The 72,089-nt window shown below is 40.9% G+C and overlaps 2 protein-coding genes across 2 annotated transcripts in view; one reads left to right on the top strand and one right to left on the bottom strand.

The window, feature by feature from the left end:
- Positions 1–663, bottom strand: part of LOC309704698 (beta-1,4 N-acetylgalactosaminyltransferase 2-like) — a 40,840-nt gene extending 40,177 nt beyond the window's left edge. Inside the window, exon 1 of the mRNA XM_082530080.1 lies at positions 533–663. The gene's annotated coding sequence lies outside the window, so the exon portion shown is untranslated. The remainder of the gene's footprint in view (positions 1–532) is intronic.
- Positions 664–33,947: 33,284 nt separating this feature from the next.
- LOC309704701 (beta-1,4 N-acetylgalactosaminyltransferase 2-like) lies at positions 33,948–63,335 on the top strand. Its single transcript, XM_082530084.1, has 12 exons — positions 33,948–34,056; positions 35,127–35,254; positions 35,623–35,766; positions 36,159–36,268; positions 38,747–38,784; positions 39,212–39,278; positions 49,257–49,370; positions 49,660–49,746; positions 50,988–51,169; positions 51,490–51,633; positions 62,725–62,953; positions 63,041–63,335. The coding sequence occupies exons 1-12, from the start codon at positions 34,054–34,056 to the stop codon at positions 63,232–63,234; spliced, it is 1,440 nt and encodes a 479-aa protein (XP_082386210.1). The 5' UTR covers positions 33,948–34,053; the 3' UTR covers positions 63,235–63,335.
- The last annotated feature ends 8,754 nt before the right edge of the window (positions 63,336–72,089 follow it).

Genomic DNA, 72,089 nt, shown 5'->3' with positions numbered 1-72,089 from the left:
ATAATTTACATCAACAAAACAAAAACTATTTGCAGTTTTACTTTTTTTAAGGCACACCATGATATTAAGGTTTAAAAAACTACTTTTATTATTGTGGCTGCATATTTATTGGAGAAAGACAATTCATATGAAATAAAGATCCAGGAATTTAGTTTTAAGGTGAAACCTCAGGGGAGAGCCACTCTCTCTTGCTTGCCTCAGTGATACAACTTTTTATGTGTAGAGTTAGTCAATCACCATCTTCTGAAGCTTGTTTTCACCATGTTTACGTCCCTAAATGACTGAACAGATAGGTTAAATAGCTGTCAAACAGGTGTACCTAATAAAGTATATAAATATAAATGTATGGGCTCCTTTCCCTTTTGTGCTAAAGAACAATTTTCATAATGAAACGAACTAATGAATACCACAGCGCCAGAATCAGAGAGTATCGGAAAAATTAAAATTAACATAACTTATTTATTTAATTACAAAGATATTGGGTTTTTATTCTTATGGTATGACAAAAGTATAGAAAAAGCAAATTTCCTACCTCTTCTTCCAGCTGTTTATGGAGCCACAATAATTTAAAAAAAATTATTAGCGAGTGAAGAAAAACTGTTCTTGGAAAGCTTGAACAACTTCTAACAAAATCTATGAAAGGTGCAGTGTTTTTCTTTTGAGTTAACTGGTATCACAGTGGACAATAAAGCATTAGATAAAGACAGGAGGCGGAACCACTGAGCAAGGTTGGAAACAGCAGAAAAAAAGCTCAACCAACTGGTACATGCACAGATCTCCACCCTTCATTAACAGAAATAAAAACCAAACAACAAAACCAAACAAAACAAAGAGAGGTAAAAATATGTGCAAGTAAAACGCCTGCATTTAATCATAAGTTTCTCAAAGAGGGAGTGCAAGTAGGAAACTTGTCCATAGACAATTTACTGTCCATAGATTTTACACTACTTTTATTTATTTATTGTGTGGATGCCTGAATTTTTTTTGCAATATTTTTTACCCATTTCTGCCATATCATCAGTGGCATCACTGATTTTCCTTGCCGGGTTGACCTGTGTTTTAGCTCAGTGAGTTGAGCATCCGTTCTCAGACTGGGAGGCCCGGGTTCAAATCCCGCTTATGGCAACATTTCTTTCAGTTAACAGTTAAACTTTTTTAACTCTCTTCAACACAAATTTCAGCTTTTTCACCCCTTTTCATTAGAATTTTAAGTTTTTTCACCACTTTTCAGCACAAATACTAGCTTTTTCAGCTGTTTTCAGCAAAAACCTCTTTTCAGCAGAAATTCTACTGATTCATCTCTTTTCTGCAAAGTTTTCAGCCTTTTCACCTCCTATCAGCACAATTCTCAGCTGTTTCTGCTCATTTCAGCAAAATTGTCAGTCTCTCCACCTCTTCTTTGTGAGAATGACTTTGGCTCAGTGAGATGAATCCCACTTATGGCAACATTTCTTTCAGTTAACAGTTAAACTTTTTTAACTCTTTTCAACACTGATTCATCTCTTTTCTGCAAAGTTTTCAGCCTTTTCACCTCTTATCAGCACAATTCTGAGCTGTTTCTGCTCATTTCAGCAAAATTGTCAGTCTCTCCACCTCTTCTTTGTGAGAATGACTTTGGCTCAGTGAGATGAAAAGCGGCTTTGAGACTGGGAGGCCTGGGTCCAAATCCCACTTATGGCCCACATTTCTTTCAGTTAACAGTTAAATTTTTTTAAACTCTTTTCAACACAAATTTCAGCTTTTTCACCTCTTTTCAGCAGAATTTTCAACAAAAGCGATTGAGAACCACCAAAAGGCACTTCGGTTATGAGTCTCCAGATGAGCCCATACAAGATGCACTTAAAAAAATGGAAACCACATTTTTTAATGTGGTAGTGGATACAGCCATCTCTTCACTTGATGAGAGTGAAGAGATGGCTAGCCCGACGTCCTGGGGCTAGCGATTTTTCCAGGCTACCAAAATCTATCTCTGCCCTGCCCGTCGGGCTATCGTAGGAAGGAAAAATATATGTCTATGCTTTTGCATTCTTTCGGAAATGTAGCTGGGTAATTGTGTCATTGGCATCGGTGAGCCACTGTCAATATGTGACATATTGAAATCGCGTTTGAATTTGCGCTTGTTTTTTTGCTTTCACTTTGCAATTATGTGTTATGCAACTGTGTATAGAGAGCGACAGCACTGATTGGTGAGTGATGATAATTTGCGCACCAATTCCTCTGACATCGTCTTATCAATCGTTAGCTTACTATGCAAACATGACAAGTGAAATCTCCTGCAGCAAACTTAAACATGTGAGAGGTTGATCACGCAGAGAATCGCTGAGCGTTATGTGTGTGTGTGTGTGTAAAAGCAGCAGGATTTATATTTTAGTTCTGCTGAGCCAAATAAGACAGGTCAGGGTGAAGAAGTGACAGCCAAAGAAAAGCTTACCACAAAACGGAAAAGTTATGACAAATCAGACTATAAGGCAAAAAGAAAGTGCAGCTTTATGGTTTCATGGACAAAAGAATTTCTGTGGCTGCAATGACGAGCTAAATAACCAGGGCTGCACATAAGTGGTCCGCAGGTGCGCATTCGCTGTCAAAACAAAAGACACGCACAAGATAAGAAGTTGCAACGCGTGTTTGCGTACATAGGATTTTCTGGAGGAGGACAGACATTTGTTTAGAACCCTTAAAGATGTCGAAGAAGCTCCTTTAAGCAATTACTTTGGTTTTCCTCCACCTCCAAAGAAATGTCAGAAGGAGTCCGAACCACAAAAGAAGCGCGTATTCTCGGAAAAGTATAAAAAAAAAGTATATAAAATTAACCCTTATGTTTGCCTAACTACAACAATTTTGTCTATGAAAGCATTCTGTGTAGGGGTTTGGATAGTGTTCTGCTGTCTGCATCTCAGTATTATTAGTTATCACTTGCTGTTGTTTATGGTATCTAATATTTATATTTCAGAGCTATGGCCCAGCAGCATGACCATTTCAACAAAGATGTTATACTACTTCCAACTCCATCATGGGGAGTAGTGTGCAAACAAGGTTCAAAATTACGGTTACACAAACATGGGCACATCCTCAGTGCTTTTGAATTCCAGAAGACCTGGGACAACCAAACTGTCGTGAAACACCTCAAGGAAAGCTTTGGTGAACGCATTCCAGAGGATGTCAGGTAAAATACTATTGTTTATTGTTACTGTGTGTATTCATGTAATGACTTGTACTTAAAGATAATATACCAAAGTAAAGAAGTTTAAAATATTATTCATCATTATAAAAACATATGACTATACCAGTAGAATTTAAGTCATAAAAGCATACACACAAACAGAACAATATATAATAAAATATTTAACCAATACTTAAAATATTTAACTAATTAGCAATTGCTGTTGTCCCTATTTATTTTTTGTAGCCTCGAGTTTCTAATGGCTTGTGGCAATAAGCTGGTGTCTCCAAAGCTCCAAGTTGGTCAGGAGCTGAATGGGATGCTGATCCTAAAGGTTTTTAAAACCAAAGCCCTCTATGTAAGGCCATCAAGGACACTTTTAGTAAGTTACTAAAAGAATGAAAAGTAATCATGATTTGGGAAAAAACATGTCAACAATTGGGCTTCTAGCAAAATAGAATATATTTATTTAAAACAAGTGTTTGGGAGCAATCAATATGGATATTTCTTATTTTAATCTTTTTAAGATAAGCTATAATTACTTGCTTTTGATATATGTTTTTGGTCTTTTTCTGTTGAAGAGTGAATCAGATGAAGACAAAGATCCTTCCCACATCAGCTCCAAATCAGCATTAAGCAGTTGTGCAACTGATAAGGACAGTGACAATGATTGTTTTGAAGTTGATAGTTCAAAAATCCAACAAGACATGAGCAGCCAAGTCACTACAAGGTTAAGAAGTCATGTTAAAGGTGATAACCCTGGCACTAGCAGTGATGAAGAAGATGATACTGGGACCAACTGTATTCGAAGGAGTGTTGGTAAAAGGCAACGGGCAAAGCAAGGAAGTGATGGGAACAGCATTTGTGATGAAGGCTACATGGCAAGAAGTGATGACAAACCTAGCACAAGCAGTCACAGCAGAGATTTCAATGCAAGAAGTGAAGACATCCCTGCCATGAGCGTTAAAGATGACGATTATTCTTCATATTTAACTCTCGTGGCATCGCTTTCTGGCGAGTCTTCAGATGATGAGGATTTAAATCAAGCTATAATTGCGAGCTTGGAGAATCAGATGTGAGTAACAAACATACAGAATTTGAGTTTGAGACATAATTTGGGCTTTCCAGAATTGTCAAATCAATATAAACCTTTAAAGCTTTAACTCTCTATGATCAGTGTGACACATATTCTCAAATTCTGTAACATGACTACATGGCTGATATATTTTATTTTCTGTTTTATTTTCTTTTTTTAGTGCAGAAAAAGTCCCTGTTCAAGAGATACTGCTGGAACTATCGAAATGAGCACAAAACAGCAGTGCAAATTTAATATAAATCGCTCTGCTGTGTGGGAGGGAGCCTTGCGTGGTTTTCAAAGGCTATCTTATGATCCCAACTTGATGATCTGTGTGAAATTCTCAGATGATATGGGGAAAAATGAGGAAGGGGTTGATTTAGGTGGGCCGAGGAGGGAATTCTTGAGACTATTGATGGACACCATTGCCAGGTCAGCCATGTTTGAGGGGAAAGAAAACTGCAAGAACTTGGCTCTTGACAGTACTGGTAATTACCTATTTTTCTAAGATTAATAGTGGGAACTGTTTAACTGATATTTATTTTTACAGGCAACATTACTGACAATTTTGCTTTTCCTTTTATTCTGTTGCTTTGCAGCTCTCAGAGGGGACTGGTACTACATCTCTGGGAGAGCCATTGCAGTACATGGTGGTCCACCACCTAACTTTCTGTCACCAACAGTATTTTCCCTTCTGGTTGGAAATTCAGCAAATCCAACCCTGGAAGACATAGCTGACCTGGAACTCTTTGAAAAAGTCCGAAAGGTCTCTATATGTTTATTTTATAAATCTTATAGTAAATTGAAAATAGTTTGTGTTCCGGTTTTCTTTTGCAGGGAATGTTTATCCGGATCAGTCTGGCCATTGCTGAATGCCAAGTTTTTATATTTTGCTGCTATATTAAACTAAGATTCAGTAGATAAGGGTAGACGAAAGAGTATATTTTCTCATTTTTTAAGCACATTGTAAACATATTAAAAAAATGTGTAGTCATTTGACTTCCAATGTACGCGCGGGCATATTGTGATTGTGTAGACCACTGGTGGCTGGGTTCCTTCTAATAGGTTATAAGACTACTGAGTAACTTCCATAACAAGCCCTTCCTCTGCTCTTTGTGATGCTAGATATCTCAAAGTACAACCCTTGAGGACCTTGAAAAGTCAAAAGAACCTCTGCTTGATTACTTGGCCAGTGCAGGATGCCTGAGGCCTATGCGTTCACTAAGAGACAGGGATCTGCTGGTACATGATATTGTCATGTTTCAGGTCATACACAGGGTTCAAGGTCCATTTCAAAGGTATTTTGGTATTCTGTGTTTTTCAGATTAATTAAAATGGTGATAAAAATCTTACCCATTAATCAAAATGGCCAGTTAATAACCTAGTGAAGGAAATCTCTGTCCGTAGATAGAGCTTTTCCTCCTAAGGCATGGGCACCAATAAGCAGAGTTCATCCTTTAACATATAACAAAATTAAAATATTCTCATGCATGATCAACGGGCAATCACGGTACCGGCCGGAGTACCGGGAGCAGTTCAGAAGAACAAGAAGACACGGAGACCGTTCTAGGTGTCATTCCAAACGGACTCAAAGGTTTATTAAGTATACAACAGCTTATATAGAGGAAAAAGGTTCGTGTGTCAGCAGGTTCTCAGTTCAAACCGGTACAGACCAAATAAGGAAACGTCTTCCTGCCTTGTGAGCAGAGAAGTATCCTTTGTATAGTTCAGCTTCAATTTATGATCATCCCAGCAAAATACACTCCTAGACATAGAATACAGAGAATACAATAAACTATTCCATAAACACGTAATCTCTTATTTGTTTTACTCATGTCACTTGTCCGTTTCAGCTGAATCTTCCACATGCAGTCCCAGAAAAAACAAACATAAGCAATACACATTGACTGTGGTCAGACGGAGGTCAGACACGGGTCAACAGGTTCCAGAGGTGCCATAAAAACACCATAAAGTCAACCCTAGCTGTGGAAAGAATGTCAGTCACATGTAAACCCAGATATCCTGTAGTAGGAAAACATTAACTAATCCTCTTATAAATCACATGCTGTAAAAAGAAATGTAAATGTTAGCGCTGCGCAGGTGTGTACACTTTCTCACAGTAATGTCTGTGAGCAACTCTAGTTAGTGAATGACACACACATAGTAAATTCACAGACAGAGAAAATGGCATTTAAAAAATTAAATCGTCATGCAACCTCGAATGTTGCTGGCATCTTTCTGCTCCTGTAACAAAAAGCACATAAATTCATCCACCCTTTTGTCCTGTCTAGGTGGAGGTTAACCTTAAGTCGTGGTCAAGTCTTGTCAGCTTTTATCAGTCGGTCAGTCAGTTTGTTTTTATTTTATTTCCATTCATGTTCATGTTTCTTTCTTTGCTGATAGTGGAACATGTCGTCGCATTTTAGTTTCCACTTCCAGCAAAATGACGTCATCTCAAAAAAGAAAAAAGAACTTTAGATAGGATTACATCGCTGAATCCAGTTTTAGGCTGGGACACTTATAATAAGTGGCCTTCTCCAAAACCCAATTTAATGTGGAGAAAACTCACTTGTCACAATTTTCTCGACGACGTGTAGCACTTTTAATTCCCGACGTGCGGATCTGCTTAAAGAAAAGAAAATAGACAACAAAATCAGTGCCTGTTTAAAAGATAAAAATGGAAAATAACAGATTATCAAACAAAACTCTCAGTGCACTGTAAAAGTATCAAAATAAAAAGGCCTTGTTAAGTCATGACACAAACTCCTCATCAACTTCACAACAGGAGAAGAATCATCAGCTAGATTCACTCCAAACCAACCATCAGCTGCACAAAACAACATAACCCTAATGTCTTATTAGCTATGAGTTTAATCACCAGGTCTGTGCTCTTCACTCATTTAAGGCCACAGATCTATTTTATTCAATTTTCCTTTTCCCTTCATCATAAAACATGTGACATGCTGTCATGCACTTCATAAAAAAGTTTGTTATGACGTATTCAAAATTGTGTATCTAGATACAGAATTCACTCGCACATCAAAGCAGGAAACTCAGTGTTTTAGAGTTTCCACTTAACACACAAACTCCAACACATCTCATTCACTCGTGCTAGAATTCAATCACCTTTCATTAATCTAAAACCAATCAACTAATTTGCATATCAGCTATTAACCCACTAAGTTGACAGGACAACAGGAAAGCATGTTCAAAATGTTATCACAAAAGACAATTTCCCTCATACAGTAAATTACTTATGCTGCATTAATCAAGCAGGAAGCTTCTCCCAATTTACCATTTTAACACTAAATTTATTGCCTGATCACTGATTTATCAAACCAGGATTTTTCTCCCACAAAAGTTAAATTGCTGTCCTGCAACCTACAGAGTCAATTTTTTTTTTTTTGAATAAATTCGGTTTTGATAACAAGTGTCTGCTAAATTGACACTATTTTAACACTGATGAAAGATAACAAGCTAATTTTCATTGCATGTGTGTGGGGCTGTATATCCAGCAGAGCATGCAATGTGCTATGAGTTTCACTGGTCTTTACATCACACGAGGTGACTTGGACAAGATAATAAACAGACTCACACACTTAAAATGTTGTCTAATCTTCATGAGTTCTCTTGTGTTTGGAGTGTTAGTAGGGTTAATGCATGTTTTGTTTTTGTGTGATTTTGTATATGTTCCTATTCTCGCAGTGTTTAAAACTCCGTCTCAATTTTCCACTTAAGCAGTCAGTTTTCTTTTCCCCAGGTTTGCTAACCCAAATTTTAATTACCCACATTTAATAACAAAATTTGTGTTCTCACCACTCTCATTCTATTGTCCTCTGATGCGGTTGCTGAAGTGCTGCTGCTGCTGCTGCTTTCTTGGGCGATTTCTAGCAGGTCCTGCCGGTTTCTTGGCTTTTTGGCCGCGACGGGCGTCTTGGCTTTGGTCTCGGTAGCCTTGTTCATCTTGAAAGATCCGGAGGCCCCTGGTCTGTACCAGAGTGCCGTTCGCCACCAGGCTTTTGAAGGCGGTCTTGACACGGGCTTTGTTCTTGTCCACATCCAGAGCCTGCTTGAGAGCGGCCGCGGACATGCCGTTGCCTTGAAAGCGGCCACGGCTTTCACAATCAGCTCGCCCACGCTGGGGCCGACCCTCGGCTTGGACCTCTGCACAGGGCGTGTTTATGATGGAGCTTTTCCGACCACAGCCACATGCTAGCCGCATGTGGCCTGCCGAGTCACTCAGTCCTTTCTGAACATGTTGACATGCTGCCGCCGCCGAACCTGGCCTCAGATCCAGCAAGCTCAGCGCGCTGATCTCCAAAAGGTCCCGAAAGCCAGAAAGACGTCAAATAAATGTCTGTTCTAAGAGCTCGGACAAAAACTGCTCTTCACACCGCCATCTTGTTCGCCCCTCCGTGGAAGTCATCCAATCAGATAGGAAGATAGGTTTTGCTTTTCTTCTTCTCTGGTGCTTTTTTAAGGTCGCTTCTGCTCCGATACTGCCGCTGCTGATCAGGTTTTTTTTTTTTTTTTTTTCCTTCAGGTGAGAGTGAAAGTTTTGAGACAGATCGTGAACAAAATAAGTCAGCCAGAAACTTGGCTTGAACGTTTCCAATTATTAAACTATTGTTTAACAACTATTATTTAAATTTTCGTCCGACCGCTGCATGTGGAAAATTGATTCGGGTCTGCTTTTCACCTGAAAGTGACAAACTAAAACATGTTCATTATTATCATCACTGCTTAATCAACACACATCTCTCTCTTTTTGTTTGTATTTTTTTTTTTTTTAATAGCTGGTGATCTGCAGTATCACAGCTCTCACAATCAAAAACAATTATTTTTACACAGCGCACAAAAACACCGTGACGTCAGACACATTCACACTCATTTTTTTTTTTCTACGTAGAGTTTACACACTTGAAGGATGGCACATCTGAGGTTAATTTAATTATTTGCTAGCTTTCTCTGAGTGAGCAACTTCTCACTTTTTAACGTATGTTTCAAGACAACAGGCAACTTCCTGTGTCACTTTTTGGTGAGCAACTTCTCACTTAACGAGCAACTTCTCGCAAAACAACAGGCAACTTCCTGTGTCTTTCTGCTTTTAATTTACTTTATTCGGGGACTAAGGAAGTCGTCAGTGTATCTCTCTGGATCACTAAGTGAAACTTCGTCAGCATATCCCGTTTCTTTATGGATCGATCACTGAGAGAGGTATAATACGGTCTCATATAAATATTAAAGACGTGTATTTACCTTCGTCAGCGGATCCCACTTCTGACACCAAAATTGAAGGAAATCTCTGTCCGTAGATAGAGCTTTTCCTCCTAAGGCATGGGCACCAATAAGCAGAGTTCATCCTTTAACATATAACAAAATTAAAATATTCTCATGCATGATCAACGGGCAATCACGGTACCGGCCGGAGTACCGGGAGCAGTTCAGAAGAACAAGAAGACACGGAGACCGTTCTAGGTGTCATTCCAAACGGACTCAAAGGTTTATTAAGTATACAACAGCTTATATAGAGGAAAAAGGTTCGTGTGTCAGCAGGTTCTCAGTTCAAACCGGTACAGACCAAATAAGGAAACGTCTTCCTGCCTTGTGAGCAGAGAAGTATCCTTTGTATAGTTCAGCTTCAATTTATGATCATCCCAGCAAAATACACTCCTAGACATAGAATACAGAGTTCTTTCATTAGTGAATTCTGAAACAAACCACCTGGCTTTTAACAAGCTCTTTTCTAAAAGATAAGGAAGGGAGGATGGGAGTAAGGAAGTGGTCTCGTCTCTGTGGTATTTTCGACCTTGGGGTACCAGCCTGTGATTCTTACACATCAATTCTTGGGTCAGAGAGAAAGAGAAAAACAACTAGTAAATGGGCCTTATTGAGTAACAGTTTTCCTGTATAATATCACTATAAAACAATATCCTGTAAATGCTACCATGGTATCAAAATATCACAACACCTAGTATAACTGATTGTGCCAAATTGATAATATACAATTAACTTAGAAGCATGAAATTGCAGAATTATTGAATAAAATTTCTTTGTGCTGTTTATCCAGATTTTGTGAAGGTCTGAAAACTCTTGGGGTTCTCGAGAAAATGAGGAGGCATCCAGACAGTTTTCGCCCTCTGTTCTGCTATGAGCCACATATGCTGACTGCTGACCAGGTGGATGATCTTTTCAACATTCATCTATCTCCAGAAGGAAGCAACAGAAGAGCTGCTGAGGAGATGGTTGTTACCTTCTGGAGAGACTATCTCCAAGATGCAGAAGGTAATTGTCACTTTAGTGCACAATAAATAGATATAACGATTTATAGGTTAGCATTTCTGAAATCTTTATTTTAAATAGCATACTCAATAACAATAACACCACATTACCCTCTTGGTTGTAGTAACATTTTTACATAGTTCTTTGAGACTATTGAAAGATGAAAAGCATGCTCTATAGTCATTGCAATAACAGTCATTAAGATTCTTGCTTTAGATTTGTACTCACTGACAATTTATGTTGGCCAAATGAAATAACCTTTTAACACTTTTTTCCTTCTCTGTTTTATGCAGAAGAAGAAGGACCTTCCAAATTACAGAAGATATTGGCCTTTGCAACTGGAGCAACTGCGGTGCCACCTATTGGCTTTTCCCCCGCACCCTCGATTGAGTTCATTCATAGAGGAGACGATGACTTCTCTTCTACACCAATTTTCCCTCTTGCCAACACGTGTGTTAACTGCATTAGGCTGCCACTGCATGTTTCATACCAGCTGTTCAAGGAGAAGTTTGATTTTGCATTAGGTAACACTTACGGCTTTGGCAGGGTATGAACACATTATGCTGGAGGAGTTTGCGTGTTTCTCTTTTGTATTGGTCTCTCTATTGATTCAAAGTGAGTATTGAGTATTAACTTGTTAAGGTTTTAATATTTCCAAATTTACCTGCCTCAGTCAAATTGATGTTTTAAGACATCAATTTGACAAGAAGTGATTGTTCTTCAGGATTCATACAGGTAGATACCAATTGTTTAACAGCTCGTCAGAAGTTAATTTAGATTGTTGAGTTTGAATATAAAAAATTTGTGTCACTTTACTCATTTCATGTGTATGTCCATCGGTTTTTGATTTGGTTGTCTTTGTGTCTGTTTATTCTTCTGCCTGTGTCAGTTTCTGTTTGACAACAGAGCTGTCATTTTATCATTTTAAAGAAACTGGTTTCAATATGTTAGTTTCGATCACATATGTTTTCTGAAATGTTTTTTTATATATCTTTTTTTTATTTTTTGCAAAATATTTTATTTAATGTAGAAGGTGTAAAAGTGAAGAAAACACATCTATTCCATGATTTCCATCATTTTCTAATGGATTCACTTGTTGAATTATGTTCATTGCAGTCTCATTTATGTTGATGTCAATATCTGGAATAATGACATTATTGTTTGTTTGAAGTTCTGGTAATGGCCCTTCTTCATCAACGCCATAATAATTATCAACATGAAAAATGTCATTTATAAACGACAGGATTCCCACATTGTTTGTGACACCTGTATGCCACAGCTGAAGAGGGGTCTGTCCTCCTTGTGTAGAGAGACCATGGTTGTTCCACTGATTGACAAATTCTGTTAATGCTCTTTCAATCCTTGGCAAATAAACATAATGCAGACAAAAAAGATGTAGCTCATTCAGTGAATCCAACATACCCTGTTCTTCCATAAAGTTAAAGATATTTATAAAGTGTCTTGATACAACTCTGTTGAGTTCTGCCCACAGTCTTTCAATTCTTTGGTTATGTACTGAAACACCTGTAATAACACTGCCTACTCCTCTTCTCTGTAACATAAAACGAGCAACCTGTATATTTTCCATACCATGATCACACCTGACCCTTAAGGGCAAACCAAAGTTTTGTATTCCTTCCAAAAATAATGACAAGACACTTGAGGCTCTGTTATTGGATAAGCAACGTAAGTATATGATAGTTCGGCTGAAGCCATCAACACAGCCATGCAGGACCAAGCGCCATCTAATCAACTTGTGGTTGCCGTCAAAATGCCTGTTGAGAGATCAGAAAGCATTACTACAGTTCCACATGTTTGTTCATATTATTTAGTAGTGAATTCCTGACCCTGTACTTAAACAAAAACTAGAGGTTTCATTTTGTACATTTACTTCAACAACAGCACACCTCTCTCTCTCTCTCACACACACACACACACACACACACACACACACACACACACACACACACACGTGCTTACACGTGCACACACATACACACAGTGGCATAAAATGTCTTTTTCCACACTACGTTTACCTGGCACAATTGATGTTAGAGATTAAAATTGTGATGTAAAATAAAGGATTAAACAACTCAACAGTATATACATTAGACAACATCTAAATTGATGTACTATGAATCCCCCAAATATTTAACATACTTATATCAATTTCAGTTTTTTTGGTTATTGTTATTTTTTTTATTATTATTATCTTATGCTGATCATATAGATTAACTTCAGTAATGTTTTGAATGAAGGACCATTAATTTTGATGTATTGTGTTAATACTTTTAAACACAAGGCCTGACCATTTGTTTCAAACCAGTGAACTTACCATAAGTGGTTGGGGGCCTGAACACTATAGATCCTTCGCCTTATCGCATGACGACGTCTAAATGCACGTCCAATAGGATCCACTTCCTGTAGACTTTGTCTGACCCTCCAACGTTGAACTCTTAAGCCACGAGATCTCAGACTTCCAAGAATGTATACTTCCCCTGCATTTGGAGTGTTCTGTAGGATATCCGTCACAAGGCCATTCAGTTCTTGATTTGAAATATCCACATAGCTTAATGGCTCAACTCCCAAAGTTTGTCTGTGTCTGTACAGGGTTCTTCGACTTATTCCAAAGCATGATGCAATTCTCTGCCATGTCATACCAATGGAAACAAAGTGAGAAATCTGTTCAGCAGATATAGTGTATCGTGGCCGACCTGGATGACCACTCAAGGTGGTTGGGGGTAACAATCTGTGGGTCACATAAGCAGATCTCTGTCTAGCATCATATTCATGTAGCAAGCTGCAAAAGCATCTATACAAGGATTGTAGTAGGTTGGTGGCAACCCTATTATTGGGATCATATCGAGATACAGCAGCAAGAAATTCTGATAGAGTTCGTGTATGATCATCTAGCTCTCTATAAAGCCGCTCTTGTCTGATATTGTCCGAATTTTCATTTTGGAGCGCCCCAATACATTGCAGAGCACAAGTAAAAAATCTTTCAACATCTTCTTCATTGGTTCTCACCTCAAAAAACAAAGTATGTAAAAATTGACAAGGATCTGATGTAATTTCATTGTAGATGAGGTACTGTCAGACACAGTCTTTCCAGATTATACGGGCAGCTAGCATAGCATAGCATGCCCCGACTTGTTGCAATAGGCTGCTACCCTACAACAATGTTTGGATAGTCACTGATGAAGGCAAAAGATTTTTCAATTATACCTCTAACAGACTGTTGTAGACGTCACCGCGGTGTTAGCTGTGCATTAATGTGTTATTTGTTTTTCCTCACCTTCCTGTGCAGCTGAAATACCTTCCTGTTCAATTGAAATCCTCTTGGTTTTCATTAGTGTGTGTGAGAGCGTTTCAGTAGTGTGTGTGAGAGCGTTTCAGTAGTGTGTGTGAGAGCATTTCAGTAGTGTGTGTGAGAGGTAAAATTTCAGTTGTGTGTGTGAGAGCATTTCAGTAGTGTGTGTGAGAGCGTTTCAGTAGTGTGTGTGAGAGGTAAAATTTCAGTTGTGTGTGTGAGAGCGTTTCAGTAGTGTGTGTGAGAGCATTTCAGTAGTGTGTGTGAGAGCGTTTCAGTAGTGTGTGTGAGAGGTAAAATTTCACTAGTGTGTGTGAGAGCGTTTCAGTAGTGTGTGTGAGAGCGTTTCAGTAGTGTGTGTGAGAGGTAAAATTTCACTAGTGTGTGTGAGAGCGTTTCAGTAGTGTGTGTGAGAGGTAAAATTTCAGTAGTGTGTGTGAGAGCGTTTCAGTAGTGTGTGTGAGAGCGTTTCAGTAGTGTGTGTGAGAGCGTTTCAGTAGTGTGTGTGAGAGGTAAAATTTCACTAGTGTGTGTGAGAGCGTTTCAGTAGTGTGTGTGAGAGGTAAAATTTCACTAGTGTGTGTGAGAGCGTTTCAGTAGTGTGTGTGAGAGCGTTTCAGTAGTGTGTGTGAGAGCGTTTCAGTAGTGTGTGAGAGCATTTCAGTAGTGTGTGTGAGAGGTAAAATTTCAGTAGTGTGTTTGAGAGCGTTTCAGTAGTGTGTGTGAGAGGTAAAATTTCAGTTGTGTGTGTGAGAGCGTTTCAGTAGTGTGTGTGAGAGGTAAAATTTCAGTAGTGTGTTTGAGAGCATTTCAGTAGTGTGTGTGAGAGGTAAAATTTCAGTTGTGTGTGTGAGAGCGTTTCAGTAGTGTGTGTGAGAGCGTTTCAGTAATAATGTCCCTTACGGCACCTCATACTCACGCACACACACACACACGCACGCCTGTGGCCATCTCCCTTTACAACTCCTCCATCTAACACACTGTAAACACTGCAATAGGTAGACCCTTTTTACACACGCTCTTTTCCACTCTGTAATATTCTTGTCAATTTTCTTGATATGTATTTATAATCACCTCTGTTAATCCTCTGTTAAAAAGGTGCTTGTCTGAATGGCTCAATCCGGTCGTTAAATCTGACATCACTAGCTGTGTCTGGGCCTAAACTCTGCTGCAGGTCCATATATCAAACGATTACTATGGCATTACTGAGAGTTGAAAAACTGTCTAAAGTCTTTCATCTTTAATAAAATGATCAGCGTTCTGCTCTACCAGGTGTAACAGTTGAGTTTAACATCCAGGCATCCATGAAAACGGAATTTATGACATTTAACGGAGTTAGAAGTTAGCAGGGAGTTAGCTCGCTAGCTTCTATCTAAATACAATATAGCATGTCCTGACTGCGGGGTTTGGAAACAAATTAAAACGTACAGCTCTGCTATCACTTCCAACATAAAGACAGAAAACAGCAGTGACGTTTGTAGGGTTAGTGAAGTTTGGCTAGCTGGTATATGATGTGCTACGTGACCGCTAGCGACACAGCTATGTTAGCATAATATAAACAAGCTAACTTTTTTCCACTCGATAAACGTTAACGTGAGTGTTCTCGGTGGTCAGGAACAAATGTAATCGCATGGCAGGATGCTGTAAAAGGACCAAACTTCAGCCAGGAGAACAACTGAGATAATCCATCCACAATACGAGGTTAGTCATTCATGCTGGGCTGTAGTTACATCCCAAGGTTTTAAAAACTGAGCTTAAATAAATGATTAACAGTAATAAAAGCCGAGGGAGGTCACAGTGATCACTGACTGTTTTAGGAGCTTTTTGAGATTAAATAGAAGAAAATACAAAACATTAAACATGTTAACAACACAAAAGCCATATTAAACGCAGACTACTTTAGGCCCGGAAGTAGGATTCGTCACGTCATCACTTAAACTATAGCACACGCGCCTGTATCTCTCATTGGTGTTAAAGCAGGGAAAACTTTTTGTTATCAAATGCTGAATTTATCCACTGCTGACTCTCCAGCTTGCAGGACAATAGGTGAAACGTTTGTGAAAACAGAGAAGAAAATAAATAAATAAATAAATAAATGAAGACAGAGAGAGTCTGGTATGACCAAGCAGTAATCAGACAATAAATTTAGTTGGTAATATAATAAATTGTGAGATGTTTTCTGCTTGATTGATGCAGCACAAGTAATTTACTGTATGAAGGAAATTCTCTTTTGTGGTAATATTTTGAATGTGACCTGTCAACTTAGCGCATTATAAACTGATATGCAAATTAGTTGATACTAGATTTGGAAAAATGACTGGATTATAAAATAAGTGAATAAGATGTAACAGAGGGTTGTGTGTGGAGGAAGGTTTTATGGTGGCACACATCTGTTTACGTGGGAGAAAACTCCTTACGTGATATGACATTTAGCAATTTGCAAATTGTGATGTTTACAGAACTTTTATTTTGAAAGGTCGAATGTAAGGCGGAAGGACGAGATATAAAAAGGGAGACAACAGAAAACGGTAGATGAACAAGTTAATGCTGCAGACTGTGTTGCCGCTGCAAGCCTGAGAATTAAAGAATGGAACTGAGAAATACTGAAGGTGTCATCATTAATGTTTGAGGCATAAAGATGTAGCCGGATGGGCTACTCGCCCTTCTTTTTCTCTCTTTCTCGCTCGCTCTACCACCTTCGCTCTCTTTCCGCTGCACTGGCTCCTTGTGTCGTGTGATTGGGTTAATTAGGAACCCACCTGCATATTGATTACAGGGTGGTGTTTACCTGTATAAAGGGAAGCCGGTTTTTTTTGTTGGATCATTCCTCCCGAGCTTCTGGTGCGATACAGCAGTAAATGCTGGCCTATTGGTTAATTTACCGATACGATCGGATTGTGTGACTGCTACAAGTAGGCCTCCTTTCGACCTCTGATTTCTCTCAAAAGTCAGTAACTAGTAGTCATAATTCTGCGGCCTGCTTCCTTCCCATACGGAAAAGAAATAGTAAAAACTTATATGTGATTACTCATGAAAGTGGCCACTTTCATGAGTAAATCATATAAGGCTTACATGATTTACTCATGAAAGTGGCCACTTTCGCATTACTTTCATACATTGTTTTAGTAAGTATCCAAAACATACAAGTTTCATTATATAATTTTTCAAGGGATCTTATATCTGTTTTCACACTTATATGCTTTTCATACAAGTTTCACACAAGACAGATTCAAACTTTATAAGATTTATATATATCTTTTCCATATGGGTTACTCCAGCTGTGGTGGAGAGACGCGTGAGTTGCGTTCACCGTACAGTACAGCGCCTCCAGTCTTGGGGTAAGCCGCTTATATTATAGCTGCTAGTATTTGTAAATTAGAGACGATTAAGGTTATTGAAGGAAACGGTTTCCAGGGCCTAATCCGTGGATCGGCTTCCTCCGAGGCGTGGACGTCTATCAGCAGAGAATGTACCTTCACCTATCAGCAGAGAATGTCCCTTAGTCTGTAACACAGTCAAATATATTCTCAAGTAATATTCAAGCATGCCATTCAGCGTGTTAGTACGAGCTCGGGAGCAGCTTGGGAGAACAAGAAAACAGAGACTGCTTTAGATTGTCTTCCCAAAGTGACTCAACTTTATTCACAAGTACAACAGTTTATATAGAGGGTAAAATTCATGAGACAGCAGATTTATCAGTTTAAACCAGTACAGACCAAGATAAGGCAGCGTCTTCCTGCCCTTGGGTGAAGAAGCATCCTTTGTGTAGTGTATCAGTTCAGCTACAATTGTGATTATCTCAGCGACATATTTTCAAGGCACAAAACAAAGAGTTCTTACATTAGTGAAATCTGAAACAAACCATTTGGCCTTCAACAGGCGTCTCCTAAAAGATTAAGAAACTAATGTAGCTGAGGGAGTGATCTCTGTGGTATTTCAACCTTGTACCAGCCTGTGATTCTCACACATCAATTCTTGGGTCAAAGAGAAAAATAACTAAAACAAAGGGGCCTTATTGAATGACAGAGTTTTCCTGCATAATGTCACTATAAAACAATATCCAGTAAATGCTCCCATGGTACTAAAATACCTAACAGTTATCTTTGCCTTTTTTTGTTTGTAGGGTTTGATTGCTGCCGCACGTCCTCAGGGACCAACTGCCTGATTTTAAGCAAAGAGTCGAGACGCCTGCCTAGCTGCTGTCTTGTCTTGCCCTGTTTTATCTTGTGTTCCGATCTGTTGGCCGTCCAGTTTTGTTCCTGCTGCTGGCCTCTCCTCGCCCCTGGGGGCTTCGGGTCTCACGTTAAGCCCCTTTTTGGACTATCGTTTTACTCCAGCTTTCGCGGCTGGTCGGGGCGATCTTCAGCTGCATATTGGGCTGGTGTTACAAAAACTGGTACCATCTCTCCCTTTCCCTCTTCCAGTTGTGGAGAGCTGCGCGAGACTGAGTAGGGCTACGGACAATCGGAACCAGCACCATCTGTGGGCTGGCTCGCAGAGCACGAGTGTTTCCAATCTGTGCTCTGTGGTGTGTATGTGGGTCTCAGTTTTCCTTTTAATTTCTTTTTTTTAGTATATAGAGAGCCTTTATGTCCCATGTTTTGTTTTTTGTTTTTTTTATCCTGTTTAATGTGTATATCTTGTGCTTTTATTTCAGTGAACTGAGGATCTACCAGCGGCCGTGGGACCTTAGGTGGCGGGTGGTTTTCCACACTTTTGTTGTACAGCACCAGGTTAATAGACTATAGTGGGTTTTTTTGTGTGGTTTTCTTTTGGTCCACCGCTGCTGGTAAGTCACAGTTGTATGTTTATTTTTTTGTAATTTGGGACACTATTTTAGACATTTAGTGCGCTGTCTTTGTTGTTTTGTTTTTATTTTTTTTTTAATAAATAAAATGGTGTTAATACATTGAGCCGGCCTCAGTGTGCATCCCTGAACCTGTGCAAACGTTGTTGTTTTTTAAGTTCATATTTCCTGGGGGCTAGAATTCCCCCAGGTGGCGTTGTCATTTTATTATTTCTTTTATAACCCCGCCGACCACTTGGTCACATAATTGGCGTTGGTCGACAGGATGCACATTGAGGTAGATGTTTGGTCTTGTAAATAGTTTTTTTTTTTTTTTTGCAAAGATCACAGTTCACCTGTTTGAAGGCTCTATTTGTTTTAGAGTGTGATTATAGACAAGACAGCAGTATCCAGGTAGGAGGAAGAGTAAAAGGATTTTAGCACCTTGCTGATTTAATTTTCCTTTTTTTGGTCAAAATTTATTATGGAGGAAGAATTGCAGCAACTTGGAGACTTGGTAGCGCAGTTAAAGGCAGATAATGAGCAATTGCGCCGGGATGGGGGCGCTGTGCTCGAGTCTGGTGGTGGTGCCGCGTCGTCCTCCTTCGTACCAGCTGGTTGCATACCAAATGTTGGTAGCCAGGCCGCCGTTACAGAGCGTTTGGTGGTGGTGCCTAGGGACCGTAAATGTCCCATGTTCAATGGCAGAACGGGCATCAATATAGCTGAATGGGTCGAAGAGGTTCAAGCGTGCATGCGTGCCCGGCACCTGTCTGTTGCTGATCAAGCTTTCTTTATTTTTGACCATTTAGAGGGAGAAGCAGGGGAGGAGATCAAATTTCGCCCTAATTTAGAGCGAGGGGATCCTGCTCGGGTGTTGACCATTTTAAAGGAACTGTATGGTAATGCGAAGTCCTATGTCACTCTGCAGCAGGCTTTCTTTTCGAGGAGACAGCCGGAGGGAGAGACTTTGCAGGAGTTTTCCTTAGCGCTAATGGCTCTGATGGAGCAAGTAAAACAAAGTGCACCTGATGGTATGTGTAACGCAGAGGTGTTGCTCCGAGACCAGTTTTGGAGGCCTTACATCAGTGTCACCAGTCTGCAGCCCAAGCCCCAGAGGACCCTGTCGGTACCGTTAAGGTACAGGGCCCGCAGGCTGTGCGGATACCTGGTGGCGTCATGCAGCTGGTGGCTACCACCTGTTTTCAGCAGTTGTCAGGTCAGGTTGTGCTTTTTGAGCCTTCTGAGTCCGGGTTGCCAGTTGGGTTGCTGGCCTCTCCATGTTTGGTCCAGGTGGATAAGGGCGTTGCCTACATCCCAGTCACCAATGTGGGGACAGCTGAAGCTGTTCTCCACCCACGGACCCGTTTGGGAGTGATAAGGTCTGGGTCAATGAGACAAAGGAACTGGAAACCTACAGACTGTCACGGCTGCCGAGGCGAGCCGCGTGGTGTTGGAGGAAAGGAGGACTCAAAATGCAGGCGATGCCTGATGATTCGAGTGATGTTTATTTAGAGGGTGGTGAAGTGGCAAACAGGCAGCGAGGGATGACAGGGAACTAAAGAAACCTAACTGGAAAAACTAAATAACAAACCTGAGAACATACGAAACGGGGAGAAACTTACATAGAGACACACCTACATGCACACTCACTTACGTGCACTCACATAGACATACGGGTACGTGCACACACAGGCATTCACAGGCTGGTGCATACACACAAACACAGAGTTTGCAGCATACCATGGGGGGTTTTAGGATGGGGTCACTTCTACAAAACTGAGTGAAACAGACAAAGGGGTTGAGATCTGCAGAGGAATTCCGGGGTCCTGTACATCTCCCTTCTAGAAGGTGTAATCAATAAGTGTGGATTAATAAAAGTGTTGTGAATTGACTGCTGAGTCCCGGTGTTCTTTCTGGAGGCCTGAGGAATCTACAACCCGGGGGAAAACTGTTTTAAGGTAACAGTGTCTAACAAAAAACGTCTTTGCTGAAGTTGCAGCTGGTTTGGGCCATCATGAAACTCTAGTATAGTCAACACTGCGGTGGAAAATACTGCTGCATACTGTAAATCTGACCCTCTGTCAGCACTAATGTCTCAAATGGATTTCAGGTCAAAGTGCAAAAAACATTTGCATAATTACTAGTAAGTCTGATCTTGTAACATCTAAGGAGTCAAAAATATAGTGTCAGAGTTTCACTATATGTTACCATTGTGATCCCACATGGTGAAGATGGCTATTTCACCTCTGCCATTCATTCATGCAGTGCCTTGCTCTGTTTGACTCATTAGATCTGTTTATAAAGTAAACAACACCACTCACCTTGGCAGATGTTGGCAGGGAAGCTTTGAAATTCACTCTGGTTATGATCCATTTACATCAAGACTAAAAAGACACCAGTGGTGATTCAGAAGTTGATTCAAAACCTGCCACCAATGTCCTTAATGAAATAGATTGATAGCATTGGCATGCTATCCTACAAGTCATTTAAATTGTTCTACAATTCCTTCAGTACACAAAGCAGCAGCGTTCAAATGCAGTCTCATTTTGAATGACGGCTTCTGTGGCGTCCTCGAAAAGAACTGTACTGCACTCTTCGGCATAAGCGACTGCCAGCAGAAAAGAAACTTTCTCTGTTACAAAAGGCCTTAAACACATTTAATTAAGTACTGTACTCAAGTAAAAAATGTATATATCTGTACTTGACTTCCCATCTTAAGACACTTGCATACAGTAATCCAAAGCAGACGCCACAGACGAGCAGGATTAAACAAAAATTAACCTTTTTTGGGGTTTTTCAGTGAGTCAAAAGGCTACGTTCACACTGCAGGCGAAAGCGCATCAAATCCGATTTTTTTGACCCTATGCGACCCATATCCGATCATGGTCTGACAGTGTGAACGGCACAAATCCGATATTTTCAAATCCGATCTGGGTCACTTTCGTATGTGGTACTGAATCCGATACATATCCGATGTTTTAGAAAGCGACTGCTGTTTGAACGGTCAAGTCGCATTAAATCCGTTTTTTACGTCACTGACACGAGACAGACGCCAATTATCAGCGCTGGAGAAGACATTGTGAACCCTTCCTGGCCATCCCGTGTAGATGTCAGTGAAACTGTTGGGAAGACAACGTTGGAGAAACGTTAACATTTTATTTTTACTGTATAATCTGCAGAGTCTGACAGAAATCTGCAACTATCCTTTGAAGCAGCGCTCCTCTAAAACAGCAATAAGGATCATTATTAGGTTATTTACATTATTATGTAAATAACAAAATAACTTAAAGCAAAAATTGGGAAACGTAAAGTCAGAAACAAGTCTTTATATTAAGGCCATCAGTCAAACAATACTGTTGCTCTGGGTCTAAACAGAGCGCGTTGTGTGTGACGTCTTCTTCTGTGCATGCGGGCCGCTTTGAGGGTTCACACTAGAGCACGTTTGCTGTCGCATTTTATTTGTAGTGTGAACGAGCAGACAAAAAAATCGGAACTGAGCATTAAGACCTGCAGTGTGAACGTAGCCTAATTCCAGTCAGTACGCTGAAAAAGTGTAATGGAAATGTGTTCATTCTGTTAGAATATACACGTTAATAAATGAATGTAATCCTGAAGAATCTCACTTAAACAATAAGTCATATATAATGTCTTCTTATATGTGTAACTTTTGTAAGCACAGATCTTTTAGAGCACTTAGCACCAGGTTGTGGAATGCTTTGCCTCATTACGTTACCTTGATTGCATTTATTCTTTTAAATAGCAGCTTAAGACTCATTTATTTAGACTGCATTATGTTTTATGTAAATGTGTTTTATATTATTTTGAAGCACTTTGTGATTCTTCTCCTGTGAAGACTGCTATATAAATCAATAAAGTAAAGTAGTTTTGTGATATCGCAAGTAAATGCTGGACTATCAATAATTTAAAATTGCTTAAAGTCAGTGAAGATGTTAAATAAAGCTTAATGTGCAGCTAAGCAATTATTTATATCTTTATATGCAGTGGTAAGGGAGCTTTCACTGCTTTAAGGCTTTTCAATGCATAGGTCAGCTTGTATGTCTTCTGAAAAAACAATTTTCACAGAACTAAACAAGAGAATGATTCTGTTGTTTAGTCAGAAAATCAACAGAATGACTGAAAAAAAAAACCCATCTCCTTAAAAAATAATCAACTTTCATCATGCACATTCTTTGGGTTGTCAGTGAGCTGACTGGTGCAGACCCATACCAACTGTGGCCAAATTCGAACACTTTAAACAGAAAGAGCTGAAGAGCTGCGACAGGGAGCTGAGAGGAAGGGACTTCAGTGGCAATGATCAGTTTCTCATAGAGATCCTGGAGCGACGCAAGGCAGCGACCAGAACACCAGGCCATGGCTCTACTGAATTGGGTCATCTATCCACATTAATTCCATTTTCTTATGTTCTCCTTTCACTCTCTTTTTCTCCTGATTTAACAGAATTGTCTGCATAGGACAATTCTGTCACAGCTGCCGAGGCAAGCCGTGTGGTGTTGGAGGAAAGGAGGACTCAATTCGAGTGATGTTTATTTACAGGGTGGTGTAATGGCAAACAGGCAGTGAGGGATGACAGGGAAGTAAAGAAACCTAACTGGAAAAACTAAATAACAAACCTGAGAACATACGAAATGGGGAGATCAGAAGAGAGCCGCAGACGGGGAACACAGACGAACCGGCAACAAGCAGGAGAACACACAGGGCTTTAATGCACACAGCAGTACTCAGGGGATGAGAGACAGGAGGGCAACACACCTGGAAAAGTCAGAGCTGATGGGACAGGGGAAACGTAAACTGAACACGCTCACACGAGACAGGGACCTTCAGAATAAAACAGGAAACTCAGACACAGAGAACCAGACAAGACGCCGAACTAACTAAACAGATTCACAAACAGACAGTGTGACGCCATAGACAGACAGAACACAGAAGTGGGACCAGGGTAAGCACAGAACAAAAACCTAACAAATGGCAAATCATAACAGAATACCTAAACAAATACATAAACAAAAGCATAAAGAAACACAAAACACTGAGTCGGCAGACTCAGGACCATGACACAGACATTCTTAAACAATACATGAGTGATTTTGGTCTTTGCAATGCTTGGCATTCACATCACCACACTCTCTGTCTCCCTGTCTCTCTGCAATTTTCCTACTATAACTAAGCATTTTATTCTATTTTGTGTAGTATTTTATTCTACTGTATATAGTATCTTATTCTGTTTTTTATAGTATGTTATTCTATTTTATCTTATCCTATTCAATTGTGTTTTTCTTAATTTTTACTGCTCTTATATATACTGCTCACTCACATCTCAGAAAGTGCTGTCAATAAGCTCCATTCTTTTCCTCTATGGCCTCATCTTGTGGCCATAGTTGGCTATTGTCACTGAAAGCTGCACGTACTTGCTCATGTGCGTTGTGGTCGTTCACAGTCAAGTGACTGTATGAGGCAACCTTCCGATTGCTCAGTTTTCACTGATCTGCACTTCATATGGATATTGACATTTAACCATGCCATACAGTGCTCAAGCCTTTAAAATTAGCAGATTGTTTTTCTTATTAATATTTTATAATTAAATGAATAATAACACGTATATAATATACTTCTGAGCTCCTTTTCCATTGATATGTGGTCCTCAAATGAGAGCCACTGCAAACACATGATTTATCGAATATGATGCAAAAGATTAAACAGAATGTAAAATATTTCAATTGAGCTGAATTCTTAACATATGCATTAGTAATATTAGTCCATTTAAGACTGATGATTATTCTGCAGAAGCATCCTTTTTAATATTCGACATTTCATTGAAATTTTTCAGGTTGTTTTTAAACTGTGTTTTATTGGGGGGTTTCCTTAAAGGAATGTTTTCAAAAATTCCTCCACCACATTGTTTTCTATAACGCTTAGGCTGTTCCTGTAAGGGTAGTTCATTTAAGCTGGATAAACAGGTTTCCTCAGTGGTTAAATCCCAAATTTCAAAGGTCAAACACTTAATGCTGTACAAAGATCTTGAAAAACTGATACATGCCTTTTTGACCTCCATATTAGATCATTGTAACTCGCTCTACTCTGGAATCCAACTTGCTCACTCCAACGATTACAGCTCGTTCAAAATGCTGCGGCTCGTCACCTAACCAGGACTAGAAAGTTTGCCTCTATGACTCCAGTGCTCTCTGACTTACATTGGCTGCCTATTAAATTTCGTATTGATTTTAAAATTCTGCTGCTTACTTTCAAATGCCTAAACCTAAGGCATTTGAAGTTATTTCATATTCTTCCCGCAGGCGATACGGTCTCTCAATCACACCACCACACAGTACTGACCCACACATATGGTTCTTACACACACACTGGACATTCTGGACTTTGGTTTTGCACAACACTGGACATTATATTCTTCATTTCCAGTTAATACTTGTACAGCTGCTGTTATTGTGTATATATTTATTTATATTTCTTCATACATTCTTATATAGTTCTATATTGTGTATTTTGTTGTACAGTTATTTTATTTTCAACTTTAATTTATATATTTTATCTTATTCTTCCCAGTTAAATTTACCCTTCATTCTAATTTGTGTTGTACAGTTATTTCATTTTTAACCTTAATTTATATTTTATTCCTTCCTAGTTAAATTTACCCTTTTTAATTTTTCATATTTATTTCCTATCTTATTCATAGCCTTTTCCTTTTTTGTTTTCTTTAGGTCACGAGCAGTTGTCCAAGCATTTCACTACATATCGTACTGTGTATGACTGTGTACGTGACAAATAAAATTTGAATTTGAATTTGAAACCACCTTGCCCCTGACTGTCTCACCAACCTCCTCAGTCTCTATGCTCCCAGCTGTTATTTACGATCATCTGGTCAGTTACTTCTGGCCCAGCTCAGGCACTGTCTGAAGACTAGGGGTGATCGTGCTTTTGCCTCTGTAGAACAAAACCTCTGGAATAGTCTTCCCGCTACCGTTCGTGCCTCTGACTCCATTGAATCCTTTAAAGCACGTTTGAAAACTTACCTATTCAACCTGGCTTTCCGACTCGCTAATTCTCACCGCTCATTAATTGCTGTATTGCTACTCTCTCTCTGGATAATCATGATTCCTGCCTATCTCTACTTACTGATGATTTTGCTTGTTTCTCTATTTTACCTTGTTTTAATGACTTCCTGTTAAGTGTAATCATTTACCTTTATTCCTTACTGTGAAGCACTACCCCCATGCTATATAAATAAAATTCTACTGTATTGTATTGTATTGTAATAAAGTACTTAGTAGTTTATTACTATTTAAATGATGTTAGGACAGAAATATTAGCTTCTTTCATGATGAATTAAGTTCTAATTAAGTTTCCAGTAAAATGATTAATTGCAGCCACAGATTCCCAATTCAGATTACCTTCAATGCAATAACTTCTATTTTCAATCTTTGCTTCATTTAAACTGCATCGTACTTATATCGATATGTTGTGATGGAAATTCCTTTTTCTTTTATGTATTGATCATGTATGTTAACAATGGTATACATATAGAGGTATTAGTTAAAGAGATGGAAAAGAAAGCATCATATATGTGTTTTATATTTTATTCTACACATACGCAATTAGGTATTGTAAGTTAGACTGACGCATCCAGGCACCATGAGACATTAGGCAGATAGCAAAAGCCTTCTCCTTATCTTAGAGAGGAGGGGGCCTTGAGGGAACGATTCAAGAGGTAAATCTTTAGGTGACAGTTAAATGAAAAACAACTCTCACTAGGGGAAGGGGGCATAGGATGAAGTTTTCCTGGACCCTCTTTCCTACTGAAACACCTATTTCACCTGAAAGTAAGTTAGAAGCTTAAAGTAACATTTACATAATGCAAAACACTATGTGACTCTGTGAAATACTGTAAATGATCAGTTACTTAGTTCAACCATAAACATTTGCTTAGCAGAAATTCTAAACAGAATCAGATGCTGAATATTACAGGAACTGGCTTCTCTGTTGTGGTCACTGAATGCTGCTGTATTTTCTTTTTTGGACATTCTGATGGTGAACAGTCAGAAAACACACATGCAGTAATTGGTTTGTATTACGATCTAAGTCAGACTGCAGTTTTTGTGCTTTAAAAATTAAAGGTCTTATAATTTATATAACAGATACTCTCGAAGAGTATCTTATTTGAAAGTGGAGACAAGATTATCCACTGATCCAATTCACATTACCTCAATATTTTCTTTGAAGCTGGATTCAATTTAGATTCTTTCATCTTTTCTCTCCACGATAAAAAAAATCATAGAACATAAAATCAGTCTGCTACAGACCCCTAGTCCCACCAAAACATTCAGCTTAAGAGGAAACTATACAGTACATTTTCCCAGAAATAAATGTGGTTCAAAATATACATAATATGCTTGAATAACATGTCTGAATGTATTTTACCTTGTGTATTACATACAGTTTCTTCAAGGCCAGTGTACAATATACAGTTTAACCTCAATAAACCTAAAATTCAAGTACATACAATTGCCATACTGACAGTTACGGCAGTTATTAAGATGATTATCTAAATTGCATGTGACTGTGTTGGAAGAGATATAGCATAAATGCCCGTTCATCTCACGAGAGCTGTTGAATGTATTCATTTAAGTAAGTTTTTTTTTAAATTAAGAATGTTTTAATTTGGCAGGAGCTGTAGGGAGATGTTTTTATGAGACAGAAGACAATTATATGCTCCAGTTACACTTTAAAAATTTATTATCAAAATGGTTCAAATTTAAAATACGTTTTTCATGGCGCCGTGGACCTCCTCTCTCTGGCTCAGAGACAAAAGGCTGCAGTATACACTTTTTTATTGCATGTCACAGAAACATGGTATTAACATGATTGATCAAAACAGTTTAGATTGGCCTTATGTCTGATATCAGCTCATGTTTGTTCTTCTGAAGCTTTCTGGGCATCTCATTATATGGAAACGCCACTTCATCCTTCTGTCAACAAAACTCCCGTTGCCATGACAACCATCTCTGGTCCTCCGTCAACCTGCAAAAAGATCCAGAGAGCTTTTCCAAGCCCAGAAATTTACAACCATGTTTATCTTCTGGTGCTTTCACCAGAGAGTCAACCCACCCCCTCAAATTCCTTGGAAACAGGGCCTCTCTCTGTAATGTCAAATAATATCAGAGTAGCAGTCCACCTCCAAAACTAGATGACACAATTGCTACATAGTGAAAGACAACAAAAAACGTTTAACACATGAGAAGAAATCTCCTATTTCGGTATTCTTGTTCCGGTCTCGTCCTCGCTCCCATCCTCACTTTCCAGGTTCACCAACATACTCCAACAATGGGCATCTGAAGCTGTGTATTTAAAAATTAAGGAAAGTACGCAATACCAAACACACCTTTCCTCTCCGCCAGAAGCATGTCTAAGACCTTCCTCAGTGACGTGTATACAAATTGTTCAAATAAACCTGAAATTGTATGTTAAGATTAAATTAGCCAATTAAACATTACAGTGGACAGAGTTATGAAGATCAGACCTAATAAATAAACTGCTGGCTGGCAAATGCCATTCATTCACTGTAAGAAAGGTCATTGGCAAAAAAAAAAAACCAAAACAAAATCAAGTCATTAATTATCCAATAATTGAAATTATCCTACTGGACCAGCTCAGAATCTCATCTCTGATTTTTGCAGATGATGTGGTTCTGTTGGCTTCATCGGGTGAGGGCCTCCAGCTCGCACTGGAACGGTTCGCAGCCGAGTGTGAAGCAGCGGGAATGAGGATCAGCACCTCCAAATCTGAGGCCATGGTTCTCAGCCGGAAAAGGGTGGAGTGCCCACTCCGGGTCGGGGATGAGTTCCTGCCCCAAGTGGAGGAGTTCAAGTATCTCGGGGTCTTGTTCGCGAGTGATGGGAGAAGGGAGCCGGAGATCGACAGACGGATTGGGGCTGCAGCTGCAGTAATGCGGACGCTGCACCGGTCCGTCGTGGTGAAGAGGGAGCTGAGTGTAAAAGCGAAGCTCTCAATTTACCGGTCGATCTACGTCCCTACCCGCACCTATGGCCACGAGCTGTGGGTAGTGACCGAAAGAACGAGATCGCGGATACAAGCAGCGGAAATGAGCTTCCTCCGAAGGGTGGCTGGCCTCTCCCTTAGAGATAGGGTGAGAAGTTCGGCCATCCGGGAGGGGCTCAGAGTAGAGCAGCTGCTGCTCCACATCGAAAGGAGCCAGCTGAGGTGGTTCGGGCATCTGACAAGGATGCCCCCTGGGCGCCTCCTGGGTGAGGTGTTCCAGGCATGTCCCACCGGGAGGAGGCCCCGGGGCAGACCCAGGACACGCTGGAGAGATTATATCTCTCGGCTGGCCTGGGAACGCCTTGGTGTTCCCCCGGATAAGCTGGAGGAGGTGGCTGGGGAGAGGGAGGTCTGGGCCTCTTTGGTTAGGCTGCTGCCCCCGCGACCCGGCCCCGGACAAAGCGGATGAAGATGGATGGATGGATGGATGGAAATTATCCTCTTAAGCAACAACGCCCCCATATACGGAGCCAAAAGGGAGGAGATCACATTTAGGGTTAGGTGTGCGTGCTAAAGAGGTTAAGTTCTTTAAAATAAAACTACAGATCTCGCGTCTCCCCTTCATAACCACCTTACTATCTATCCTCATTGTTGGCAGTCCGAATCAGCTGCGAACATCTTCCTCCTGTACAAAATAAATGCAAGCCCACCACCTCTGCAACTCCTCTCCTCACCAGATTTGTGACCTTTAGCGTGGAGTGAATAGTTGGTGTGTTGTGTATTCATTGTTTTATTTTGTGTGTTTGTGACATTCATTAGTACCCTCACTAAGGCAGGTTACAGTGTAAACACTGTCTCCAGGTGGAGCACAGGAGTGATACACCTCCTGTTTTGTATATGACTTTATTGTTTTAAAAATTTGGGCTTAAGTTTTCAAAATTTAGAATTTCAAGTTATGAAAATAATTTACTAAACACGTCTGTGGATTTTACAGTTAAAATCAAAATACAACTACTACTAGGATTTTGGTTTTTTGTGTTATTTCAGATCAGTTGTGTTAATAGAGTATGTCGATGAAAAAATAACTGTAAATTCAGACACCTGAGGTGGAGCTGAAAAGAATGACACTAAGCAAGGCAAGGAAAAAAACAATTTGAAGGTGAAATACACATGTAAAATCAAAAGTAATCAATAATGGCCAATTATATTTTGGACCTCAGAGGGTTATTATGTTTATGGGGCAATCACTTTTTTTCCACAGAGGGCCATGCTGGTTTGGATGTTTTTCCCCTTAATGATAAACCCCTTAATTTAGAAACTGCAAGAATTAGGTGACACAGTCTGAGTGCAGATCTTTATCCACTTGGTAGAGCCCCAGAGCTAAACATGTAAAAGCAGGAAGTTGTTTTCAGGTCTGAAAACACAGCCTTCTCTGAGCTCATTACAATAAAGCATTTAACCAGAAATTCATATTAAATTAATATCACAGCTTAAAGTGAGGGCATTCACATGGACAGAATCACACCCCCAATTACAGATACTGAAAAGGACTTCCCACATAATCCAGGAGTTAAACATTATAACAATAGCCTACATGAAGTATTAAACTTTTTGGAATTAAACTATTGTGCTTGTTGTGCACATTGTTTTCCTGTATGGTTAGAGTAAGGGTGTACTTTTCCAGATATGGCTCTGATGAGTCATACAGGAAGCTAGCATAAGTACAAACCCACCACAAGAGAGATGGCTCATCAATGGTTACAGTTCTTTTTTCTTCTTAAAATTAGGTTAAAGTACTTCAAGCACCAGCACCCATTTGCTTTTCCTAAAACAATTGATCCTTGTGTAGGCTTTCGTGCAGAATCCATGCACATACACAGTCAGGGTGCTCTGGAAAAGAACTGGAGGTTGTAAAACAAACAAAAAAAAACAGTTGATCCCGTTCAAGCAACCATAGACAACTTTGACATCTTTAAAAAAAAAAAACCTGATATAGAACATGGAACTGTAAACAGCATAAAGAACACTTCACAGAAAAACACTTCATTGTGGAGCCTGGTATTACATGACGATAACATGACAGCTTTGGGGAGAGAACACGATTGCTGTGTTGTCATATATATATAACACTAAGGACAAAGAAAAACAGTTTAAATGGTAAATTGACCGTTTTTTATGCGTAACATTTACATTTAACCCTTATCTTCATGCCGATATTGCATGCAAATGAGCAACATTTCATCTTTTAAATACAATGCTACAAGCCTGGTAATCTGAGGGTAGGAGTCAAATATTTACTTTGCATGCACGCACACACACACACACACACACACACACACACACACACACACACACACACACACACACACACACACACACACAAACAAAACTGGGTAACAGCCAGGAATCTTGTGGTGTGGGTTTAGGGTGAAGGCTAGACTGGAGAAAAGAGCCAGGGTGCTCAGAATTACTGTAACAGAAGAAACAGGAGTCAAGGGGTGTTCTAGACACTGATCCAGGGTGAAACAGACAAATTGTGAACAGTCCGGGTTAGCAGTGAGTCAAGATTGGAGATCTGAGCTGTTCCAGTGAGTTGGGCAGGGAGGCAGGCAGGAGCATGAGCAGTGAAGCTGCCGAGCAGACCAGTGACTGAACAGAGATTTGGTTATTGGAAGTTAGAAGCTGGAGATCCAATGAACTGGAAGAAAACAGCACTTACCCTGACCATGACAATTTGTATGCACAGAAAGATTTTTGAAAGACAAAAAGCTACAACTGAATAAATTGTGTATAAATGTATTGGATGTACACATTTGTAAAATAGCTGTACATGTAGTCATATTGCTTCAAATTTGTTTGTGGATTGGCGCATGCATTTGTTAGTACTCAAAAGTTACACACAAATTTACGGTACACGTTTGCAAAGATTATTTTAAGCTTATGGATCATATGGTATGCATTCATAGCCATTTTGGGTGTAAATATCTCTCCATAGTAATGTAGCATGGGGGACATGCAGGCTCAGCAAACACATGGATGTGGGGTACATGTAGCCGCTGCACAGTGGAGTCTGGGTGGGAAGCCAACTGTTGATCCCAGTGTTGGTGTGAAATGTAGGATACATCTGGGCACCGCAGTGTGTGACCCAGGCAAGGATGCTGTGGGCAGATCAGTTTTGGTTGTAGACTATGGGCTCAAATTGTACAGGTAGAGCTGCTCCAAAAACCCACAGAGCCCAGCAGCCAGCGCAAGAAATTCTGGATCCTTTGCTTTTAGTTAGCAGTTAGCATTAGCAGCATATCCTGCGTCCGCACTGTGACTCACAGCAATGGTCCCGGGTCAGCCCTGACTTTGTGTTAAACTAATCCTAAAGTAATAATGGTATTTCTAACCACTGATATAGCACAACTTTATCCTTTCAACAGCTGCTGAAAGTTATTGGGACCTAACTGCTATCGGATATTTATATAGAGATCCTCCAGCTTCAAACTGTATTACCCTTCAAGGACCTGCAGTTCAAAAAAGCGCCCTGCCGACAGCCAAACCCATCTGTTCTCTGATTGGATTGTTAAATTTGTGATTGACATGACATTGACCAATCAGATGAAAGAAAGAAAAATAGGGTCAAAATTCGTCATTGTAACTTGCAGTTTCACACGTTTTTTTTGGGCTAAGTCCACACACAAATCTTTTTTACACACACAAATTCTTTTCACACATACAAATCTTTTTTACACACACAAATCTTTTTTACACACACAAATCTTTTTTACACACACAAATTCTTTTCACACATACAAATCTTTTTTACACATACAAATCCTTTACAAGTACAAAAGTGATTTACAAGTACAAAATATTTATGACCACAATTTGAGCCCATAGTAGACAACTCCAGAGGAGAAAATCACGTCCTGTTTAAGGAGCCAGCTCAGACTTATAATAATAATAATTCACAAACCAAAAGCTCAGTCTTGATGACCTGCTCTGACATTGGAAGGAAAGAAGGTGATGCGTGGGTTTGCTCACTGTGGAAACAGAGTTAGGCTTTGTTTTTGGTTTCCCCCCCATTTCCTCCCTGTTGACATTCTGAGCTGGAGCTTCTGCTTCAACCTGTGGTGGAGTTCCTGGCAGCTCATTCCTTCCTGCACCTGTTCTTAATGAAGGAACCCATATTTGAGGGGCCGACAGGAGCCACAGTCCTCTGCCAGATAATCCTCTCTGCTATGTCAACAGTTAACCCTGTCTTGTTTTTGTTTAACCTTAGTATATTATTGCCATTTACCCAGATTTTCTGCTTTCCACACAGGAACTTGTCTGAATTTACTGTTGGAAATTGGTTTGCTTAAACCTCATGTCACCTGTGCACTGTGGATGCTGCTGGGACCATTCCCTTTAGCCTGCTAGCTGAAACCTGTAAAGAAGGAAATCACCAGCTAACCACCTCCCTGCCCACTCTCTCTCTCTCTCTCTCTCTCTCTGTTCCATTCCAGGATCCGTGGACCGACCACGGCTGGACCCGTAAACCTTGCAAATTCTCTCTCATTTTTTAACAAATAAATCAGGTTTATGGTCAAGTAGAGGTGGCGCGTTTGCAGTCTGCTCCAGTCCGGGGATTGCCTGTCTGTCTGTAGTGAGCTCTGTTTTCAGAGTGACGCGGTTTGTAAAGAATGTGGTTCAACAGTTTGTGGGAAAACTCTTGCTTGTGCCTTTAGTGAAACTCAATCAGACAAAAGTGGTGCAGTTTCTAGACGTGGTTTTCACATCTTTATTGATGCACCAGACAGATAATATATTTACGAAACATTTGGTGGTAAATGTGGTAGGCATGCAGTGAGCTGTTCTGAAAAACAGGATCCATTGTGGTTGCAGTATCATTCGCATGGTTCAAATGTGCTGCATGCAGATGAAACAGAAAATGTCAGTGAAATGTGTTTCTCCCTTTTAATTCATTTTTCCTCATGGGTGAACATTAAAGAAATCATATGTTACATTCATATGTGAATCCAGGAACTTGCTGTTTATGTAATATTGTGAGGATTATTAATGTCTGATAACAAACAAAGTGTTTTATGAAGTTAATTTTATTTTCATGCAATACAATGTGATTTTTATGAGATATTCAGAATCTTTGATGCAGTTGTTAACATATATTATAAGCACATAAGCTGATAAAATCAGATATACCAGTGTTAAGCTAGTGCTGTCTCAACAGTCTGATGAGGATCCCACCCCCATCAGACTGTTTTTCGTTAACTACACCCCCTCAGTCACTGTACACAAGTGTCCAGCCCCTGAACTCTTAAGAGGTTTTTTCAAAACTCAGGCTGTTTGATTTCGTGGCTCCTTAATGTCTTGGATATTTATGCTGAATAAATGAGATAAGAGTGAAACTTTAGAAGGAAGAAATGGTAAGACATGGATCATTTCTATACTGTAGCCAGTGGTTAAATATCATAGTTTTGTTCATTCTGTTACCATTAACACAACAATAAAATTTCAATGACATATGACATAAATATACATAAATAAATGTAAATGTGAATTCAGTTAATTATGATATTAATTATAATGTTAATTTATTTTCATCTCTTATATGACTACTCCTGATTTCTGTCCAAAGAAATAAAAAGTATATAAATAAGAGTTTTGTTGTAGATATCATCCACGTGAAAGTTAACACTAAAAGAAAAAGGGAAACATTTGTGCAGACAAGGGCAGATGATTATATATTATATTTAGTTTGATTAATATTTTCTTCAGTGCCACATGCCAACATAATGGAGCAGTTTCCAGGGGGGTTATGACCCCCCCAATAATCAGACCCAACCAATATAACCCCCCCAGTAAAATTATGAATTATCTTGCATAAATAGGCTGTTGATTTTCTTTACTCGTTTCAGCTATTACCAGCAAAACAGTTGCATGTTTAATCATCTGGCAATTTAAAAAGATTTATTTATTTATTTAGACAGAGATCTTGACCCCACCAATGTTCAGCACAAAGTTACGTGCCTTTTAGTGAAACTATATAAATTTGATACATCAAAGGCAAAAGACAAAGTGTAGTCATTTTGTTGCGCTGTGAATATTTTTTATATAAATGTAAGGGGAGTTAAAATGTCAGGATTTTTAGATGTTCGAACATTGTCTCAGATTTCAGTGTGTGAAAAAGTGCTTTTCAAGTTGGTTGATGCACCATTTTTTAAGAATATGTGTATTAAGTATTGATATATGAAGCAATCACTCTTGTGTCCAAATTTATTACTGCAAAATTTTTATGTAAATGCATTGGGTATGCCAGATATTGACTCTCCCTATACCAGATGCTGACTTTGCATCTTTAGTACTAAAATAAATAAAAATAATCTGCCACCTGACAGCTGTTGGGGGCAGGAGCATTAGAACTGCAATCTTTGCCCTTAGGTCCTTTGCTAGCAAACTGTCTACAACGTGAGTTTGTGTGTGTGTATGTCCGCAGATGTCATTGAGTAGCACAAGGCTCCAGCTGGTGGCTGTTACTCTGATCATCCTGATGGTTTTCTATGTCATATATTTCTCTAACGTTAATGAAAATCTGTTCAAGTTTTCCAGCGCAACAAAACTAAGGTAATAATTTGTATGTGTGTGTGTGTGTGTGTGTGTAAATCCCTCCTCTTGTATATTTGGCAGTGTTTGAAAGTGTTTTCATTAAATTGCCTTTAACACACACCACACGCACATGTAGAGTGCTTTGTATGACCACTTTGTGTGTTTTTGTTGCTGACCAGAGGTGAAACTGCATTTTATTTGAGGAAAGTTGGTATACTTCTATCCAGATGAAGCAACAGTCTTGTTACCCTTAATGCATCATTAAAATACTTTTTAGACTAGTCTCCCAAATTCCCATAAAATCTGAACTACTTGATTTAAATGACAATGTGATATAGAAGAGAATTTTGACCCTTTAGGAGTTCTGTATTTCCTTTGTTCTTCAGGTCAGTTTCTCCTAGGAACTTTTCATTGGCTCATCAATGTACCTGCCCTAAAGGCTCAGAACTTCTTAAAGATTATATAGCCAAGGATCAATACGAAGAGCTTGTTAAACGGCGAGCTAAGGACCTCCAACAGTACAAAACCAGGTAGAGGGTGGATGAATGAATGTTGTGTACTTTAACAGTAATGCAATGGCATTTGTAACTGAACATAATCAATTGGTATCTTTGTAAACTGTAATTAATGTAGACACATTTGGCATTAAATATTACGCTTTGGGAGTGAGAATGTGTTGCACTTCAACAGCAGAGTTGCTTCGCTTGGTGCAGTCGTGCAGTCTGTCAGCGTTAATCAGAATCAGAATGAGAATGGGGTTTATTGCCAAATGTTGAGCAGGTTTACAACATTAGGAAATTGCTGCGGTGCTTCAGTGCAAACATAGTGTCATAAATAGCACTTAAATAGACATAATGCTGACAGCACTAGTAAAAAGGTGATACCTGTTTCTATATCTACCCACATTTCATCTCTTCATCAGGATGGTGTCTGCTGAACTATCCAGACTGCTGTTTGCTTCGCCTAACTCTCCTCTGCAGTATCCTATTCAAGGTTATATAGTACAGCCTTTGACCTCTACTCTCATACCAGGTATGCCAAGCCTAATACAGTGGGGCAAAAAAGTATTTAGTCAGCCACCGATTGTGCAAGTTCCCCCACTTAAAATGATGACAGAGGTCAGTAATTTGCACCAGAGGTACACGTCAACTGTGAGAGACAGAATGTGAAAAAAAAATCCATGAATCCACATGGTAGGATTTGTAAAGAATTTATTCGTAAATCAGGGTGGAAAATAAGTATTTGGTCAATAACAAAAATACAACTCAATACTTTGTAAAATAACCTTTGTTGGCAATAACAGAGGTCAAACGTTTACTATAGGTCTTTACCAGGTTTGCACACACAGTAGCTGGTATTTTGGCCCATTCCTCCATGCAGATCTTCTCGAGAGCAGTGATGTTTTGGGGCTGTCGCCGAGCAACACGGACTTTCAACTCCCGCCACAGATTTTCTATGGGGTTGAGGTCTGGAGACTGGCTAGGCCACTCCAGGACTTTCAAATGCTTCTTACGGAGCCACTCCTTTGTTGCCCGGGCGGTGTGTTTTGGATCATTGTCATGTTGGAAGACCCAGCCTCGTTTCATCTTCAAAGTTCTCACTGATGGAAGGAGGTTTTGGCTCAAAATCTCACGATACATGGCCCCATTCATTCTGTCCTTAACACGGATCAGTCGTCCTGTCCCCTTGGCAGAAAAACAGCCCCATAGCATGATGTTTCCACCCCCATGCTTCACAGTAGGTATGGTGTTCTTGGGATGCAACTCAGTATTCTTCTTCCTCCAAACACGACGAGTTGAGTTTATACCAAAAAGTTCTACTTTGGTTTCATCTGACCACATGACATTCTCCCAATCCTCTGCTGTATCATCCATGTGCTCTCTGGCAAACTTCAGACGGGCCTGGACATGCACTGGCTTCAGCAGCGGAACACGTCTGGCACTGCGGGATTTGATTCCCTGCCGTTGTAGTGTGTTACTGATGGTGACCTTTGTTACTTTGGTCCCAGCTCTCTGCAGGTCATTCACCAGGTCCCCCCGTGTGGTTCTGGGATCTTTGCTCACCGTTCTCATGATCATTTTGACCCCACGGGATGAGATCTTGCGTGGGGCCCCAGATCGAGGGAGATTATCAGTGGTCTTGTATGTCTTCCATTTTCTGATGATTGCTCCCACAGTTGATTTTTTCACACCAAGCTGCTTGCCTATTGTAGATTCACTCTTCCCAGTCTGGTGCAGGTCTACAATACTTTTCCTGGTGTCCTTCGAAAGCTCTTTGGTCTTGGCCATGGCGGAGTTTGGAGTCTGACTGTTTGAGGCTGTGGACAGGTGTCTTTTATACAGCTGATGAGTTCAAACAGGTGCCATTCATACAGGTAACGAGTGGGGGACAGAAAAGCGTCTTACAGAAGACGTTACAGGTCTGTGAGAGCCAGAGATTTTTCTTATTTGAGGTGACCAAATACTTATTTTCCACCCTAATTTACGAATAAATTCTTTACAAATCCTACCATGTGGATTCATGGGTTTTTTTTTCACATTCTGTCTCTCACAGTTGAAGTGTACCTCTGGTGCAAATTACTGACCTCTGTCATCATTTTAAGTGGGGGAACTTGCACAATCGGTGGCTGACTAAATACTTTTTTGCCCCACTGTATATGCAACAGACAAGTTTACCAGTGCTGTATTGTTGTGTATGTGCTGTATATTCTGTTGTGGAAGTTTTCCATTTAAATAAAGCCTGCAGACGAGCGGTAGCTAACATTCTTTAATCAAAACACACAAAGAACAGACAACCAAGCTTGTGGAGAGCCTACATGACCGCGGGACAGACGGTCAGCAGAGTCTCTCTGAGCCTAACATGGCTCTCAGTTAAATACCTTCTCCAGGAACAAAAGAAAGTACACAGCTGCTTCACACCTTAAGGTTCACACTCCCTTGCTACCTCCCAGAGTCCTCGAAGAGACAAAAGACTCTTCCTGTGGAGTTGTCTGCTTCCCCCAACTTCCTTACTAGACCCCCACCATCTGTCTTACAGTATGGGTGTGGAACATGTTTAAATCTAGTGGCACCAAGGCATCATACAATAAAATAATGTGATTAATACATAAGTAAAAGAAATTCCTATACAATCCCTTTCTAGTTTATTAGAAAAATGGTTAATAAATGTTGATCTGAGACTAAATTTGGTGGTATTTCTCAGATTATTAAGTAAACTTTAATACCTCTGAATTAGAGTCATTAGTGAGTCAAATTAACATGCAATTTCAGGAATTTTCCACGTTTAAAACATAATTAAAAGATAATTAACCAAGAGTGATAATGACCAGCAAACTTATACCTCAGCAAATGAGATGGCAAAATTAAATCTGTATTACAGCCAACATATTCACAGACAAGACAGTTGCATGGGGGTTTTAAGTAATTCATGTTGATCATTTATGCTTCAAAAACGTGTCATGGAGTCTTCCCATAAAAGGACAATGTAAAAGTAATGTCATTTTAATTTCAGGTTTAGGGCTGCATGCAGAAAACAGAAGCAGCTACAAGGTTGGTGTTTCTCCCTCACAGCTAATATGAACTGTACAGGTTGGCTGGTTCATACAAGATGCCTCCTGAACATATACATTTCAAACATTAAGGGCCCTGATTCCCTGATTTTGTGATCAATGTGTGGGGCTGACTTTAATTCAGCTTTAGGATAAATGAAAGAAAAAACACAAACCTCATTTATGGTCTGATGTACAGTATAAACTAGCATCTTTCTTTCCATCTTCAATAGGTATTCCAATGTTACACTGACATAGCATAATTTCATACACAGTTTATTTTTTTTGTAGACGACTGTATAGGATATTCTGGGGTAGGCATGGATATCAATAAAGTATCCATTATTATTATTATTATTATTATTATTATTATTATTATTATTATATTCTGAGTGCTTTTTAAATTTATTCAGGCCTTTCTTTTGTAGGTATCTTTAAGTGTGTCTAAAGGCATCCTGACCACAAATATTACACCTGAACAGACAATCATCAAAGGTGAGATTTAGTAAATAAGTGACTATATTGTAGGGGGCATTTTTGTTGGATTGGTTTTTGGACCACACGCCAGATTAGCAGCAAGGGTCAGAACTTTTCAGCCATGTGGAGAAGAAAAACAATCTCTTACAAATATGAAATATAAAACATTTACAGCAGTCTTGTCATGGGCTGGGTCTGGGACCCAGCATTTTCTCTTCATTTTGCATTATTGATATGTACTGTAGAAGACATGCTAAGTTCTTGTTGTTTCTATCATTAGTTAGGATTGAGTTGTTTTGTATTTTGAAATTCTTTAGTCCTTGTTTATCTAGATCCTGTTGTGTCGTCACCCCTTATGTTCCAGTCTCAGTGTTGGGAAGGTTACTTTTAAAATGTATTCCATTACAGAATACAGATTACATGCCCCAAAATGTATTCTGTAACGTATTCCGTTACGTTACTCAATGACAGTAACGTATTCTGAATACTTTGGATTACTTAATATATTATCATGCTTTTTACAACAACGTGAATGTACTATTGCTGTGTGATTTATTACTATTACTGAAAGTCCGCGATTCCGAACTGTAGTAAAGGGACCTCTGACTAATACGGCGGGGTCCCTGTCGGCTCGTAGCCGAAAAATAGCTTTACTTTGTTGTGTGGGTCAACTTTTCTTGCGAGAGACAGAGAGAGGCGTTGAAAGGCTGCTCCAACGGAACTTATTGTTTCGGAGGAAAACACGAACACGGTGTACAGTCGAGTCTTAATAGCTTACTTACAACTGGGCTCGTCAGGCACTCTTCTTGGCTGCAGTGGTTATTATTATATTTACATGCTTCCAGCTCCCGTTTTTGCTCGATGACAACTCGTACTTTGCCTTTTTCTCCCTCCCTCGCTCACAGACACATTAACGTGTATGGCAGTCTGTAGCACCCTCAAGGATTGACGTACGCACGATGTAGTTATAAAACAGGGTTTATTCTGGTCTTGGCAACCCGTGAGAACTGCTCACGGACAAAACAATAAAACATAAACATCACATCAAAATGCGCTCTTGTACGTAATGTCAATCAATCAAAAAATCCTTAATTACAGAAAATAAACCATTTAAAATACACAAACCTCGTGAGCTGACATCCAGGAGGTGCTAAATAGTCCTTTATGGCCTTATTGCCTTATCTTCCATCTTCTTCATCAATTATTTCACTCTTTAAACAATATTTTCTCCATGTGTGGAGCTAACTGTGAGTTGCAGCATGCAGACACCATGTGCGCTAGCAAAAGAAAAGTGGCTGGGTGGAGACCCAAACAGCAAAGCTGTACCCTACACAGTTCACCACCAGAGGGCGCAAAGGAACAAAATCCAGACATACAGCTTAACAAATATCAAATGCAACAAACATCAAATGCAAAAGACCGTTACACTCCCACCAATCACTTGTGATTAAAAACTATGAACCTATGAACTAATGAACGGCTTTTGAATGAACTATCGTGAATTATCCTTTAAGCAGAGTGCGGTGGAGAATCGTTTTCCGCTTCCATCAGAATGACTGTCTTCTGAATGGGTCTTTCCAGGTGCACAGGTTTGGAGGTACGTTTTCCTGCTCTATCCAGGGTTGGATCACTCAGCAGCAATTTCACCTTCCTCACTTTTCCATCCTTTCCAGGATACACTTCAATGATCCTTGCCAACTTCCACTGGTTGCATGGAGTTATCTCATCCTTCAGGAGGACAACATCATTGATCTTAGCATTTCTGTGCTCTTTGGTCCACTTCTGTCTGCCTTGAAGATTTAACAAATACTCCTTTTTCCACCTTGTCCAGAAAGTGTTGGCAAGTAGTTGAACACGACGCCACCTCTTACGGAGATAAAGATCTTCTTTCACAAACCTTCCTGGAGGTGGAGAGATGATTGTGGACTTCATGGTTAGTATGTGATTCGGTGTTAAAGGTTCTGGGTTTGATGGATCACATAGTTGGTCAGTAGTCAATGGTCTGCTATTAATCACTGCCATGACTTCATACAGGAATATCCTCAGAGAGGAGCTGTCGAGTTGTTTGGCTGATTGTTCCAGAATGGACATGAGAACACTTCTTATGGTGCGAATTTGTCTTTCCCAGACACCACCCATATGACTAGACGCTGGGGTGTTCATGAGAAACTCACAGTCCAGTTTCCCTAGCTTGGCTTGATCCATTTCCTTAAATGCTCCAATAAACTCATTTCTAGCGCCGACAAAATTCGTGCCTTGATCGCATCTTATCTGGCGAACTGTACCTCTGATGGCCATGAATGCACGTAAGGAGTTGATGAGGGAATCTGTAGAGAGATCGTCAAGCATTTCAAGATGCACTGCTCTGGAGCACATGCAAGTGATTAGCAAGCCATAACGCTTTAGCTCCTTGTGGCCTTCTTTGACATAAAAAGGACCAAAGCAGTCCATCCCACAGTAGGTGAATGGCGGTGTGGTCTCCATCCGATCCTCTGGGAGGTCTGCCATCTTCTGCTGCTCTGTGCGCCTTCTGAACCTTCTGCATTTTACACATTTATAGATGTAAGATGACACAATCTTGCTGCATCCAAGAATCCAGAATCCATTAGCTCGAAGTTCATTCATGGTGATCCCTCGTCCTTGATGGTATGTCTTCTCGTGATAATGTTTGACCAGTAATGCCGACACGTGACTGTCTCTTGGCAGGATCGCAGGATGCTTGACATTGGGGTGCAAAGCTGCATGTGTTAAGCGTCCGCCTACCCGAAGAATGCCTTGGTCATCAAGAAATGGACATAACTTGTGTAACTTGCTAACCTTGTCTTTCATCTGCATCACATCATGATGTTGCAAGGTTCTTATTTGCTGAGCAAAGGCTGTTTCTTGAACCATCTTTATGATTGTTAACTCTGCTTCCTTTCTCTCTTGTAGGCTACTGATGTCGTGTGATCTACTCTTGTGATGCTTTGCTTCTTTCACATAGCGCTTGAGTCTAGCAACTGCCTTAATCATCCTCGACCAGTGGGAAAACTTGTGTAAGCGATCTAACAGTGACCTTTGTTCCTCCCCTTGTATCTTGTGGACTTGAACCTTCTTAACCTCCGGGTCACTGGTTGATAACTCTCCCACCTTAATTTCTCCACTGGGTATGACCTTCTGCCAAAGGAGGTCTGGGCCTTTGAACCAGTTTGATGCTACAAGTTGTTCTGCTGTGAGACCTCTTGAGGCGTGGTCCGCCGGATTATCTTCGGAAGGTACATACCTCCATTGGGTTGAATCTGTACTTTGTTTGATGCGTTCCACTCGGTTTGCAACAAACACATGAAATCTTCTGGCTTCATTGCTGAGGTATCCGAGTACCACCTTCGAGTCAGTCCAATACCTTTCTTCTGAAATTTCCATTTCCAATTCCTTTTTCAGCATGTCACCAGTGCGCACAGCAACAACGGCCGCCAACAACTCAAGCCGAGGAATAGTTGTGACTTTGGTTGGTGGAACTCTTGATCTTCCCATCACCAATGGGCAGTGGACTTCACCAGTTGTGCTTACTGCTCTGAGGTAAGTGCACATTCCATATCCAGATGCACTTGCATCAGAAAAATGATGAAGTTCGTAGTGGTGTGCCTTGAAGTTCGAAGGAATGTAGCATCTGTGAACCTTTACGTCCGCAAGGTTTCCCAGGTCACGCAACCAATACTCCCACTGAGGTCGAAGTCTGTCAGGTAAGTTATCATCCCAACTGAGTTTATCTCGACACATTTGTTGCAAGATCTGCTTTCCCAGCAGAATGAAAGGTGACACAAACCCAAGTGGATCGAACACAGAGGCGACTGTGGCCAATACTCCTCTTCTGGTGAGCGGTTTTTCCTTAACAACTACTCTGAACTGAAATTGATCTGATGCCACACACCATTGTACGCCAAGTGCTCTTTCCATATGTACTTCACCGAGTGCCATATCTAGCTCTTTGGGAGCTGCAGCGCATTCTTCTTTCGGAAGCGAAGCTAGAACTTTGGTGCTGTTTGAGATGAACTTGTGCAACCGAAGTTTGCCCATGCTGCAGAGTTTGCGTGCTTCATTAACCAGCTGTATTGCCTGATCTTCAGTGTCAACACTTGCTAGTCCGTCATCAACATAGAAGTTGGTGAACTTGATGGTTTCTTCATTAAAACTTCCTTCCCCTTCAGCTGCAAGATGCTTGAGGCCATAGTTGGCGCAACCTGGAGAAGATGCTGCTCCAAATAGGTGTACCTTCATCCTGTAGACAGTGAATGGAGTTTCAAGGTCACCGTTCTCCCACCACAAGAACCGTAGGTAATCTTGGTCACAAGCATGCACATGGAATTGGTGGAACATGCGTTCGATGTCACACATGAAAGCCACTGGGCCTCTTCGGAAGCGACACAAGACTCCGAGCAAGGTGTTTGTTAGCTCTGGACCAGTGAGGAGATGGTCATTTAAGGAAGCGCCTTGGAACTTGGCAGAGCCATCAAAGACGACACGAATCTTTCCGGGTTTTTGTGGATGATACACACAATGGTGTGGGATGTACCAAACTGGTGTCTTATCAATGTCTTGCTCTGTGACCCTTTCAGCATCTCCATGGGCTAGGATCTCATCCATGAATTTCTTATAGTCCATGTAGTACTGCTTGTTACTCTTGAGGCGATGAATAGCACATGCCTTGTTGTTTGGCAGGTTCGGCCTTTCACTTGCCTTTCAACAAACATCAAATGCAAAAGACCGTTACACAGTCCATTCTCCCTGCAGCACGGACTACACTGCCCATGATGCTACATTCTTTAGAGCTATGCTTGTAGCATTCTTCCTGTTAGCTTAGCACAACAACAACAACAACAACAAAAGGCGCTCTCTCACCCAGGAAACACACGGTCGCAGAGAGAGAGAGAGCGTCGCCCTGTAACCATGGGAACCGTAACGCTGCCGCCTGGAACAACAGAACGTAGCTGTCAAACAAAACCCAAACAGTCCTGACCCGCGACAAAATGAAACAGGAAAGTACCGCAGTGTAATCCATTTATTTCAACAAAGTAACTGTATTCTGAATACCACCTTTTTAAACGGTAACTGTAACGGAATACAGTTACTCATATTTTGTATTTTAAATACGTAACGGCGGTACATGTATTCCGTTACTCCCCAACACTGTCCAGTCTCCCTTGTTATCAAGTCAGTATTGTCTGCCTCCTGTCTTATTTTGAAAGAGCCTGGTTTTCTTTGTTCATTGTATTTAGTTTCACTTCCCCTGTCCCATTATTAGGTTCATGTGTGTCAGCTGTTTCCCTATGTGATTCCTGATCCCCCCCCCCCCCCTTGTGTGTTTTTAGTCTGTGTTTTTCATTGTCTTGTCTTTGTCAGAACGTCTGTGACACCACGTCTAGTCATAGCACTCATAGTCACAGTCATCATAGAAATCATAGTTATCATAGTCATCGTGATTAGTCACAGTTATCTTGTTCCGTTTTCCCAGTTTAGTTTAGTAGCAGTTTAATTTGTCGCCCAGTTTGCCTCGCATTATTTTGTATTCATGTTTATCAGCTAAAATAAAACGTCTCACTTTTGGTTTAACTATCCGCTCTATCTCCTTTTGTGTCTGAACCTGGGTCCTCGTTCTCACTCTTGCACAATCAGCAGGTGTGGATCTAGAGAAATTTTCTTAGGGTGGCAGAGAAATCAAATGGGGTGGCAAAATCAAAGCCTTCTTTTTTCAAACACATATGCAGATGGTTACAATGTTGTAATGGTTCAAATGCATTAAGTATACACGCTTTTCATATAAATGTAATCTATAACTTAATTCTTTTCTGTAGCCCACATGATTAAACACGTTAGTTTGACATAAAATTCACATAAAACATGTGAATTTTGTTTTTATGTACTGTAGGTATATATATATATATTAGGGGTGCAACGATACACAAAATTCACGGTTCGGTTCGATACTTTGGTGTCACGGTTCGATATTTTTTCGATACAAAAAAATGTTCATGCCTTTTTAATTTGTCATTTATTAAAATTATAAATATATATATTTAACTCAAAAGTACAGTTTTTAAATTTAACCCTAACCCTTGTGCATGTTTTTTATTTTGACAGTGAATACGCACCTGCGGACCACTTATGTGCAGCCCTGGTTATTTAGCTCGTCATATTGCAGCCACAGAAATTCTTTTGTCCATGAAACCATAAAGCTGCACTTTCTTTTTGCCTTATAGTCTGATTTGTCATAACTTTCCCGTTTTGTGGTAAGCTTTTCTTTGGCTATCACTTCTTCACCCTGACCTGTCTTATTTGGCTCAGCAGAACTGAAATGCTTTTACACACGCACTCACATAAGCTCAGCGATTCTCTGCGCGATCAACCTCTCACATGTTTAAGCTTGCTGCGGGAGATTTCACTTGTCATGTTTGCATAGTAAGCTAACGATTAATAAGACGATGTCAGAGGAATTGGTGCACAAATTATCATCACTCACAGATCAGTGCTGTCGCTCTCTATACACAGTTCGCGCGATTGCAAAGTGAAAGCAAAAAAACAAGCGCAAATTCAAACGTGATTTCAATATGTCACATATTGACAGTGGCTCACCGATGCCAATGACATAATTACCCAGCTACATTTCCGAAAGAATGCAAAAGCATTGACATATATTTTTCCTTCCTACAATAGCCGGACGGGCAGGGCAGAGATAGATTTTGGTAGCCCGACTGGAAAAAAGAGAGAGAGAGAGAGAGAGAGAGAGAGAGAAAAAAAAATGGGACGTCGGGCTAGCGATTTTGCGAGCCCTGTATCTGATTGAGGAATCACTCATCTTTGGAAAAGAGAGTTTATTACAGAGAAATGTCTCTTTCCAAAATAAAAGCTATACTATCCGCTTCTTCTGGGCTATATTCTCAGCAGCATATTAAACATATCAGGTCCCCATAAGGAGAATCATGTGCTAACATCTGTCTAAATGACTCAGGTAAAGTTTGTAGCATGCGTGCTTGTTGTTTTTGTCTTTGCACTAGGATGATGTTGGCGTAAATGTGCAGTCATATTCGTTGTGTTCCCACTAGTGCTTTCAGGTTAACCTCGTTAAAATGACGTTAACGCCACAACACGGCAAATCTCCGTTAACGAGCTACCGCCGATCGCCCCGTGCATGGGGCTAGACGGCCAACACGTTAACGAGCTAAGTGCGCTAACACACTAGCTCCCACCCATGTAATTGAGCATTGCGTGGCACATCCAACATACTGTTTTACTTTAGTCCATGACGCGCTTACCTTCAGGGTCATACATCACATGAAAACCAAAATAATTCCAAACGCCAGATCTGAATGAGGGTGGGGGAAGTTCAATTTGCCATGTTGCAAGGAGAGCTTAACTTCTGTCTCGCTAGCTTGCCCTGCGCTCTTCCTTCTGACAATGCTGTCTGTGTGGAGCGCTCAGTGGATCTGCACTTGACAGTGCAGCCTAGGCGGAGTAGTCGAACGCAGATTCACTGAGCGCTCCACACAGACAGCATCGTCAGAAGGAAAATTGATAAAATAAATTACAAATGTTGTATCGTTCGATACATATGCGTACCGAACCGAAAGCACTGTATCGAACGGTTCAATATCGATACGAATATCGTTGCACCCCTAATATATATATGTATATATATATAATAAATATGTAGCCCAATACGTATAAAATCCAGAAAGCTGCACAACATGGGGCGGTTCATTTACAAACACATGTCTATCTTAAGTTTCACTGGTTTTTTGTTAGAAAAAAATCTAATTTTTGCATGCTTAATTTACACAAAATGTCAGAAATCTGCACCGTCATGAACAAAAATTTAAATGATTTAACCCTCTGAGGTCCAAAATATGACTGTTTATTTTTGACTCCTTTTGATTTTACATTTGTATTTCACATTTAAATTGTTACATTTTTTTCCCTGTCTTGCTTGGTATCATTCTTTACAGCTCAACCTCACATGTATTAATTTTGTTGTTTTTTTCATTGACATACTGTATTATCACAACTGATCTGAAATCACACAAAAAACACAAAATCCTTTTCACACATTTTGTAAACATTTTCAACTATTTATCTAAAAATACACCTGGAATTTTTTACAATTTTGAACAACCATTTAAAAATATTACTCTAACTAAAAAGAGAGAACAATCGAGTGTCAAAATAAGATGCCCCACAAATTATTATGTGTTTGTCGGACACAAGACAGAGGAGAACCCCACAGGGATAAACCCTGCAGGCCTGACAACAGGAGTTGTGTCACTCCTCTGGTTTTCTACCTGGTCACAGTGCTTACATTGCAATCTGCCTTTATGACAGTCATTAGTACCCTCACTGACACACAAATTAAAACAACGACTACACAACACACTAACTACACACTCAAAGCTAAACGTCACAAATCTCCCACATCTAAAAACTCGATATCAATATCTCTCTCTCTCTGTCACTCGCTCTGTCTCGCTGCTGTCATTTCCAAAACTTTCCCTTCTTCCTATCTGTCCTTAGAAAATGCTTTAAAAGAAAACAAAACAAAAATACAAAACAAAACATGACAATAGTATTTAGAAAAAAGCATGGCTTATATTATATTTTTTCTATCATAACTCTGAATTTACTGGCCTGTAATTAAAATTTAAAAAACGGTGTATACTTTGAAGTCCGAACTTTCAACACGGGCTGAAAGACTCAGCGTGGCTGCAGCTTGTTGCTATGTCAGCTTAAATCAGACATGTGATTTGGAGGTGCGGCGTGCCTGTGGACCACAGAGGGTTAATAACACTCACCTTCATTGTGTAACAACCAACCACCTGTGTGAAATCTGAAATTCCCATGGTGTTCTTCGAAATGTGCTATGGGCTGAACCTCTTGTTAATGGTGGAGGGGGGTAACACTATGCAGTATATTCATTTGTAGAATTTATATTCACTGCTAACTGTAACTGTGCTCAAAGTGTTAATGCTATCTTATTTTAAAGCACAACACTGTCGTATGCAAAAGTAGGGTGGTACTTGGGGTGGCAAGAGATCATATTAGGGTGGCACATGCCAACCTTCTAGATCTGCCCCTGACAGTCAGCTCCCACTGACCGTGACTTGAGAACTTAATGATTTTAACAATCATCAGATGTTTCTTGTGTTATGAAACAAGCAATAACCTTGGTAATGCGACACCTTTTTATAGGCCATCACTTGGTACTGAGGATTGGCAGGGTTGCTTTCTAATTACTGATAGATTTCAGCTGGTGTCATTACTTTCCATGCCTTCTTGCACCTCCCTTTCTTCTTGTGTTTAATACTGTTTCCCTGTATTAAACTCATTATTACACATCTTGATTTACCTTCCTGTTGTATTTGGGTCGAACCTGACCCATTTACAAATTAAAACACTCATTTGATTACCTCAAGGCCTTATGACATCCTCCACACTATGCATTTGAACATATAAAAGTAATGAGTACCTCTTTCATTTCAGTGTTATGTTAATTTAAGAGCTGTTAAAACAGACCAGTCAATTGTTACCGGGAACACTAAAGTAAGGGGGGTGGGGATGCACACAACAGGAGGGTTTATGGACAGTTCTAGTTTCTTTGCATATATCGATTGGATATGTTACATCTGGTACATTAGCATTATTTTTCATAATTATGTTGTATGAGAAAGCAACATACAACACTAGCAATTTGTTTATTTTTCTCAGTGTTGTTGTGAACTCACTGACTGCTTTTCAACTTTTTTTTTCTTGAAAATGTGTCCCGCCTTTAGTTGTTATTTAAAAAATATAAGAAAGTGTGATTTCAGCTAGGCAAAAAGGCAGAATAAACAGACCTTGTTTGAATTCATTTTTATATAATCTATATAGCTTGTAGGGTGTACACTTTGTCATATTTATTGACTTTAAAACTTGAACTATTAATCAAGTCATTTTAATGCTGTTGTGAAATTTTGTGGTTTGAATTAACAGGATCTGGTAAGAACAAACTGATTATCGAGTCTCGCAGCCTGGTGACCCTCAACAACTTGCTAGCCAAAGTGTCCTATACCAGCACTGACTACCACATAAACACTGGAGACCTTGGTATGTGTTTAAACAATGTTAAATGAGCTAGAAATTTGAAATTCTATATGAAAATAAAGTTTTGCATGAAATTTGATTGTTTCTGAATTCCGTATGTCATGTCCAAGCAAAATAAGTGAAAGCAAAAGTGAAATTAGACAAAGTGTTTTCCAGTTATGCAGTTTGTGTGCTGTTCTAAGGTTTATTGGAAAATCAGTGACTATGTTTTGTTATGTTTTTGTTTTTTCTCTTTATACAAGAGTGTCCTTTGCACTATATTTAATCTGAGCTTTTTGTTTTCTGATTTTAGCCACTTTCCAGTTTGAAATGCATGAAGCTGTGTTTCCAATTGCCATCAAACAGCCTCGTGTACCAGTCCTGTATGACATGGGAACAGGTAGTTTGTTCTTCCTAGGAATTAAAAATCTCTGTGATGGTACCATGTATTGATTCCTGAAATTATGGCCAACTTAGACTGCCTTCCTCCAATGAATGAAATGTTTCTAACTTAATTCTGTTTTCAAGGTTCTTCACTAGAGGTGTACAGTCCTTTCAAAAAGTAGTTGCACCCTTCCTGATTTCTTATTGAATATTGTTTTGCATATTTCTCACACTTAAATGTTGCAGATCATCAGATAAAGGTTAACATTATTTACAAATAATCTGGGTAAATACAAAAGGCAATTTTTAAATGTTGAATTCTTTCATTATTGAAAAAAGTGATCCAATCCCTTTTGGTGTTATTGGTGCTACTTAGTTGAGGAGCGTGGCTGAAGAGTTTAAAATATTACTCTTTTTGGGTCACAAAATAAAATTAACAAATTTTCAGGCGAGAATGTAGCTGTGTCAAGTTCAAATATCTGCTCGATTTATCAAGACATCGCATATTTGCAAAAAGTGCTCCGATGTTTTCAGAGACGTCTGTTACCGACCAGCTCGATAGCTGACTGGGTGGTCAAGGCTAACTTGAGCCGGCGAGTACAGTGAACTCCCGACACATCATTTTCAGACCCTCGCGCAGTCTTTCACTACTCAGGTTAAACATGATATATAAGTCACTTGTTGATTAAAAATGTTATTGTTTGGTGTTTTTCAGTGTTTTATTTGTTCCTCAGTAAATCAGTTTAGCTGAGATTAAAGTTTTTTCACACAGCTCAATAAACGTCAAACAGAAAACTGATTAAACAGAAGTGTGAGATGGTTGAGAATTTACTCCAATATTCTGTTATATTTTAGATAGCAAGGAGCAGATGGCTGAGTTTATTAAACTCCACCGACACAGTGACACAAATCTGAAGACTAGACCGTCCCATTTCACAGAATCGCACTTCTGGCCTTCTCGGACCTGGCCCACATAGACTGCAAAGGCGGGGTCCTCCAAAGGATGCAGCCACTGCATTGGGACATAGCCCATAGCCCAGGTCTACCCCCCCTTAAGAAGTGAAATCAGTATTTAAAAACTCAATTTTATATCTGAAACATTTCATTGTAGTGAATGGGGACAAATACTTTTCCATGGCACAATAGGTGAGAGAAGGATGCACATAGAGAAAAGTGTCCTACGATAACTCATTCTATGCTGTAGCAGATCACCCTACTTTTTCTTGAAATAAGTCTTTGTTTGCTTCTGTCTCTCAGATATCAGCTCTCAAGTCACCATCACAACAAAAACTTTCCAGCGCTATAGACACTTAAGAGTGTTGCTTGACAGCATCCGGCAATTTTATAGCAACGTAAAAATTATTATTGCCGATGACAGCTTTGAAACGGAGCACATTACTGGAGAAAACATTCAACATTACATTATGCCTCCAGCACAGGTATATACCTACATTCTTATGGACTAAACTGACTATACAAAATTTAGAACATATGTCACTTTACTTTAATTCTTGAAATTTTCTATAAAATCTGATAGGAAAATAATTCAGATTTCAGATGCATTTAAAATTTTATTAGCTAAACTTCTGTTACTTAGTTGTATCAAGCATGTTAAATTGCTGCTAATCTAACTAACTATATAAAGAATAAATGGACTGCAGTCACATGTGGTCACCACCACAATTTAAGGATAAATCTGAAATCAGAATTAGAACTCTTATCATTTGCATTAAGATGTGAAAGATGTTTCCTTTCTCAGGGCTGGTTTGCAGGCAGAAATCTGGCTGTTTCCCAGGTAACCACCAAGTACTTCCTGTGGGTGGATGATGACTTTATGTTTTCAGAGAAGACGAAGATAGAGAACCTTGTAGAGGTGATGGAAGCGATGCCAGAACTTGACGTGGTGAGAATGAAATGGCTCCTGTTTGGGTTAATTTACTTCTATTTGCTTTATGGGATACAGGTTGCAACCAAACATCAAATATACATAGCTATTTCTGTAATTAGGTAAAAAAAACTTTAACTTTAACTTTGTAACTTAGTTTCTTTTTACCCTTTTAATACACTGATTGGCGTTCTTATAGACTTTACTCTTTCCTTGACGATGATTTATCTGATCTAGTTACAACATTACCAAATTAATTTAGTTTTTTCCAAAAATTTTGATGCATTTTTTTTCATTTAATTAAATCAGTTTTAATAATAGTTAACAGCTGTCATGTTACGGCTGTGTGCAGGCAGGGATTGGACCTAAACGTAAACTCACTGACACATAGAATAAACTCAAAGCCAACTAAACTGGGAAACTAATAGAACTAATGCACACGAGGAGACACTGGGGAGCACACAGTACGAGGGACAATGTGACATGTAACTGAGAGAGACTCGGACATAAATACCCAGAAGGTAATGAGGAAAGTGGAAGCACATGGGGAACACAGCTGAGGATAATTACATGTGACAGGACAGGAAAGACATGAAAACTGACAATGCTGACACCAGACACAAACCTGATTCGGGCGATCGTGGCTCAAGAGTTGGGAGTTCACCTTGTAATCGGAAGGTTGCCAGTTCGAGCCCCGGCTGGGACAGTCTCGGTCGTTGTGTCCTTGGGCAAGACACTTCACCTACCGCCTACTGGTGTTGGCCAGAAGGGCCAATGGCAGCTGTGGCTACAACTGTAGCTTGCCTCCACCAGTGTGTGAATGGGTGGATGACTGGGTGTGTAAAGCGCTTTAGGGGAGGCAAAGTGGGGGACTAGTAAAGGCGCTATACAAATACAGGCTGTCATATACTGGGTTGCCTGTGTCGAACGGGTGGGCGTTGCGGCTTTACGCCACTAGGACATGCTTTGCGGCAGGGCTGTCTATGTCCAGATCTTCTCTTAGCTGCCACACCCGTTGTTGTGCTGTTATAACCCATGCTGGATACACATTCAATAAAGCAGCATCACAAGAAAGCTACCGAGTGGTCATTCTACATGGTGTCAGAAGTGGCCCGGACCATCGCCGGAATAACGCCATAAGGGAGAAAACAGAAGTTTAATCCCCCGACAAGCTTCCCCTTCGATAAGCCGACGGAATGGCTCGACTGGAAACAGCGTTTCGAGCGCTACAGGATCGCAACGAAACTCCACAAAGACGAAGGACAAGTACAGGTGAGCTACCTAATCTATGCAATTGGGAAATGAAGCAGAGAACATTTACAAGTCACTCACCTTCGCCGCCGATGAAAGTCGTGACAACTTCGCCATCGTAATGAGGAAGTTCGACGAGTATTTTTCCCCGCAGCAGAACATTATACATGAGAGAGCATGTTTTCACCAGCGTGTCCAGCGGCCAGGCGAAACGGTGGAGAGTTTTATCCGAGCCCTGTATGACCTCTCAGAGCACTGTGAGTTTGGTGCATGTAAAGAGGAAAATATCCGCGATCGTATTGTGGTCGGGATACGAGACAAGGACCTCTCCCGCAGGCTACAACTGATGAAGGACCTCATGTTGGCACAAACGACCCAGATCGTCAGACAGTCAGAGGAGGTCGCAGCGCAGGTCAGCTTGCAGGGAGATGCTGGAGGCTCAGTACAGGATGTACGGGATAAACGGAAAAGCATGGACTGGAAATCACAACAACAGCGAGGCAGGCTACCCGAGGAAAAAAAATGGGCGGGGCGTGACAAGAAATGCATTAAATGTGGGAAGACACAGCATGCCAGGGATGAAAGGTGCCCGGCAGCAAAATCTGTTTGCCATGGCTCCCGAAAAATTGGACACTGGGCCAGGGTGTGTCGTAACAGCAGATCAGTTAATGAGGTTACAGAGACAGAGAAAAGCAAGCAGGCCTCATATTTTCTAGGCTCAGTGTGTAATGCAAAAGGAAATAGTGAAGCATGGACTGTGCAGTTACTGCTAGACTCTGCCCCAATAGAATTTAAGATTGACACAGGAGCAGATGTCACTATCATAAATGAAGATACATTCCACACACTTGCTCATAAGAGAACACTAGAGCCTTCTAATCTCCCTCTAGAGAGCTGCTATGTCTCGGTTACTTAAAGGCCACAATACGTTATAAAGGCAAAGACTACCTGTCCAAGGTGTATGTGGTTCGTGGACACAGAGTCAGCAACCTTCTCAACCGCTCCTTGTCAGTGCAGATGAACCTGGTGAGAAGAATTGATGAAGCAACGATCACACCCACCAGGAACCAACCACTTTACGGTGAACACGGAACACCAAAAACTGAACCAGTCAAAATTCAGTTAAGGGACGATGCTGTGCCATACGCAGTGCATACGGCACGCCGTGTGCCTTTCCCCATGCTGCAGAAAGTGAAGGAGGAACTACAAAGAATGGAGAACCATGGTGTCATTGAGAGGGTGACCCAACCTACCGAATGGTGTGCCCCAATGGTGCCTGTCTTGAAGAAGAACACAGCAAAGGCCAGGATCTGCGTCGATCTGACAAAACTGAATAAGTCTGTCAAAAGAGAGCGCTATATCTTGCCTACCCCTGAGGAAACCATGTCCAGGTTGAGTGGGGCAACGGTCTTCTCCTCGCTGGATGCAGCCAGTGGATTTTGGCAGATCCCTTTGCATCACGAGAGTTGCAAACATTCATCAGGCCATTTGGCAGGTATTGCTTTAAGAGGCTGCCCTTTGGGATAACAAGTGCACCAGAGATCTTTCAGCGAAAGATGTTGGAGACCTTAGAGGGACTCGAAGGAGTGGAGGTCTTTATGGATGACATCCTGGTCTATGGGGCCACCATGGAACAACACGACACCTGACTTGAGGAGGTCCTGCAGCCTATTGGGTTAGCCGGATTGAAGCTCAACCGAGAGAAATGCTCCTTCAGACAGAGCCAGCTTCGCTTCCTAGGGCACCTGATCGACTATTCTGGGGTCAGGCCAGACCCTGAGAAAGTGAGCGCCATTCTTCAGCTGCCGTCACCAGAAAATGTGCAAGAGCTTAAACGGATCCTAGGAATGGTTAATTACCTGGGCAGATATATTCCTGCTCTTGCCACAGTATGTCAGCCACTGTACGAGTTGCTTAAAAGCAAAAACAGTTGGACCTGGGGTCACCCACAGCAGGCAGCCTTCAAGAACATTAAGAGAGCGCTTACATCAGCACCTGTTCTTGCCTTCTATGACGTCAACAGACTCACAGCCGTATCTGCCGACGCCAGTAGCTACAGGCTTGGGGCTGTGCTGCTTCAGCTTCATGGCGCAGAGTGGAAACCTGTTGCGTACTACTCTAGACGCCTCACGGAGGCTGAAACACGCTATGCACAAATCGAAAAGGAGTGTTTGGCAAGTGTTTGGGCCTGTGAGAAGTTTGATAAGTATCTATGTGGCTTAGATCGCTTCAGGCTTGAGACCGACCATAGACCTTTGGTGCCCCTGGTCAACAGCCGGGACCTTGACAATGTTCCATTGAGGTGTCAACGCCTCCTGATGAGGCTCATGACAGGTACAAGCCGGAGGCCGTCTATGTCCCTGGCAAAACGCTTGTCATCGCCCATACGTTGTCACGGAGTCCACAGACTCGGGCTGAGGATGACACTAGCACTCACAGTGAAGTGGACTGCTACATAGCCACCGTGTTACAGGGCATTCCAGCGTCCCCAAGCCGAATGGAAAGCATTAAAGCAGCCACTGCAACGGACGTTGAACTACAGACTGTCATTACGTACATTCGCAGGGGTTGGCCTGCATACGGAGCTAGTGTGCCATTGAACATTAAAGCGTACATGTAAGTGAAAAACGAGCTATCAGAGGCTGACGGCCTGGTTATACGAGGCTGCAGAATTGTCATTCCAAAGTCACAGAGAACAGCCATTCTACACAAACTACATGAAGGACACTAAGGCCTCACCAAGTGCAGGGATAGGGCTAATTCATCTGTGTGGTGGCCGGGGCTCTCCACTGAGTTAAAGAATGCAGTGCTGCAGTGCCACACATGTCTGGCACAGAGGCCAACACAGACAAAGGAGCCGCTTATCTCCACACCTTTGCCGGATCGTCCATGGCAAAGGATAGCCCTGGATCTCTGTGAACACAACCGGAATAATTATCTTGTTGTGTCGGACTACTACTCACATTTTCTGGAAATACCGCACCTACCATCCACGACCAGTGGCCAAGTTGTTCAGAAACTGAAGTCGACCTTTGCTAGGTTTGGGATCCCTGACAAGGTGGTGAGTGACAATGGCCCTCAGTTCTCCAGCTCTGAGTTCCAGGCCTTCGCGAGAGAGATGGATTTTGCCCACATAACGTCTAGTCCCCACCACCCACGGGGAAATGGTCACGCGGAGAGGGCAGTACAGATTGCAAAGAAAATCCTTCGACACAACGACCCACTGATAGCACTAATGTGCTTTAGGTCTACTCCCTGTACCACTACAAGCTTCAGCCCAGCAGAACTTATTATGGGGAAGAAGACCAGGACAACCCTGCCTACCTTGGAGAAGAATCTTCAACCTAAATGGCCAAACAAAAGAGAGGTTAAACGAAGGGATGCTGGTCAGAAGGCCAAGCAGGCGTTCTACTTCGACTGCCGCCATGGTACTAAGCCCCTACCTCCACTCCATCCAGGGGATGCTGTCCTAACTACGCTGGACAGGGAGAAGGCTTGGGCAACACCGGCCATCATCTCCAAGGAGAGCGACACTCCGAGGTCCTATCTCGTTGCCACACCCCAAGGTGCAGTGCTGCGACGGAACCGCCGCCATCTCCGCCTCGAACCATCTCCACGGGCTATGCCACAACCCCTTCCAACACCCACTGTGGACGCTGAGGAGCTGCCATCTCAGTGCGCTGGTGCGTCCACTCCAGAAACCTCACCTTTGGCCCCTAGTCTTCCCCCAACACTTGCACCCACTCACGCCGACGTACCGGATCAGTTACACATGAGGTGCGGCCGGGTACGCAAGCCAGTCAACAGGCTGGATCTGTAGACACTGGGGTAATGGGAGAGAAAGAAGGACTGGGGAGTGGGAATGTTGTATTGTTGCTGTTTTGCACTTATGTTTTCAGCTGCAACCAATACTGCTGTTACCTGGTTGACTTAATTACCTTAAATGGCCTGTATTTATATAAATGGCCTGTATTTATAAAGGTTTACCATGTTTAATAAGTCCTGTTTTGTGGACACTGCCCTTCAGGCCGACAGTAAGCCATTTGTGCCCGGTCCTTAAGAGAACCGCCCAGAGGCTATTATAGTGTCACATGTTATCATTGTGTCGTTGCTGTTCTATTTGGGGTTTGTTATTGGAAATAACATGAAAAGGGGGGGAGATGTCATATACTGGGTTGCCTGTGTCGAGCGGGTGGGCGTTGCGGCTTTACGCCACTAGGACACGCTTTGCGGCAGGGCTGTCTATGTGCAGTTCTTCTCTTAGCTGCCACACCCGTTGTTGTGCTGTTATAACCCATGCTGGATACACGTTCAATAAAGCAGCATCACAAGAAAGCTACCGAGTGGTCATTCTACACAGGCCATTTACCATTCTAAATAATTAAGGTAATAACAATACAATGATCAAGAACCAGGGTGAAAATTTGCATATATTTGCATCACTTCTGTGGAATTACAGAAGTTAAAAGCTGAACATGTGCAATAGCACGTGCGCAGTTGAAGTTGAAAGCAGGTTAAAGCAAGTTTCACAGGATGTTGGGTCGAGCTGAGACAACCACAGGCTTCAGTGTGAGTGCTGCAGTGCTGTAGAATTCTGAAACCAGCCATTTCCTCAACCTTCTCACGCTATGAGGCTCACTGAGCTGTCAGCATGACTATATGTGCATATGTGTGTGTTTTCATGACTAGTAAAAGCGCTATACAAATACAGGCCATTTACCATTCTAAAAAATTAAGGTAATAACAGTACAATAATCAAGAACCAGGGTGAGTAAAAGATACTTCTATTAAATTTGCATATATTTGCATCACTTCTGTGGAATTACAGAAGTTAAAAGCTGAACATGTGCAATAGCACGTGCGCAGTTGAAGTTGAAAGCAGGTTAAAGCAAGTTTCACAGGATGTTGGGTCGAGCTGAGACAACCACAGGGTTCAGTGTGAGTGCCGCAGTGCTGTAGAATTCTGAAACCAGCCACTTCCTCAACCTTCTCATGCTATGAGGCTCACTGAGCTGTCAGCATGGCTATATGTGCATATGTCTGTGTTTTCATGAAGCCTTTAAACCACTAGTATTGTCTAACTGTAATTGTTTCACAGCAGACTGATCAGTGAGCGTGATTCTCTGTTTTAGAAGGCATTTGCATTTTCTTTCTTTTATTGGTGAGTTTTCTTCTCCTCTGGGTCTATTTACAGTTTAGTATAAAGAAGAAGTTAATAAAAAGAGACAGGATACTTGTGCAAAAAATAGAAAAGAACATACTGTATAACACCTGAACTGTGACCATGCTCCCCCTTGTGGTGGCTAGTGGGTAATACACCACACTACAATTACTACTACAGGTTTTCAGCCATCATTGTATGTATTAACAACCAACACACACATTTCACACACATAAAAACTTTTTTAATTGTAATATGGAGGTAAAAAGGTTTTACCATACACATTTATGGACAAATGTGTGGCTGCTCGTCTATAAGTTTGTTTCTGTTTATATCATTTCTGACCTGCATCATTTACAAAAGTCGCACAAACCAGGTTTTCTGCACTGTCACCTAACGCTCCCTGAAATACAATAACTTCATAAATGACTTCTCTGATTTTTTAGCTGGGATTATGCCCAATTGTGCTGTTAAGAGGGAATGTCATCGAGCAGAACAAATGTGATGGATGGTCCCAGCACGAAGCCTTGAGGAACTCCACATAGCAGCTCTGTGGATTCAGACTTAATCTGGTTTGCAGACACATTAAAACTCCTATCAGATATGTAGGAAGAAAACCACTCTAAAAGAGACTCTGCCGTGGTTTTTGTTACAGCCTCCAAGAGACTTTCCCAACGTGTGGTAATCCAACTGCTCTCAGAACTGTTCGGTCCAGTGACTGCTGTCAAACAAATCCTTTTTATGCTGACACAGAGAAACTACCAGCTGACATAAACACATCAGGTTTTTATTCTGGGTTAAAATTAGTATTAGTATTGATTAAAAAAAAGACTTAACTAATTAATTTCACAATTTTCTGTAATTGATCGCGATTAATTGCAATTACTTGATGAATAGCGTGGCTGCAATGACACTTTTTAAACTTTATATTTAAGCTTGTAACAAACATTTATGCAATATAATGAAGTAAATGGAGAATAAACACAAAGAATGTGTGCTTAAATTCAGAGAGAATTTGAACAGTTTTCTTTTAGCACAGGTTCTCTCCTGTGAAATACAACTTTTTTTAAAACCTACATACTAATGGCTAAGTATACACTTATATATAATATATATATTAGTGCTCTCAAACAATTACAATTTTCAATCGGATTCATCACAGGGTTACTGTGGATTAATTTTGATTAATCATGATTAAATATAATTCATTTTTAATCAATATTAATTGCATTTCATTTTGCATGAGCAAACAGACTCGAGAAAAAAGCGGAAAATATACGCACTTAACATGTTTATTGACATCTTGTACATTCATGTTAACAAAAAACTCTGTAAACATTTATCCTCTCTCGCTGTCACTCTTGCAGAGTCACTTCAAGTCCTTGAGACGAGGAACCAAAGCTATGTAAAGTGCATGTTCTCAACGACATTAACAGGTGTGCAGTTTGTTGCAATCCACTTGGCAAATGTGTCAGTCAATATGTTCGAGGCAGACTTACTGAACCCCCGATGCTTCGTGAGTGGTTTGTCGCAAGTTGGGTGACGCGTTAGCCAAAGTCCTAGCAGCATCCCCGGCTAATATATGCTTCGCATCAATGTGATATTTTAAGCTGCAAGTGCTTTGGTGAAAAGAAAATTCCTTCTTGCACAATGTGATTGATTCAGCTGCCCAGCCTCGCTTCTGTTAGTGCGCCCTAAGGCAGCTGTGGCTACAATGTAGCTGCCATCACCAGTGTGTGAATGGGTGGATGACTGAATGTAGTGTAAAACACTTTGGGGTCCATAGGGACTAAGTAAAGTGCTGTACAAATACAGGCCATTTACAATTTAATTGGCCTTGGTTATGGCAGGTTAAGACTCTACAGAACGTTGTAGAACCACATATCAAAGGATTTAAGTGAATCTTTGTATATATTTGAATATGTGTGAATAATTCTGACCATCTGTCAATTTGAGAAAAAATAATTAAAGTCAAACCAATTCTTTTGTTAAGTAATTATAATTTTAAGCTGTACAGTCATTCCACCCAGTTAAAACATCAGTCTACAGAAATAATTAAAGGCTCAAAATTATTTTGGCATTCATGCCCAGGGTGGGCATTAATATCTACAAAAACGTGTGCAGTGAAGTTCATCCTCTTCAAATACTTCTGTTATTGCTGTTATTGTTAATAATCTAGTTCCTTTATACTGCTGTCTTCTGTCAGGGCTGGCTCATTATATCTGTACTGTTCACTATTATTTCTATTGTGCTGTAAGCCTTTGGATCTCCGCCTTCCTTCTCTTCTACTTCTTAAGTAGCTTCCTTCTAATGATATCATAGCACTAGAAGTACTTTCCGACCAGTGTGGATGTTGGTCTGCTTATCTATAGTTCCCACATGTGTTGCACGTTTGGTCTATTTTTTTAAGATAAAATTCTGGGTATTTTCTGTACTATCAAAGTAAAGCCAAGCAGAGATGTGATATTCTGGTGATGGCACTGACCTTTGTGTATTCTGCAAAGTATTGTGCTCATATGTTTCCCGGAGGTTTGGCTCTTAGGCCGAGTTTAAAGTGCATGTTTTTGTGCATTAATGTCTCTTCAAACCACCAGATGGCAGAGGTGAGTAAACATTAACAGACGAGGATGGATTACTGCTGTTCAAGCTGAAGGAAGTCTCATCACTAAGCACGCCAGAAGCAAAACCTCAATTTATATTTATATTTTTAACATGTACCATGATCTTATTCGAAGACACCATCATGCACAAAGACATAATGTCATTTAATTTTACACATTCAGTCAAAGTTTCACATGTAAATTTGTTCATTAAGAAAGCTGGTGTACTGCACTGCTGTTGTGAATAATCTTAAAAGGAATTAGTTAAAAATTTACACCAGAAGGAGACATTAGCTTTGCAGCAAGATGCCTTTGTGAGGCGTCAAGCTGTTTTCAGTATTTTATTTGTTTCATCATTCTTTATAATATGGTGAATTAAAGGCATCTATCAAGACCCATTGAGACTTAAATCTGAGCCAAACATTAAGGCTGTTGTTATGTTGTTAAAAACACACACAGACACACACACAACCATTAGGTTTTTATTCTTGGTTAAAATTTGTCATTAACTTGACTTAGCTGAGGTTTGTTTTTGCTCCCCAGATGTCTTGACTGACCCTTACTTCCTTGTGTGTATTTAAAGTCTCTCTTCAGTCTTTATCATTCCACTTATGGGCTCTATATTTCTTGGTCTGTTTATTAACCCCTTTTAATGGTGCATTTTGAGTTGCTTTGCCTGCTTTTGAGCCTTTGCATTTAGGTCCGTTTGTCCTGCACACCATGGTAGTTATGATAGCATAACGTATCATATAACTCATAGCTCTTGTCAAACAATGTCGAACAGGTTAGATTTGGTTTGGCTTAAAATTCCTAGAGAACCACAAGATTTTGCATATATTTATTGAGATAATATATATGTAATAATAATTATTATATTTTCATTCACTTGCTGATAACTGTAAACATGAAAAACTATATTTATTAATGGTCCGAGAAAGAGAACAGGCTGTGTATTATGAAAATACCATGTTCTTTTTTCAAGATTGTATTAGACTTGGGAATAATTACTTTTCAGGGTTAAAATATGAATATAATATATAATACATGTAAATAACAGTTGCATTTAGATTTTTTTGATTGTGTCTGAAACGTTTACAATTCAAACACCTTTGTGACTACTGCATAAAAAGTGTCTTGTTCTGTTTTGTCACTTAAACATGTCCAATGTGTAGATAGCGCTTGATGTTCCTAAGCCACTGCATATAACTACGACTCATAATAATAACATATAAAAGCAAATTACAAATATCAAATGTGATTTTCATTCATATATTCAGATTTTCATTTAATGCATAAACGTTTTAGATAATAATTAATGGTGGAGTGCCCACTCCGGGTCGGGGATGAGTTCCTGCCCCAAGTGGAGGAGTTCAAGTATCTCGGGGTCTTGTTCGCGAGTGATGGGAGAAGGGAGCCGGAGATCGACAGACGGATTGGGGCTGCAGCTGCAGTAATGCAGACGCTGCACCGGTCCGTCGTGGTGAAGAGGGAGCTGAGTGTAAAAGCGAAGCTCTCAATTTACCGGTCGATCTACGTCCCTACCCTCACCTATGGCCACGAGCTGTGGGTAGTGACCGAAAGAACGAGATCGCGGATACAAGCGGCAGAAATGAGCTTCCTCCGAAGGATGGCTGGCCTCTCCCTTAGAGATAGGGTGAGAAGTTCGGCCATCTGGTAGGGGCTCGGAGTAGAGCAGCTGCTGCTCCACATCGAAAGGAGCCAGCTGAGGTGGTTCGGGCATCTGACAAGGATGCCCCCTGGGCGCCTCCTGGGTGAGGTGTTCCAGGCATGTCCCACCGGGAGGAGGCCCCGGGGCAGACCCAGGACACGCTGGAGAGATTATATCTCTCGGCTGGCCTGGGAATGCCTTGGTGTTCCCCCGGATAAGTTGGAGGAGGTGGCTGGGGAGAGGGAGGTCTGGGCCTCTTTGCTTAGGCTGCTGCCCCCGCGGCCCGGCCTCAGATAAAGCGGATGAGGATGGATGGATGGATAATAATTAATGATGACAGCAACCTAGTGGTTGTCATGAAAAATAATATCTACATCAGAGTATTTATTAGTAAAGATTTGATTTGTAATGTTCTCTGTTCTTGTTAGGTTGGTGGGTCGGTGAAAGGGAATCAGTTTTACTTTGCTCTCATCTATGAGGAAGGAGATGAAATTGAAGGTGGCTGCCTTTACAGGAAATCTGGAGGGAAATTTCAAACACTTCCTGGTTACCCACAATGTTCTATGACCAATGGAGTTGTCAACTTCTTCCTGGCACGCACAGATGCCGTGCAGAGGGTGGGCTTTGATCCTAAGCTCCAGCGGACAGCACATTCAGGTAAGTCCAGACCTCATCAAAGTTTGAGTTCTAAGTGGCAATTAAAGTTTTTTACCTTATGGGGAAAATGTCTCTTTCTTTCTCCAGAGTTCTTTATGGATGGTCTGGGCACTTTGCTAGTTGCCACATGTGGTGATGTTTCCATTGACCATCAACTCACAACATCAGAAAACAAGAGTCCTTTGTATAACAAATTTAGATACCCTGGACAAGGTGATGTTGAGTTCAAACTGAAGCTTCACTTTTACAAAAATCATCTAAAATGCATTAAATATGGATAGAGTACCAAAAAAATGAGAGTCACTGGTTTTAGAACATTTTGTTTCTTTTTGTTTTGGATGTTATTGCCACAGTGAAAGAAAATAAAAACAATGATACTCTGGTCTTCCTTTCACCATGTATGACAATTTGTTATGTCCATCGGGGCTGAAACTCGTGGCAGCAAGTGGCCTGGGCCTATGTATATTTATATATAAAACATAGGTGTACACCTTGTGACATCAATTTGATTGATGTCCCCAGCCTTGACCTTTTGACCTTACCGGAAGTACTCCGGAAGTGTCTAATCGAATCCAGATGTGTGTAATATGATCCATAAGCGCGACGAATTGCATCCGGTGAGGGGAGGGGGTTACTCCGGCAGTGTCTAATCGATTCCATATGTGTGACTAATCGCATCCGGTGGGAAAAAAGGAGGGGGTTTGTGGAGGGAGGAATATAAAAACAGAGGGGCCGGCGCACACTTTTCTATGTGCAGACAAGATGGAGCCTTTCACTCTGCACCCCTGCGTTCCTCTGTTCTTGGACGGGGAAGAGATCTGCTCTCCCGACGCCGTAAGCATGGGAGGCAGCAGCAGCGACTGGTCCTCATTAGTGATCAGCAACACCCCCGTCACTGTCTACAGTAACAGATGCGATGCGGCTGATTTCATATAGGTCTCAACTCCTTGTATGTGTAAAGTAAGCCTTAGTGGAAAAAAAGCACATATTCAGAACTCTATCCTAAATAATTTTATTAAATCACCCCGATGAGCTATTTTGGTTTTGTGCAGCCACTCCTTTTCAGACCAAAAGTAAAGAATTTTTCTTCATTTTTTGAGCTTCTTTTACAACAGGTTTTCTCATTAACAGAAAATAGACAGAATTCCCAAAAGAAAACGGCCTTGTTTTACGTACATCAAGAAGGAATCAGATGACCGTCGGTTCAATTACCTCCGAGAGATCGGGATGCGGATACAAGCGGCAGAAATGAGCTTCCTCCGAAGGGTGGCTGGCCTCTCCCTTAGAGATAGGGTGAGAAGTTCGGCCATCCGGGAGGGGCTCGGAGTAGAGCAGCTGCTGCTCCACATCGAAAGGAGCCAGCTGAGGTGGTTCGGGCATCTGACAAGGATGCCCCCTGGGCGCCTCCTGGGTGAGGTGTTCCAGGCATGTCCCACCGGGAGGAGGCCCCGGGGCAGACCCAGGACACGCTGGAGAGATTATATCTCTCGGCTGGCCTGGGAACGCCTTGGTATTCCCCCGGATAAGCTGGAGGAGGTGGCTGGGGAGAGGGAGGTCTGGGCCTCTTTGCTTAGGCTGCTGCCCCCGCGACCCGGCCCCGGACAAAGCGGATGAGGATGGATGGATGGAGATCGGGATGCTTCCCCCGTCGGGTACCATAAGCGTATAAGAAAAAAAACCCAGAGAATGTATTATTTGTGTAAGACTGAGAGAGAGAGAGAGAGAGAGAGAGCGAGAGAGCAAGAGAGAGCGAGAGAGCGAATCGATCAAACTTTTCTACAACACGTTATACCACTCCAGCTCAGGAGAGGCGATTTAGCATGGACTGGCTGGATGACTACGCCGGATGGAAGCATAACCGGAAGCATGGCATGGACTTTCCCTTTGACCTTCATTCAGCTCTATGATCAGCCGTTAAATCTTTCCTCAATATTGCTGTAATGTAGAGCTTCTCCCAAAGACAAGAACTAACAGACTTAAAAACTCCTTTGTCCCACACGCCATCAAACTGTTTAACTCCTCTCTGGAGGGGAGAGGGAGGGGAGACAGGAGGACAAAGGAGGGGGGAACAACTAAGCTGTAGTGCCTCTTCACCTCACTGTACAATACCTTTTGTGCAATACTTTTGTAAATAGTCAACGGTGCAATAGACTCAATACTTGAAATGTGCAATTCACTTGTATTTTTATTTTTATTCCTATTTATTCTATTTATCCCCTTTGTATATTTTATTTATATTGTCTCTGTATTTATATATATGTGTGTGTGTATAACTCTGTAACTTCTGTCGGTGCTGTGCTTTTTTGGAAATCGAATTTCCCAGAGGAACCCACCCGAGGGATTAATAAAGTTCTATCTTATCTTATCTTATCTTATCTTAGCTTGGCGATATATCGAGTTTTTAAAACATATCGATATATTTTTATACGAGATATAAGATGTGACAATATCCTTTATATCGATATAGTCTATGTTACGTTATAATTATAGTTGTGGAGCCGCAAGTTTGCCTCTCTTTCGTCCACTTTTGTCTCTACGTAACGTTACTCCGCCTCATGCGTGGGGCTGGACGGCGTCAACGTGTTAACGAGCTAACCATGCTAACGAGCTAACCGCGCTAACCCTAAAATCCTTTCATTCTCTCAAAAGTAGCGCCTTATGCATGAATTCTGGTTGTGCTTGATGGCCGCGAACCGATTTTATGTGGTACACGGCGCTCAGCAATCTGTCAAAAATGTTTGAGTACGACTTTCGTAAGCTACGGAGCTGCACCGCTTGATAGTTTGTCGGCGCATTACGGCTACCGAGGAGCTTCGCGGAGTGATACGTACTGTGCTTCAACGTAATATTACCGTATTGTGTGTGTATAAGGACCATAAATGGCACCTGTAAGAGACACGGTTATGAAGCGGATTTCAAACTCCAGGCTGTCAGTCATGCAGTAGAACTTGGGAACAGAGCAGCTGTGAAATCTGTCTGTCTTTGTTATTACGCTCAGCGTCTTTTAGTTTACATTTTGACTGCACAATTGTGAGCTCTTTGTTTAGCACAAAACAACATTGTTTTCTTTTATTTATGGAGCATTATTATTTAATGAATGCTCATAATTTAATTTTGAGTAATTTTTCATGTACATCTGTGCTGTATGTTAATAAAAGTGCCTGTGTGACATCTGGGACACAGCTTTAACTAAGAACTCTCTTTTTGTTCTTACTTTATGGCTTAAAAAAAATATCGAGATATATATCTTATATCGCCATCCAGCTAAAAAATATCGAGATATGAATTTTGGGTCATATCGCCCAGCCCTACTGTAATGTAACACCAAAGTTAGTATTTTAAGATCAGACAGGTCCCAAAACATTCCTTAGACATTCCCACAGTCATTGAATAAGCATCTGTGGCACAAATAAGCTTCAGGGACTGACTTGTTTTTTAGAACCGACATTTGACACTTGGATGTTGGCTTAATTTTTTATCCAAAGAGAAATTTGACCCTAATAAAAAAAAAAAACACAATACTGTGGTGAATACTTACCTCAACTTTGATGGTTTTTTTCACAGCTACTGTATTTATCTTGAAAAAAAGTGTTACAAGGACACATTGGACATTGCAGAGTACATGAATGGGAAGTAGGAATCCCCCCCCCCCCGACCTTACACACACACAGCACAGACATCACATGGGGATACAGGTCAGAGATCGGTAGCGTTACAGAAAATAAAACACTGAAATATACACTACAATGGGAAAGTACAAGAGGAAAAAGAAGAGACCTCTACTCATGCTGGGCTCCTGGGAGCACAGCATGAGAACAGGAAACAAAAAAAACTCCTCTGCACAGAAAAGCACATAAATGTCCACAGCACAACATTATGGAACACGTGACAAGCCACAGGGTCGGGTGGGGAGTGAGGAGTAATCCGAAGCAAACACAGCAGCCATCCTGCACTGTGCTACCATTCCAGCGCGGGCTCAGACCCGCCATGTTCCCAGGAGGGAACAAGCATCGAAGGCGTTAGGAAAGGGAGGGGGGATGAGTGTGTGCATATCAGTGTATATGTATGTGTGTGCGTGTCCAGAGTTCAGCTGAGACAGTGTCCTTCGCCCTGCTAGGCTAAGTAAACAGTCTTCCAGCCAACCCAGGTGGCCTTGCATGGAATGGGAAGGAACATACTAAACACAGTCGTTATCAGGGAGATTTTGTTCAGCTCCAGCCTTGCAACCGCAGCTGGCTCCGAAAGGGTATCCGCATGAAGTGATGGTGTTTTTTACTTTAGTGCAAACATCTCATATGAATTTCAAAGGAGTTCTACAGTCCAACACTGGTCTCTCAATCTCCCGTTGGAGAGCCGCAAGGTTCACCATACTTGCGTTCTGTGATGTTGTCATTTCTTGTGCTCAAGGAACCGATTCTGAGAACTCACGGCAGTGAGCCTCCCCGAGAAAAGTGCGTCCGCCTTCGTCAAGTGCTTTGTCAGTGTTTACTCAGCATTCAAGGACAGCAATATTTGCATAGTATTTTTACTGACATATAGTGCACATATGTTTTGGGCAAAAACATTTTTTAATATTAAAATACGAACATTTGTAACAAACAATTGACAAATTAGCCAATGCCAATGCAAAACTTTATCTGCCTGTTAAAAAAAGAAGATAATCTTCTCACAAACTGGTGTTTGATTTTGAAACAGGAAAAAAGTGGGGAAACAACTGAAAAGACTAACATTTGAATAAAACCTGAAAGCAAGTAAATACTTTCTATGCTGCCTTATGGTAAACTTTGGTAACAAGTAACAGTAACAACACTGGCTGATGATGAATTACAGTCAGCTGGTATGGTGACACTGCCAGTATTAACCTGCAGGGCTGGACCGGGACAGAAAATCGGGCATTTTGACTAGAGACCGGCCCACCAGGTATTAAAGCCATAAAGCCTTTGAATGAAAACAAATGCTGTTGTGACAGTGATGTACAGTCTTTTTGGTATATGTATGATTTCTATACATTTTACATCAGATAAAAACTTTGGTTGTAAGATTTAGATAATTATTTAATAAAAGCGAGACATTTTAAATGAGAATAAGAAAGAAAAGTATTTCTTTGTGCCCCACCTTTCCCTGTTAATGCCCTACCTGGCCCCCTGGCAAAAATTTCCTAGACCTGCCCCTGCACAGTTACCAGCTGTCAGCTGCTTAGAAAAGGATCCTGGTGTTATTTCTCATAAACAGTTCATAACTTCCCTTCAACTCATTCATGTCACCTAAAAGGTAAACCTGTTTCTCCATCACCTGTTCAGCTCTGATGATTCAGTAAGGACATCTCCTGGTTTCATGTTTCCCTCTCACCACATATCTAAACAGACATCATGACCAGCAGTTTTACAGCTGTGGCTCCAGCAAACATCAGCTGATACTAGAAATTAATATTAAATAAATTCTAACAACAGCTGATCAAGCTTAAACGTGCTGCTGTTGTTTAGTGCGACATCTGCTGGTTTCCTCTTTCTGGCGCAAAGTGGGCGATAAACAAACAAGAGAGAAAAGACGATCAGGTGATCATTGATCAGTTTCATGATTGAAGTAGCAACAGGAGAGGGAGGGGGAGAGAATGAGAGGAGAAGAGGCAGCTGTGCAGCGTAACGACAGAATAACTCCAGCTTTGTGTCTTTTTCCATTCTAGCTAAAGTCCGGGACAAACTGCGTCTCTTATCAGCTCAATACGAAACGTGTAATATTTTCTCTGAATGAGGGACCATTCCATTTTTTAAGGAGCCGTTGGCAACTCTACTAACTAACCTTATGAATAAAATAAAGTTCACTATCAGTAACATCATAGAACCCACCCACCTAAAAACTCCATCAAGCTGGCTAGAACGCAGTACGAGTTATTGCAACTGACGGTAAAAAGTCAGCACAATGAAAATAAACTCCACCTAAACTTGGTTTATATCTGACCCAGATAGACTGCAGGTCATAACTTCTTACCTGAAGTTCAGTTCACCTGACACTCGGACTGGTGGCTGCCTCGGGTCTCTCCTCCTGCCTCCCCTTCCCTCATCCACCTGCTGGCCTCTGTGGAAGCCCCGTCATAGCCACCACCAAACAACTGATTTTTTTACACATCGACCTGCATCTGGCCAATCCACCACCTCTCATTGTTCATGCCGTTACAAAAATAAATAAAAAATAAGTCACCGGGCATATCCCCGGTATGCCCGATGGCCAGTCCAGCTATGTTAACCTGCAACCAAATCTACAGCTCCATACAGCAATTTTACAACTTAGATTATATCTTATAACTCTTATGTTAGCTGCCCTCAGTAGCATACTGTCTGAAATATTCGACGGCTGCAACAATTCTTTAAGTGTTATTTTTTCCTTGGTATTCTAATTTCACCGAAGTTTACTAAACTCAACAAACTTAATATTAGTTACCGGGACATTTATTCTGTCCTCATTTTCTTTCACCGAAAAATTGTTTCCTGCGGTGCCGTCTTTCGCGCTTGGCTCTCCTACCTTTGCTAATGTGATGCACATAGCGCAGAAGCCGATGCTGCATTCACTTACACTCGGATGTCTGAGCTTCACCGTGAAAACATGATCGTACATTTGATATTTGATTGAATTTTATTGTTTTACCTTTGGGGTGGCCAGTCTGGTTGGGGGGGTGGCCTGTGCCCCCCCCCAGGCCACCCCGCTGGACACGCCATTGAGAACAACTCGAGCATCTTTCTTTTGGGAGCCAAACTAGGGCTTACAAGTTTGCCGTGCAGATCCCAGCTTCATCCAGAAAGGCTCCCGTGCTGTCATCGCTGTGGACCGGCTCTACATGGACGGACAGCTCTACCGCGACCCCGGCACCACACCGTGGTTATATTGACTACACTCCAGATAAGAACCCGCTACACTCTTTTCTTATTCATTCATTCACACTTTCTCCTTTAACATGGGTTTAACCTAGTAATATCAATATGATGTCATAGCAGATATAACACCGTCACCCTCCGTCATTACTTTAATTGGAATGTTTCCGTTTCTTTTCTTTTTTTTTTGTTGTTGCTCACAGTCAGTGTTGGGGAGTAATGGAATACATGTACCGCCGTTACGTATTTAAAATACAAAATATGAGTAACTGTATTCCGTTACAGTTACCGTTTAAAAAAGTGGTATTCAGAATACAGTTACTTTGTTGAAATAAATGGATTACACTGTGGTACTTTCCTGTTTCATTTTGTCACGGGTCAGGACTGTTTGGGTTTTGTTTGACAGCTACGTTCTGTTGTTCCAGGCGGCAGGGTTATGGTTGCCATGGTTACAGGGCGACGCTCTCTCTCTCTCTGCGACTGTGTGTTTCCTGGGTGAGAGAGCGCCTTTTCGTTGTTGTTGTTGTGCTAAGCTAACAGGCAGAATGCTACAAGCATAGCTCTAAAGAATGTAGCATCATGGGCAGTGTAGTCCGTGCTGCAGGGAGAATGGACTGCCATACACGTTATGGGTCTGTGAGCGCGAGGAGAGAGAAAAAGGGGAGTGAAAGGTACGAGTTGTCATCGAGGAAAAACGGGAGCTGGAAGCATGTAAATATAATAATAACCACTTCAGCCAAGAAGAGTGCCTGACGAGCCCAGTTGTAAGTAAGCTATTAAGACTCGACTGTACACCGTGTTCGTGTTTTCCTCCGAAAACAATAAGTTCCGTTGGAGCAGTCTTTCAACGCCTCTCTCTGTCTGTCGCAAGAAAAGTTGACCTACACAACAAAGTAAAGCTATTTTTCGGCTACGAGCCGACAGGGACCCCGTATTAGTCAGAGGTCCCTTTACTACAGTTCGGAGTCGCGGACCTTCAGTAATAGTAATAAATCACACAGCAATAGTACATTCACGTTGTTGTAAAAAGCACGATAATATATTAAGTAATCCAAAGTATTCAGAATACGTTACTGTCATTGAGTAACGTAACGGAATACGTTACAGAATACATTTTAGGGCATGTATTCTGTATTCTGTAATGGAATACATTTCAAAAGTAACCTTCCCAACACTGCTCACAGTTCATGTGGTTTCTTTCTTTCTCTTGTCTTTCACTGCTGTGATCACCTACTTCCCCACTCACCTACAAACAACACCCTCTATTTCTCCATATTTTCACACCACGATCACGAAAACACATCCGTTCAACGGCAGCACATTCACAACAGCCTCACAGCACGCACAGACTTGCAGGACACATAAGCAAGCCACGCTTGTTCATATTAGTGAATATTCACACACATAGTCAGACTTATTGAGCCTCTCACCACACTTTTTTTTTTCTCTCTCTCTTTCTATTTACAAACAAGGGATGTTTCCACACTCTCTCCACCTGTCTAAACAAAACACCCAGCGTACATCATTAGACATACACACACAATTATGGGCATTCTGAGGCTTGTCACATGGAATGTAAATGGAGCTGGCTCCAGAGGAAAGAGGTTAAAGATATTTAACCAGCTTAAAAAACTACAGGCAGATCTTGTTTTATTACAAGAAACTCACAGACCTGTCACAGGTTTAAACGAACTTAAAACACCTGAGTTTCCTAACGTGTTTGCAGCCTGTTATAATTCTAGACAACGGGGAGCAGCAATTTTAATACATAAAAATGTTAATTTTACAGTACTCGATACAGTTATAGATCCAGAGGGCAGATTTCTAATTATTAAACTATCAATATTGAACAAAAAACTATGTATTGTTAGTATATATGGTCCAAATGTTGATGAACCCTCATTCTTCCACGGATTTTTTAGTGCACTCTCTGAACACCTCGATTGCGCACTCATTCTTGGCGGTGACCTCAACCTTGGACTAAATGAAGAAATGGATAGGCTCAACACAACAGGAACTCAGCGCAACTGTCAATCCACAAATATAATCAAACAGTATATGAGCGACTTTGGCCTTCGCGATGCATGGCGCTCCCTTCACCCCAACAGTAAGGAATATACTTTTTTCTCACATGTTCATCACTCGTCTGGATTATTTTTTGGTCAGCAGCTCACTGCTGAGTGACATTTCAGACACTGAGATTCATCCTATAGCTGTCAGCGATCATGCTCCTGTATCTTTAACACTAATGCACAAGAATAATACTACGC

Source organism: Aulonocara stuartgranti (assembly GCF_965226115.1).
Source record: "Aulonocara stuartgranti genome assembly, chromosome: 4".
Lineage (NCBI taxonomy): Eukaryota > Metazoa > Chordata > Actinopteri > Cichliformes > Cichlidae > Aulonocara > Aulonocara stuartgranti.
Note: the sequence above shows the minus strand (reverse complement) of the source record. Positions and strands in the feature narration are given on the sequence as shown.

Bases quoted from the DNA above. Each gene is read 5' to 3' on its own strand.
- LOC309704701 (XM_082530084.1), top strand. The intron at 38,785-39,211 runs GTTGGTGTTTCT...TTTCTTTTGTAG, and splicing joins AAAACAGAAGCAGCTACAAG to GTATCTTTAAGTGTGTCTAA. The intron at 39,279-49,256 runs GTGAGATTTAGT...TTGAATTAACAG, and splicing joins TGAACAGACAATCATCAAAG to GATCTGGTAAGAACAAACTG.